This window comes from Tricharina praecox (genome assembly GCF_024521635.1).
Source record: "Tricharina praecox strain CBS 144465 chromosome Unknown BZA05scaffold_7, whole genome shotgun sequence".
Classification (NCBI taxonomy): Eukaryota; Fungi; Ascomycota; class Pezizomycetes; order Pezizales; family Pyronemataceae; genus Tricharina; species Tricharina praecox.
In genome coordinates this window covers 1463207-1519078 of record NW_026250409.1, presented here as the reverse complement: position 1 = coordinate 1519078, position 55872 = coordinate 1463207, and the positions used below count along the sequence as shown (strand labels likewise).

The following is a 55872-nucleotide window of genomic DNA, read 5'->3' as shown; positions in this document are numbered from 1 at the left end:
CCTAACCCTAACCCTAACCCTAACCCTAACCCTAACCCTAACCCTAACCCTAACCCTAACCCTAACCCTAACCCTAACCCTAACCCTAACCCTAACCCTAACCCTAACCCTAACCCTAACCCTAACCCTAACCCACTTCTGTGACTCATACCCTGCGCAGTCGCGCTACCCTGTTCCTGAACACAGCCCCAATTCTCTGCGACTCATTCTTGCACTGCCTCCCAACTCTTCCGATCCTTGCGCCGGCCCTTCCTTCGTCATTCCGTCACTAGCCGTGACAGTGGTAAGCACTTCTTGCCTAGTCAGAACGACTATCCCTGAGACAGCTCACGGCGTCTCTACCGCCTAGATTCAGTGGGTGACCATTCGTAGCGCTTACTCCAGAGCATGACTAAAAAAAGGGCGTTTGCAACGGAGTTCCCCACAACAGAGTTTTCCGATCACGTGCTTAGGTGTACGGGTAGACTATATAGTGACTCAACTATCATCACAGAAATCCCAACACCAGCACAACCAGAATACTGAACACTACCGACGATACCCTTAAGATTATTCTGCGGTGAATTATCCAAATCCCTGACTGTGAGACTGGGACGGGTTGGTGCCGTCGGAGTCTATGGTGATATCGAGGATAGAATAAAAGTCAGGGATTTCGACAATTCACAACGGAATAATCTTAAGGGTGTTTGTTCGATGGTTTGTTCGGTGCGATGATTGTAGTTTGTTCGGTTGCACGCTCGGTTCGACTTATAGTCGTCCCGATCCTCAGCACGTGATTCCTCTAGAGTGCGGCCTAACGTAGCTCCGTTGCTACCTTTGCATCGGAGTTCCGCGGCCTAGCCTTGAGTCGTCGTCAGCTCTCTTCGGATAGTCTTCTCGACTAGGCAGGTGGTAAACACCACGCGCCCAAGATAGATCGGAGTTTCCGAGCAATTATCTCCCTCATGCGCCGGCAGAGTTCTTCGCTCGAAGTTGTCTGCCCCCATCGGTCGATGTTCGATTCTCTCGTCATAACAGTTTTTTCCTGGATCGGAGTTCCTACTGCGGGGCCCTATGATCGGAGATCTCAAAGTCCTCTGGACTGTTATCCCGATCTCCCGCATCTCCGATCACTGTCTAGACTCTGGAATCCGTTTGCTCCCTCCTTCCTATCTTGTCCTTGATCGCTTCTAACTATCCTTTCGGCTCGCAACTCTATTCTAATCACCCGAACTATCTAATCACATCTCTTGCGACCGTCGTGACCTCCAATACCTATCGGGGTGTCACACCATCTCCCCTCCCACGAGGCTTCGGCCCGAAGCACCCAAGTCCTCGCCTTTATCCTAACTTGATAACTGTGGATGAAGTCCTCCATCCCCTTCATCCTACTACCTGCCCGAGTTCGAGAAAACCACATGGGAAAAAACTCTTACTCATCTGTGAGCCGGTAGTCCCTCGGCGCATCGGGATTTTTGCGATGAAACTCGCGTAGCTTTTCCCGACCGCCTACTGAGAAGTTGTCGAATGGCTCGTTCGTCCAGTCCCGTCGTTCGGGGTAGTTGAGCCATTTGACGAGGTAGAGCACTCGTCGACCTTTCTTAGAGCTGCCCATAACCTCATCGACGTCGTATTCTTCGTTGCCTTCCACATCATCGGCCTCTCGTAAGATTTGAGAGGGATCCGGTGGTGCTCGGGTGCCGGCTCGGAACGGTTCAACGAGCGAGACGTGAAAGACATCATGAATCTTCCACTTCCTTGGCAGAGTGAGCTTGACAGCGACCGGCGATACGATCTTCTCGATTGGGAAGGGACCATGGTTCTTGTGGTCCAACTTCCGCGAGGGTCGGCGGGTTTGAATGTTCCGCCCATTGAGCATTACCAAGTCTCCTACTTGATAAGCCGGTGCCTCCTGACGATGTTGATCTGCATACTTGCGCATTCGTTCGCGCGTTCGTTCGAGGGTCTTGATGTTTTCCTCGTGGACTGTATGCATCCAGTGAGCGTAGACCTTGCTGGCGGGGTTGAGAGAATTTGCCGCAGCAGGGTTTGTCGCCGAAGGGTGGTATCTGAAATTCGCATAGAAGGGCGACATTCCGGTTGCCGATGTAACCGAGTTGTTGTAGGCAAACTCAGCCATCGGTAGGAGATTCACCCAATCGTTCTGTTCGTAGTTGACGAAGGAGCGGAGGTATGCTTCGATCGTCTGGTTGAGGCGTTCGGTTTGTCCATCCGTCTGTGGGTGGAACGCTGTTGACATCCGGGGCTTAATGCCTAGCAGCCGGATGAATTCTTTCCATGTACCCGAGGTAAACCGTGAGTCTCGGTCCGACACTATGTCTGCTGGTAATCCGTGAAAGCGCCATATCTCGCGGGCAAAAATCTTCGCGAGATCCTCGGCTATCTTTCCATCCTTAGGTAGGGGGATGAAATGCGCCATCTTGGTGAAGCGGTCGACGACCACCCATAGCTGGTCGCATCCGTTGGATTCCGGTAGGTCGGTAATGAAGTCCATGGCTATTGATTGCCATGGGGTGTATGGTAACTCGAGGGGATTGAGTAGTCCATACGGCTGGTGCCTTGTTGCTTTGTCCTTCTGACACTGCGCGCAACTCCGGACGAAGTCTATAATCTGCTCGTCCATCTTTGGCCACCAGAAATTGCGTCGGATAAGTTCGATAGTCTTGTCCTGGCCCATATGCCCCGCGACTTTCGTATCGTGTTCCGACTCGAGGATGTGTCTGACGAGTTCCTTATCGTCTGGTACCCATAGCCTTTCTTTCCTATACAGGCACCCCTCTTCCATCCTCAAAATTCTGGCCTTTCGGCCCATCCTGCCGGAGTCCCTACTCTCGGCGGCCAGTTCCCAGGCCTTTCGGCCCTCCGACTCAGTGTCCTTCTGAGCCGCGTCCTCGTTCGTGTCCTTGATGCTGCTCAGAGCCTCCTGATACCCAGCATCTTCCTTTCCTGCCTTCCTGACCCAACCCAGAAATTCTTCATTCCACTTTGGCACGGGGATTGAATGTAGCCGAGTTGACGAAACCAGAAACACGGTGCTCTCGCCTCCGGTGCTGATTGATGAAACTCTCGAATCGTCGCCTGCAAAGTGTGATTTATGCAGGATCGTCGTAATCGGCTGATCTTCACCCCCCCCTTTTTCAGGGCGGTACTCCGGGCGCCTGGATAATGCGTCAGGCTTGCCGTTCTGGCTGCCGGGCCGGTAGTAGATTTTGAAGTCTATGCCAGCGAGTTCTTGTGCCCATCTCGCCTGCCGTCGATTGAGTACTTTCGTGGTTGTGAAGTACTCAAGGTTCTGATGGTCGCTGTACACCTGGATCTGGTGTTTTGCTCCCTCGAGGTATTGCCGCCAGCGTTTGAAAGAGTCTACTATCGCGAGTAGTTCCTTATCGTGAATCTCAAAGTTGATTTCGGCTGGGGTAAACTTTCTTGAGTGGAACGCAACTGGGTGTAACTTCCCATCCTCTGTCCTTTGAGACAGGACCGCGCCCAACGCGAAGTCCGAAGCGTCGGATTCCACCACGACAGGTAATTCTGGGTTGAAGTGCCCGAGAATCGGTGCCGTGGTGAACCTAGACTTCAGCTCCTCGAAGGCCAGTTCCATCTCCGCTGTCCATCTCCAATCCTTCCCTTTTTCTTTGGTGCTCTCGGTCAAGGGTCTCGTGATCTTTGAGAAATCCTTGATGAAGCGCCTGTAAAAATTGGCGAACCCAAGAAAGGCTTGTACTTCCTTCAGGGACCGCGGCGCCTCCCACGAGAGCACAGATTCCACCTTGTCCTTAGCCATCTCAATTCCATCTTGGGATATCACGTATCCTAGGAACTCGACTCTCCCTGTCGACCAGACACACTTCTCTGGTGAGATTGCCAACTTATTTTCTTCCAACCTCCTTAGTACCTCGATGACTATCTTGTCATGCTCCTCGTGCGTCTTCGCATAGATGATGAGGTCATCGATGTACGCAACCAGTCCCAGGTCCAACATATCCCGAAATATGTGGTTAATCATGTCCTGAAACGTCGCTGGAGCGTTGGTCAGCCCAAACGGCATGACCAAAAACTCAAACAGTCCGTATCGACAGCGGAAAGCCGTCTTCCACTCGTCACCTTCCTTGATGCGGATAAGGTGATAGCCATTCTTCAGATCAATCTTGGTGAAGACTTTCGCACCCCTGACTCGGTCTTGCAACTCTGCCATGATCGGGAGTGGGTAGCGATTGGCTACGGTAATCTTGTTGATACCGCGATAGTCGACACACAATCGGAGACCCCTGCCGTGCGCCTTTGGTACAAATAATATCGGCGCCCCGGCTGGTGATTTGGATCTTCGAATCTTGCCTGTCTGGAGCATCTCCTTGAGCCACTCTCTGAGGGCTTCAAGTTCTCTCTCTGACAGCGCATAGATAGGACCCCATGGAGGAGTCTCTCCTTCCTTGAGATCGATTGCGTGGTCGTAGGACTTGTGGTCGGGAAGCTTATCAGCTGCTTCCTTGCTCATGATGTTGGCATATCGTCTGAACTTCTCCGGAAGCAGATTTATGGGTGGATCTGATTCCGGGCCAGCTGAGACGTATCCGATAATGCGAGCCTCCGAATTGTGAACGACAGACGTGTCAAGTTCCATCGGAAAGCTGGTTGCTTGTTGTAAGGTGCATTGTTCCTTGCATCGGGTGCTGGTGAAGCGAATTTTCTGTGCTTCATTCTCCCACAACCCTGTCGGTTCATGCTTAGCCATCCACCAATACGGGAGGTAGGCATCGCAGTCGTCCAAGGAAGCCACTTCGAAGGTTTCGTTGGTGTAGTGCCTCCGGTGTTGAAGGAGCATCGGCATTGTATAATATTCCCCGGCTCCTTCCACTATGGTTCCGTGGAAGTCCTTGATTTCCACCGGCTTAGGTCGTTGAATGAGGGGCAACCCAAGTTCTCGTGCAAGGCTTCGTTTGATGATCGGAATGGCACATCCTGTGTCGAGGAGTACTCGGATCCGTCGTCGCTTGTGCTCAGACCAGAGGAGCATCATTTCTATGATTGGTCGTGGTCCGCTGACAGGTTTTGGGGGCTCACACCCTGAGGCGCTCGGCGCGGTTGGACTCGTAGAAATAGGTTGGTCCGTTCGTCTTCGCTTATCTCTGGATTCACTGTCGATATCCTGAGGCCGTGGTATCTTCGTTCCGCAAACATATACACTTGGCCGTCCAGTCTGCGGAGTGCTGGGGCCGCTCAAAAATCCTCCGGCTCACTCTCATTCCCTTCCCAGAATGGAGGCGCCTCCGTCATTGCTTCATCCTCCACCACAACCGCCGCAGCCTTGTGTTGCTTGGACCTCGGTCGAGTGGGTTCGGCATCCTGGGTGTCCCGCTTTCTCTTTGTCACGGATGACACCTTTGGACTTTCGGGGAGTTCGGAACCCGCGACTGTTTTTTCTGGCGTAGCATTGGAAGGTTCGGTGGCCGTCTCGTCCGCAACGCCAACAGTCGCACTTGGATGCTTTGTGGGCATCGATCTCCTTCTGGGGGACCCCTACCAGAGCCTCCTTTGCTCCTGCGTAGATGTCCCCTTCCCTTGTCCTTCCCTTCCTGACTCCTGTTGATTCCTTGGCCTTTCGGCCCTCCGGGGACTCCCCGCTTTCCTTGCGGCCCCCGGGGTCTCTTCCCTTTCCTTGGCCCTGCCGGCCGTTGCCAGGTCCCTTCCGGTTGCCGCTGGAACCCTGGCTACCCGATCCCCCTTTCCTCATTGCCCTTGCCTTTTTCAGCGCGTCCCGTCGTTCCACATGGTTGCCAGCCCTGAGCACCGTTTCCAGGAAGTCTTCATCGTCTTCGTAGGGTTCGGTGTGCTGGTTGAAGCACATATCAACGATGTCGGTAGTCATGGCCTGGTTGACTATGTCTTGTAGCGGTTCGCCGGTGGTGCGAGCGATCATGTTGAGCGATCGGAAGGAGGTCATGTAAGCCTGAATGTCTCCTTTGTATTCGAGGGCCCACATCCTTCTTAATGCGTTCGCTCCTTCCTGCGTGTCGCGGTACGCCTCCTTGAGTGCCTCTTGGTACGCCTGCCAGGTATCTTCCAAGTGTAGCTGCCTCAGGCTTTTTCGACGGGCCTGATGCCATTCTGCCGCTGTCCCTTCCAGTCGGGATCCCACCCACGCTATCTTCTGCTGCTCGTTTGTCTCTGGGTGGAACTCAAGATATTCTTCAACTGAGTCCCACCATGGACGGAAGGCTGTTCTTTGCTTGCCATCGAACGGCTTGGGCTCTTTCATTTTAAGCTTGATGGCCCTCGGGTTCGATGCGGAGACGGCAGCAGCGATGATCCGAGCGAAGCGACTCTCTTCGTCTTCGTCGTCTTCTCTTGGTAGCGGAGCGTGTCGGTGACGGGGCGGCGAACGACGCGGCAAGGGGATGGAACCGTCATCATCCGATGGTTCCTCATCCGAGGGATCACCTCCAAGGTTAGTCACCGGACGTCTTGGGGGTGGAGGAGGAGGGGACATTCCTGCACCTGCCGGAGTTTCCCTTGTTGCTGACCTTTCTGCCCGCGATCCTCCTCTTGGGGTAGTGTTTACCCACTCCGGGGCCTTTTCCTTCGCCTTCCCTGTCCTTACCTCTACAGCCTTCATTTTTTTCTCTGCTCGAGCGATTTTTTCCTTGATTCGCTGTTGCTCCTTGTAGAGGTATTCTGCCTTCTCTTCCTGTTTCCCTGCCCAAATTTCCACGTTGCGGTTGTACACCGCTTGCTCCCTGCGTTGTTCGACTTGCGCCGTTTCGAGGAACACGATGGCGTCTTGTAGCCGAGCGTTTGCGACGCTTTGCAACTCGCGGTTGTCTTCGTCTTTCTGGTTACGTTCTCGAATGACTGCCCATACGTCGCTGCTCAGGGCGTGCGTCGCGTTCGCTACCGTTGACAGCTCGGTTCGAAGCCATTCTGTATTCATTTCGGCATTGTGAGCGTAGAGGTTGTACACATACTTGACCCCATCGCAGAGTTGTTCGTAGTTCCTTCTGATTTCCTGCATTCGGGAGTCCTCTTCGTTGAACTTCTGATCGCATGCTTGGTAAAGCTGGCGCAGGTCTCTTGGTGCCGTTTGGTATTGGTGGTTCATCAGCCTGAGCCAGGCTGCCGGGTTTCGTACTTCGACGGTTTCGGATGCTTGCGGGATGCTAACGAGCGCATTGCTCAGGGTCTGAGGAAGTTCGAGGCGGAGCATGTCGAGGTTTGAGGAGGACATATCGATAGAAATCGGTGACTGTAACCTTAAGATTATAGTGTGAGACTGGGACGGGTTGGTGCCGTCGGAGTCTATGGTGATATCGAGGATAGAATAAAAGTCAGGGATTTCGACAATTCACAACGGAATAATCTTAAGGGTGTTTGTTCGATGGTTTGTTCGGTGCGATGATTGTAGTTTGTTCGGTTGCACGCTCGGTTCGACTTATAGTCGTCCCGATCCTCAGCACGTGATTCCTCTAGAGTGCGGCCTAACGTAGCTCCGTTGCTTCCTTTGCATCGGAGTTCCGCGGCCTAGCCTTGAGTCGTCGTCAGCTCTCTTCGGATAGTCTTCTCGACTAGGCAGGTGGTAAACACCACGCGCCCAAGATAGATCGGAGTTTCCGAGCAATTATCTCCCTCATGCGCCGGCAGAGTTCTTCGCTCGAAGTTGTCTGCCCCCATCGGTCGATGTTCGATTCTCTCGTCATAACAGTTTTTTCCTGGATCGGAGTTCCTACTGCGGGGCCCTATGATCGGAGATCTCAAAGTCCTCTGGACTGTTATCCCGATCTCCCGCATCTCCGATCACTGTCTAGACTCTGGAATCCGTTTGCTCCCTCCTTCCTATCTTGTCCTTGATCGCTTCTAACTATTCTTTCGGCTCGCAACTCTATTCTAATCACCCGAACTATCTAATCACATCTCTTGCTACCCGCCGTGACCTCCGATACCTATCGGGGTGTCACACTGACTTTCTTCTCTACTAGATGTCTAACAAGACTCCAACGTCCCGAAACTGTTCCAGTCTCGCATTTAGGTTGAACCAAAACCTATTTTATTGTGGTGGAGAATTCCTCTACTTTAGTTATAACATATGTTGTGGGGTACATTGAGGACAGAGGGGTACATGGGAAATATTCTGGAGCTGGAGTAGATGGGTGGTAAAAGCTGTCATAAAATATCACTGAATACAATCTACATCACAAAACATCTCTCGTGCACCGCCCATCATGAATTGTGATGCTGATCTTTGGTCACCATGTATCACTCAATCATTTTGAGGTATACACCAATTTTAGCCCCAAGTTTTGAACGGATTGAAACGTGACCACGACGGCATCCACTCCCATGCATATTAGAACTAATTCAGTCATACAAAGTTCTCTGTGGGACCACCATTTAATGGTGCTCTCGGGCTGGGGGTGGCTGAAATCGCTGTTTTGGTGGTACTGGAGAGCGCCGGTCCGCGAATTCTCATGGTATGGCTACAGGATTACAACGCCATCCATCCCCATGCATAGTTGAAGTGTTCTTGTCTGAAAAAGTTCTCTGTGGGACCGCTATTTGAGGGTGCTCTTTGGCTGGGGGATGCCCAAATTGCTGTTTTGGTGGTACTGCAGGGCGCGGCTCCCTGGTTCTCCACCAACTGATCAGTTCGTCTGCGAGCGATAAGACTGAGAAACTGTTGGAGAACGGGTAGTCAAGGGCGAGGTCAAATTGGGGGTAGGGTGCAATGGGCGAGGCCAGCGAAGAGCCCTGGTGAAAAGCCAGCCGCTACGTGCATGACTGTGGTGAGAATATAATCGATAGCTGAGGACAGAAGTGAAGTAGTATCCGGTAGCACGCGTGCCGATACGTACCTTTCAGAGGTGATTGTGTCATCAACAGTAGCAGTTTTTGGTTCTGTAGACGCTGCAACCAGATCGCCCACGCACGACCAGCAAACTGCGTCAGACCCACGGAGCGAGACGGCGAGTGGAAAAATACGCCGAGTGGAATAAGCTCACCTTGCGGATGCCAGCGAGTGTCTGGTTGAGAGAAACAGGCGGATACTGACTGAGATATTTCAGTTTCTGGTCCTGCTGGGCGGTGGAGCAACCAGATCGTCTACGGCCGACCAGTAAACTGCGTCACACCTAGCGAGCGATATGCCAAGTGCAGTATGCATACCGTAGGGGTCCCAACGAGTCTCTGGTCGAGAGAAACAGTCGAATATTGACTGCGATATAGCAGATTTTGGTCCTGCTGGGCTGTAGAGCACCACGGTGGAGCCGCTCAGCCAATTCCCATCGCTTGGCTACCGGATTACGACGCCATCTGTCTTCGTATTCACGGGAATCATTTTTGTCATAACAGTCGTGCGGCCTCGTAGTCCACCCCCAACGTCTCTCTCGCAGTTGGGAGCGACCTGCCACAGTCCTGCGATCTTTTAGTTGACCCCCAACATCTCGCTCGGTGGCGGGATCGCCCTGCCGCAATCCTGTACCCCCTCCCCCCCCCACAGTGCTGCGAACTCGTAGTCCCCTCCCAACGTTTCGCCCGGCGTCGGGAGCGCCCCGACACAGTCGTGCGGTCTCGTCTCGCTTGGTAGTGGGAGTGCTCTGTCACAGTCGTGCGACCTCATTATCCACTCCCAAACTCTCGCTGAGTGGTTGGAGCGCTCTACCACAGTCCTGAGACCTCGTCTCGCGGGGGTGACGGGAGCGCGCTGCCACACTACTCCCCACGTCTCTCCCGGCGGCGGGATCGCCCCGACACACTCGTGCGGTCGCGTCCCGCTCGGTGGTGGCAGTGCCCTGCCACAGTCGTGCTGTCTCGTCTCGCTTGGTGGTGCGAGTGCCCTGCCAGTCCTGTGACCTCATAATCCACCTTCAACCTCTCGCTCGGTGGTGGGAGCGCCCGGGTGCGGGGGGCGTGGGTGCGGGACGAGGGCGGCGCGAGTGGTGGAAGCGGAAGTGGCGAGGGAACGATCGTTGCCACTTCCTGGTTCTGCCTCTGTTTGGTGCGCTCATATACTGTCGGGAAAGGCCAGGGCGGAGGGCAGGGGAACCTACATCGGGCCGCTTGATGGAACTTGGGTTGGAAAGTGGCGTGGAAACGGGGAGGTGCACGGGTAGATGATATTGCCATGATCTAGATAGGTCGCATGCAAGAAATGAATGAACAAAAAACATTTACCCACGGCTTAGCAGACGGTCGTCGACAGTCGTCCAGGGCCGTCCGTCTCGTCCGTCCGCTGAAAAAACCTTGGTGGTCACGTCCTAGGCTCGGACGGACAGGAGGCACGCTGTCTATCCTTGTTTGAGGCTCAGGACGGACGGACCGGACGATGGAGAAAACTGGCGTACCCATCCCCCTACCCCCAACCCAGATTAGCGAAACCTGTGGTCCTTCATACCCCGAGTACTGTTGGTTCTGTCTTGTCTCAAACAGTTTCAATGGTTGACTGGACGCCATATTCCTAAGACTCAGCTGGCTGTCTGACAGAATCAGAGACTCACTGCTTGCAATTGCCTGGGAGGCGACAGTACGATGAACCCGGTGACGCTCTGTAAAATACAAAACCTTGCGGCCGTGGCCGCGACTACGCGGTGTGGCGGAGCGATGGAGGAGCTGTCAGCGAGAGGAGAGAGCGACGGATGAGCTGACGGCACCGGAGAGTTGACGAAACGGGAGAGTTGACGGCGCAGAAGAGTTGACAGCGCGGAAGAGTTGAGGGATCAGGTCGAGGGCGCGGAAGAATCAATGAACGAAAAGGGTCAAGGCGCGGAGGAGTCAAGGGCGCGTAAGAGTTGAGTGAACGGTCGGTTGAGTGAACGGTCAGTCGAGGCCCCGGAAGAGGTGAGGGCGCGGCCGAGTCATGGTCCGGAATAGTTGAGGGAGTGGCCTTTCAGCCGACTACGTGCTTAAGCAAACATGTTTTCCCTGATGCAGGCAATAATTGAACAGCTGTATCGCCCGACCTGATGTACGCCGCATGAGAGTGTAGCGGCAGCGCACTCGGTGGTACGGAAGAATTAGCAGTCCTAGGTATAATGAAAGGCCTATGGAGCTTCATCCGAGATGTCAAACTTTGGTCGCCCGGAGATCTCGGCACGAGTTAAGGGTTGGCGGTGGAAGAGTCTCGATGGCCAGGCGAAGTCTGATGAGCGGACCCGGCGAACTCTGATGAGCGGCCAACCTTAAGTGACCTCTCAGTCATAAATTGAGGTCTTCGCTGTCGACGATAGGTTCTTCTTCTGTATCGAATAGCATATCATCATCTGTCTACCCATATATTTCAACCCGAGAAAAGTAGCCGTCACAGCCAAAGCAACGAACCGGGCGAAACGGCAGGGAACTTGGCAGAGAGCACATCCCCACACATGCGCAGACCGCAATTCAGCGAATGGCTATGATGAGCTTCGCCATAGCTAGATTTACACCTTACAAGCAAGGAGTTTGATCGAGTCTCTACGGAATCAAGAACCAACAATCGATATCGAGATCAATCGGCGCCCTGCACATATGGGCATCCCCGGCGATGAGCTTGCTGACGGCTAGGCCAAAATCGCTACCAACGAACACGACAACCACAGAGTGGAATCGAGTGGCTAGCCCGCGTCAACAAGTAGAGTACATTAAGCACTCAATGCCCGTCCCGGTTTCCCTAACGCACCTCAGTCGATGGGTCTCGGAAAAGAAGCCGTCAGATGCTCAGTTATGGTTTGAACGGTGGTTGCGTTTGCCTACCTGTTCCGGATGAAAACTAAGCCGGACCCAATCCCGGCAAGACAGACAGGTGGACAGCATCTCGGTGCTACCGGTAGTCTGGGATTGCCCATATGGGGAAGCACTTTCACCGATCGAGTGATGATGATGGTGCTTATACCAGTGCATTCAGACCCAAGAATGTCTGTTCAAGCATAACGAGGTGGAGGGCGGAAAAGAAGACGCTCTGAAAAGAAGCGGAGCGGGCCACAGGAGACGACCGCCCACGGCCCCGCCACTGCCGCACTCGCATAGCCACCGACTAGATCGACTTGTGGTGCTGCCCAGAAATCCGAGATTTCTTACAGACCACCGATGTTGGCAAGCTGGTGTCTATGTCGGAGGAGGAGAAGGAGAACGGAGGCATCTAGTGAAGCTTTGGAGCAGGGGGAGGATTTTGCGTGGAAGAAAGAAGAGGTGGGTTTGATTTACTCGGAAGTCCCTAGGTAGCGCGGGTAGGCCCCGTTTGAGTCGATTGGGATGAAAGGCGGGATCGGAGCCCAGAAACATGAAGCGGAGACACAGGGACTAAGCAACGAGTAATTCTTAGGCGGAGCTACTACCCTTCAACAGCGTTTGGCTTATGGAGGTTACGGTTTGAGAAGGGGGGGGGGGAATTTGAGATCATTCAGATGGCCATTGTTTTGGAGCGATTATTTCCTGGTGAGGTTGAACAACAGTTTACCGAACAGCTATACGGCCCCACATCATACATGACCCTATTCTTGACACCCGGCACTTGATCGATCGCTGGCAACTGCTTATGCCTCGCGGCGCAGCCATTCCACCCCTGCAACCGCCCACGAGGTACCGTATGTTTGGCTGTACCTCGTCAATATATCCGGAATATACCGTCGCTTGGCATTCTCGCTTCCCACGCGGACCTATCCCGCCTAACCAAACGGTTAAACGGCTGTTGCGTGAAACGGAGATGTTTCAGATCTGCAGAATCTTCACTCATACAACGTGGGCTTCGAAACACGCGGGATGTTTTTGGCATGCGCTATGCCATCTGCGGATCGAGAAAGATACGTGGAAAGAGTAAGGAATCGACCTTCGTGTGTTGAAATCGACCGGAGAACTCGTTGACATGTCCACCATGCAGATCATGACAGTTTCTACGGTCAGTGAGCAGCCCATGTGAAGAATGTTCAACGTACAATACATGTAACCCCGAGTCCCAACCGTGGCCTGCGGAGATCGATCTGCGATCAGTGATGGTGGCGAGCAACAGACACATGACGTACTAGATCCACGAATCCATCATCTACCCGCATAGTGCTACTATAGAAAAAGGAGACGACGGGATGGTAAGGCCAAAAGCCACCAGCTCCTGAGCAAGGAGTCCCGCACGGGACGCGTCTTCAAGTTCAGCCAATCGACGGGCTGATTAACCATTTGCGAACATATATCTGTGGCCTGATATGGTTCGTGCTCCCACTCACGTGGCGGTCAAGCCTTGCAACCTGTCAATTAACCCGTTCCGACCAACCAGCCCGTCCCAACTTCCAACTTGGCCGCTATTTGAAACGTCTTGGTAGTGTACCATGTCTAACAGGTCCCAAGTGCCCGAGCGCTAATCCCAGCTAATCGCGACGATCCAGGCGGCTTTTAAACGAGCCATGTGCTTTTGCTCGGTGCCAGGCACCACAAATTTTTGCGTCCAGAAGGTTGAAAACCTCGTCCTTCGCTGTTCCCGAAGGGAATTAACTCCATCGATTCCACCTATAACCCTCGCTCTCGCTCTCAAAAACCGTCCGCCGCCGCCTGCCGGCCGTCTGTTCGTCGGAAATAATGCACCCTCCCGCCCCCGGCTCCCCCGGGCCCGATCAGCACTACCAACTTCGCATGGCGACAGTGATATTGACTGGAATCAACATCGCTTCGTCCGTCTCGTTGGGCGCACGAATCTGCTGGGACGCATACAATGCCCGTACAACTTCACGGGACCTAGAGAAGGCTGGGTTGCTCACGGCCCCCGGGTGGTGGGAGTTGCTATCCGGGAAGGAATTGTTTCCATTGATCTTCAGCATTGCGGTATTTGCGCAGGGCGTAATGTTAGCGATTGTGGAGAGTCAGGGCTTGGGAGGGTATAGGATGTGCGAGCAGTGGGCGGTTGTGGCATGGATAGGTGACCTCTTCCTCCTTGCCGGATTTTACCTTGCACTGACGATGTAGCGACGTGGATCCCAAGTTATACCGCTCTCGTCTTTATAGTCGATACGGGCTTGAGAGCTGTTTGTTCTCCCCGGTTCAAACCACGGTCCATAAAGCGTGTATTCCTCATATTCTGCGGGCTTGTCCTGCTGCTTGTCCTTACCATGCTCCCCGTATGGCTCAGAACATGGAAGGATGACCGCCAAGTCTGTTCCGGAGAGCTGATGATGCTCGTAGGCGGGTTCGCAAGCATCGGAGCCGTAGTGCTAGTCGCCGCGCTCCTCGTGACAGCTAGTTTGGCCGCGGTTATCTGTGTAAACTTGTCCAGGCAGACGCGGGTTGACCTCGAAGGTCGAATGTCGGCGAGTCGGGAGCTTTACTTCATCGCTGCCCTGATGTTACAATGGGTGTGTATACTGATCGGCAGGCACCTCACCTCACCTGAAGAGTAAGCTGACCCCGAGACAGATCCTTCTCTTGCCCAACTTCATCGTCGTCTCGCAGGGCACGACGGTCCGAGAGCTCTCTTTCCTGTCGGCGGTGGTTATCAATACTTCGGGTATCATCGCCAGTACCCTGCACCTCTACCTTCGGGCGCGAAATACATTCATATCCGGACCGCCTTGTCTCACTGAACCGCCGGTGGTCATCGACAAAGCTCCCAGTGACTTCTCCTCCGGGGATGACGACAGACCTGCAGGCACATCGCCTCAACCCAGGGTCCGAGATTCCGAAAATGCGTTGCAGCCTCCTAAATTCCCCGATCGAAGCCGATTCTCGGCTAGCACTGTCGGTGCCAATAATCTCCATCGACTAGGAGAGGAGATCACGTCCCTTATGGCCGGCTTGCTCAGCTCACCCGCGCCGTCCAGCTCGCCTCCGCCTCCGAGACACCGGGACACCTTACCAGAGCCGCGTCACTTCCGCGGTGACAGCGATGTTTCTGTGGTCCATGCTTTCGACAGTACAATCACGAGTCCAAAGCATGCCTACTCACGAGTCCCGCGACGTCCCTCTCGGCATGGAGTCCCGATAGTGAATGTTGACCGCGAACAAAACCTGGGAAACAGTGCGAGAAGGGTGGAATTAGTGAAGGAGGTTCATTCGCACACCCGAACCGACTCCGCGAAGAGTTTGTTCGATGCTGTGCAAACACAGAGTCCAAAGCTGGGCGGTGCTATTGGTGGGAGAAGGTGTATCTTCTGAGCTTCGCGCGAAAATCTGTCAAATTTAGTATTCGTCCACGGCCCGCCAATTTGGGCTGTCGAATCTTTTTTCTACGGCTGGCCTGTATTGATTCTGGTATCCTTATCCAGAGCGTCTTTTTCTTTCGCACTGAGCTTTATAATGTATGTTGAAATAATCCTAGAATTAGATTCGTATACGGTGGGTAGGGTCATAGAAGTAATTACACATGTCAAAGTCACTCGACTCTTTACAGTTAAAACCATCTTCCCAGAGATAATTTAGTGCATTCACTAACATTGAGAACACCATCTCAGTCGAGAAATGGCAGAGTCCACAAGGCCATTCGAACAACTCAACGTGTTCTGGCTACCAGTGAAGGGCTTTCCCGGGACAGACCGGGGCAGTCCCGGATGGGGACGGTACCGTTGGCTGCACCGATATGAGCATAACCAGGCCGTCTGGTACCGAACAGTCCCACTCGGTACTGAGTGAAACTAACGACGCGGTTTCCCGGTACCGGATGGGAGATTGTGCCAGTCTGGAGTGCCGGTATTGCTCGCAAGAATAGTAGACCAATAGTCTAGGTCGGTATCCAACGGTTTCTCGCTTTACTGTGATTGACCTCCGCCCCCCGTACTGGCGTCATGGCGACGCAGGCCGGTAACGGGCGTTGAGATGCTGTACCGCCGTATTCAGATGCGCTGTGCTGTGTGTAAGTGTGCCGCCGGATGCAGAGGGTTCAGACACGGGCTTGAAAACACCACCGGTAGGTAAGCTTCGTTATTGCATTTTACCTAAAAGTGTTTTGGCGGCGAAGCGCCCCGGGTAGCTTCGACCCATTTAGGTCGAGAACTGGCACCCGTAGGTATGTACAATGAAGAGACTCCTCACGTCAGGATAGCACCGAGGTTCTGCGGCTGATAATATCTTCCGAGCCGCAGCTCGACTTGTCCACACCGTCTAGCCGTGGACTCGCTGGCCAACTATTCCTTAACCGGGAGAGCTGGTCACCCCACATCCGTTGTTGCTAGGAACTCCAGGATTGCGTCGCTGCAGCGCTTGTCAGGGAAGAGGTGGCGGATTCTGAAGCGATGCTTTCCCCGGGCCGTCTCTTTCCTGGCTCGCTTTCAGAGTATCCGCTGCTGGCTCCTGTGGCGGAATCACATGGCGGAACATTGGGTAGCGGGGGGAGTCGCGAGTGATCATCTGTGCTGTATCTTGCTTCGGCGACCTGGATACCCGAGGGTTAGTAAAACCCTACAATTACCCTTTAACTGTAAAGGTACCAGCTCGGTACGGCTAGGGCGACTGAGCTGCCCGAGCGGAGAAGTTGGTCATTCCACATGGGACCTCCGAGGACACAGCCCGAATATGCGCCCCATGACACCACAAAGATCTCAAACGACCCGGACGGTGAAGCTGGAAACGACTGCGAATGTTTTCGCTCTGTCTTCACCTTGAGATGTCGGGTAGTGGTGGCCGAGATTCATGTGGTCACGTTAGAGAGAAGGGGGAGGTTTGTAGACACGACTAACCATAGAGGGTACTTCTCGGTACATGACTCCTGGTGTGGAAGTTGCAGATCATCGATAATTTGAAGAAGGGTGTTCTGTCCACCTTGGTCCAGTACCAAGGCCACCAGGACAACAAAAGTATCCATCAGTCGGTCGGATTACTGGTCTTGGAACGATGGGGTTCCCAAGCACTTTTGCGAAGCACGCGATAGATGTTGGTCAAGTGCGCACGAGGAGAAGTGGCACCGCGTACTTGAGAGTCGGAACACACACTTCTGTGTGGCAAAGGTCCAGCGGAGGACGAAGTGCGGAAAAGAGCCGAGGTCCAGATGTCTGAGTATCATTGCGGATGAACGGTATGGCCTACCTAGGTGTACTGGACTCTCTCAACACATCGGTGCCGGAGGAAGACGAGGAATAAGAGGAATAAGACGATCGCCGGGTATCGCGCATGGAGACATCAGTGTCGTGCCAGTTTCTTTGACATTATGTCAGCACCTTTTGGGCGGAAATTCGCAATGAGGCGGAGAAGCCAAGTTGGACTTGGAGGAGATGGTACTGGGCGTAGACTACAATAGCTGCCAGCACGGGAAACGGTCGAACATACGTGGAATGATTCACTTATTATTATTATTATTATTATTATTATTATTATTATTATTTATTTTTCTATTTTTTTAAAAAGCAACCCCACGGGACTCGAATATCCATAAACATTTAGATAAGCAAAAAACTACAATGCAACGTGCTGGCGAGTGTTTAATAAACGCCGGCCGCGCCCACGATACGAGCGGCGCGGCCGATAGCTCGAGCACTCCGCCAGATCGAATATAATTCCTCATCACTCGCGGCTAGATATAGCTCTGCCTGGTTGAGGGAGAGTACTCTAGGTATTATAGGGTCAAATTGAAATCTGACGGGACGATGTCTCCCTGCCTAGATCACGATGATGCTCGACATCATGTTGCGGACCGCGGACTTTGCCGCCCGCCGCTGACCTGTTTTTCGCTTGTCTGCTGGTGTGGCTGGGATCGATCATGCTTCGGCACGCTGTTTTCCGGTGGCCCAATGGTCGGTCTCGTGTGAGTAGCCCGCTGAAGTTCGCTCGTATCCCTGCCCATCAACACGGGGGGAGGGGGGACTCGGCATTGTGGCCAAAACCGGAAGCGGCTCGCGGGGGGGTGGATGTCGCGTGGGGACGACCTGCATTACTTATCACCCGAGTTTCTTTTTCGCTGTGGGACATGGATTTTTTTTCGTCACAGCCTGGGGTTCGCCCAGACAAATTTGTAAAACCGGTAAGATCCGCGATCTCAAACCCCGGGTTGAGAAATCTAATCGAGTGTTCGGTTTCAGCGCTATGAGTGAGGGGCTATGAAGAACCTTCTTAGGTCATTGTAATAGTTGCGAGTATTATTGTTCCACGCAGCCACCATCACAATTGGCACGGCCCGAGGGAGTAAAAAAAAAGAAGCTTAAAATTCGTGACGGACTGGGGATGGTGTGTACTGGGGGTGATTCCGAGAACATAACTCGCCCCCACTGTGATGCACGCGCTCAAGTTCTGTTCTCCGCGGCGGGCTTACCACCACCTACCACCTACCATGCTTTCTCCTTCGAAAATCCTTTTCGGCGTCTATGTCCAGGCAATTACATGACATACGTATGTGGGGGCATTGTGCTCTGATTCACCAAGTTTGAAAGAAAGAAAGCAAGATCCAGGCAATGGGTCGACCGTCGACGAGTGCATCTGAAGTCGCCCGCGCGAGCGAGCGAGCGAGCGAAGCCGTGAGGGAAAATCAGCCGACCAGGCTCAGGAAAGGTCGTCAGGTGGGCAATTCGTGTTTTTTTTCCTTTTCTTTCGCGTGATCCGACTCGATTCATCTTTTGTCCTGTCCGGTGAGCGAGAGGGCCCACGAACGATCTACCGGCTTCTGCTTGCTTGTCGTTCACCTTTGTCACTCGTTCACTCTTTCCCCCCTGCGCTGGCTTTAAAACGCTGGGCTGGACTGGGTATCGCAGGGAGAACCAAGCAGTAGTAGGTAGTTAGCCTGCACACCCCACAGGCACACACGCACACACACTTTCCGGAAGCACAGATAACGAGCGCAGTTGTTTGCCGTATGTAAGGCCGGTCGGCACACCCGCCCCGCCGCCTGCCTGTAGGTAGGTACTCCGCTGTCAAGCGGAAATGCGGGGGGGTGCACCACCCAGAAGCTTTAGACGCTTCAGGTTTGCTTTTTCTCAAGCCACAAAAGTCACTGGAGATACCCAACATGGTAGATAGATATGCGGTGAGCACGCGTCAAGAAAGAAACTGAGCGATAAAGATAAGAAAAATGCCGTCCTCAGCGGTGAGTAAACAAGGCAATTTGAGATGCGGGAACTTAGATGGTGACTGCGAACATGCAGTTGTTTGTGGGAATTAGGTGCCACTGCTGCTGATGCTGCTGCCGCTGCAGTGCAAAGTTAACGGCTGGAGTAGTTAGTAGAGAGTCATGATCCCGGAAGTCGTCTCTCGGTCTGCAAATGATATGTTCACAGTATGAAGGCCCAGCCCAGCACGGGATACTCTTTCGGACTGCTTCTCACCTTGGACCTCGGGGATTGACGTGGTCGTTCGCAATACCGTGATAGACCCGCATCGTGCCAAGTTGCAAAGACATCCCTCATGCTTCGCCTCGGCGGAGTCGCTCCTTCGATCGTGATCTCTACCGTTTTCGTTTGATCGACGACGTCCAATGAGTCACAAGGTGAGTATAGTAGGTAGGGATCCCTCATCATCTGGGAGCGAAATATCAATTGGCTCGATTTTCCAGACAAGCGTCCAGCCGGGGCAGCGACGGCGGTAAGCGCTGCCAGTCATCGCACGCCGCTTATCCAACCACTTGGCAACGCCGGCGTATTCGGGACGCCGGGGGCCCGGGGGGGGCCTTCGAGACTCGAGAGCACTCTGCATAATCGAGAATGGAGTATCTATGGAGTATGGAGGCAATACCAAACCCGGTGGGTTTTCCAACATGTGGTGCTCTGGCCCCACTGCACCGGCGACCTCTCTAGCAATGCCAACCTGTTTTCCGTCCGGCAAATTCTGCGTGCGTCATCACCGAGACAGTGAGAATCATTCTCCGTTGGAGAGTGGACGAGCTTCCATCCAATACTTGGTCCAGCATGGACCATGAGGTACGTACATACGGCACTTGGTTTCCCTCTCTCCGCGGCCTGCCTGCCCCAAACGCTCTAGACGCAGGCTAGACCGCAGTCCTAACCGAACAACACATATTTTTTCCCACCACAGCTTTTGCCAGCCAAAAATTGATGACGGACGGCTGGCTGGCCACCGTTAGTCTAGGTATAACATGTATGTGGTGGCCATCGACCAGCGATCTTGCTCTCCCGCCGTAGCTACCAGGGTGCGATGATATTAATCCCGGGCCACCATGTATGTATGTAGAGTACATAGAAGTCGCTGCCTTCCGCGACGGCGAGTGGTGTGGGGCTGCTGGCAATGATAGGTTCCCAGGAAAAGCAGCAGACTACGGAAGCGGCAACTAGGACTGGCGAACTACACGCATTCTTGAGTTCATATTGACTCGATATAGATCATCTATAGCTATATAGTATTTTTTCTGCAGATGCTCTAGAGTATTCCATATCTACTCATCTCGCCGTGGAAAGGTGATACCCAACCGCATGCTTTGCTGGAAGCTGTCGATACCTCATCCTTCCCCTCACCAAGAAGTGAGACCAACGACAAGCAGGAGTCGACACACGAGGACATATTCCAATCCGGCCATCGTTGCGGGGGTAGCAGTCGCAAGGCGGATGGATGCGTGGATGGAAGGATCGGGTTGTAGTCCAGTCGGGTATTGTCTGCACACAACCACCATCACCACCGTCACCACCAACACTACCAACACCACCATCACCACCGTCACCACCAACACTACCAACACCACCACCATGATCTCATCTCTTCCGTGAGTTTCTTTACGCACGTAGGTAGGTATGCTGAGGTGTTCCACTATCACACCACACATTGATCTCTCGCTGGATGCCCGACTTGGTCCTGCCGGTGATGATGACATTTGCTGCACCTGATCCATCCCGCGGCAATCGAAATCTACTACTAACTACCACGATTGTCCCGGTGCCGGTGCGCCAAGTGCGGGCGCTATATACCTACCGGTATTCCACTGCATCCGTACTCTACCCATGGAGGCGAGGCGCCAACGCGCGCGCCCGCGCGGAAAGAATTAGTAACCCCCACCCCCCTCACCCTTTTGCAGCGATGGATGGAGGGGAAGGGAGAGGTATACCCGCAAGGAGGTACATGCCGGCACGAAATAATACGTGTTGGTATGCTACCCATACAGAATGCATTACATGGGGTGCGCACGAATCCCACCGACCGTTGCTCCGTGATCCTCTGGTCCTTCCTTGTGTTTGCCATGCATGTATATGTGCATACATACATACCTAATGATCATAATCCTCATACGCACTCGGTTGTGTCTCTGTTCATATACACAAGTATCTATAGGCAAGTACTTCATATGCCGGTGCACCGCGGCACCTGGTATCCCCGTGCGGAAAACACACGCAGCCATTCAACCATTCAACTACCGGTGCGGTGCAGAGCTGACTGCGTCGTTGATCGGCTACCGGTTAAAGCTAACGGGCTGGAGATAGGTCCAACGAAGGTATGTATTACTATATAGCTATCGATTGAGTTGTTACAGTAAGAGTCCATTCGACTCCGGCGTAAAAAAGCTGGTGAGTCGGTAGATGTAGTCCTCTCGTCGGCACCCCATCCCCTACGACCACATGTCATCCAAGCCATGGATATACATGCGCATCACCTCATCCCGGTCCCTCCGGCAATGCCTCGTCTCTCCACCAATCCCGTATGAGATCCCACCTCCACCTCTTTTTTCCTATGATTAAAACACGAGCAAAGAGGAGGTTAAAAAGAAAACCGAAAGAAAAAAAAACAAATTTCCCCCATCCAACCACTTTTTGACTCCGTAAAGTTATCGTACTGTACAGGAATTAGTGCATTAGCACCGCCCGACGGTGGTTGTCCCAGAGTCAAAGCATGCATCTCCAAAAGAAAAAAACCCTAATAGGAAACCAGACCCAGATGAAACCAATTTAAACCCCCTAATCCAAACAAAGAAAAGAAAAAGATGGAACGGAAAAGAAAAAAGTAAATCGAAGGTTGAGGATTGAAGCTTATTCGGAATCGGACGCTTCGGCCTCGAGCTGCATCTTCTTCAGACGTTCCTTCTCGTCGGCAGTCATGTCGCTTTTGGCTCTGTCCAACCGGACGAATGCGAGCATGATCAGAAGGGCAACCCCAGCGAGTCCAACTTCGAACCAGAAGACGTATCGGTAGCTCTGCTGGAGGCCGTGATGTCTGGTTTCGTGGGCCAAGATTTCGCCGAGACCAAGGAAAAAGGCGATGCTGAGATGCATGTTGGAGTTGATTCTGAGTGGGGGAGATGACGTTAGCTACCGCAATAAGACGCAATATTAGATCCGGGATATAACTCACATTGCACCGGCAAGACCCTGCTGCCGCTTCGGAAGGCAGGTGGTGATGAAGATGTTGGTGATGTTGAAGCTAATATCGATTCCGATCGTTGCTGTAACCATTGCCGGGAAAACGAAGGCCCAATAGGAGGCATTTGATGGCATAATGGCGAATAGCAACGGCGCGATGACCCAGGAGACTCCCGCAATGAGCATCAAAATGGTTCCGGAGAGTAAGTGAAGCACGAATCCGCCAGCTGCCGCGATGATGATGCCCCCAATGCACATGGGAGAGACCCAGGCCACGATCTGTAGCGGGCTTCCTCCAATAATCGCATCCATGCTGCGGGCGGCGTCAGTGAAGCTCTTTTTTTCGGGACAAGAGGGTTTTCGTACTAGTAAGTGGTATAGAGCAAAAAGATGCCCAGACCACCATATTGCATGAACATGGCACCGACGACCGCGGGGAATGTATCGACCTTGAAGATTTCGACGGGCAACAATGGTTGTTCGGCCATCCAGCCCTCCCACCACGTGGCAACCGCCAAGATCACAACTCCCGCGCAAAAAGTGACAGGGATGTACGGCGTCCTCCAGCCCTGCGGAGCACTTGGCGATGCGGTGAAGGAAAACACTATTAGAACAAGTCCCGATACAATCAAAACCGTACCCGGCCAGTCCATCTTGATACCCAGTGCCGCGCGTTCATCGGTGTCCGACGGCATGGACGCATATGCGAGGAAGAATGAGATTGCGCTCAGGATTGCACCGATGAAGAAGTACCAGCGCCAGCTCATCAGTTGCGCTGCAAGTCCCGCAAAAAAGATTCCCACGAAGAAACCCAGAGGAGCACAGGCACCGTAAACCGAAAACACCTGAAAAGCGAGCGTTCAAGTCAGCTGCCAAGATCCTCTAGCCGGCGAACAGACTCCCGGTCCCCCCCTCCTCCCCGATTAGGGGATGGAGCGGTGTGTGGGGGGGGGGGGGGAGGTTTTGACTAACCAAGTTTTTCCGAGGCCCAGGACGGTAAACGCTTCCAAGGAGCATGACACTGCTCGGGAGAAAAGCAGCGGGCCCGAGACCTTGCAATGCTCGCGCGAGATCTAACATCAGTTCCGTCTGGGCCACTCCCGCCACTATACTGCAGATAACGAGCCATCCCACGCCGATGACAAACAACCGCTTGCCACCGTACATGTCGGAAAGCCTGCCCATCGGCAGCAAGAAGCAGGATATGACGAGAGAGAAAGCTGATGCCGGCCAAGTTGCCGATGCTGGTGGAATATCAAGAGCTTCGACAACCGTCGGTACCAGCACATTGAATCCAGAAACGAAGTACTCCTGTAAGGGGAAGAGTGAGCGAATGTTCCAAAAATGAGTGGGGAGCAGTTTCTTCGAGTACGAACCACCAAGATCTGAGACATGCATATCGACAGTATGAAGGCAATCTCTGACCACTGGGTCTTGAAGCATTCTGGTCGAGCTCTTCCCAGGCGTTCGATCTCCTTCTGATCCAGTCCGTCGAAGAGGGAGGCTCCGGGGGATGTTGGCGTCTCCGGAACATTGTTTTTATCGTTATCCGGCGGAGGAACAGTCGTCGCCGTACTCGGCGGTGGCGAATCTTGCACTTTCTCCATTGTTGTAAAGTTCGATGGGCGATTTGACGACGGTGACAGCTGAGTTAACGGCTGAGATGATACGAAGATAATCGACCTTGAAGGGTAGAATCGGAAGGGAACGATGGGTCTATTTATTCAATAGACAGACGGGATACCGTGTTGGGGGTGGGGGGGGGTGGTGTTGATAGACATATGACGAATCATTGAAGGCCATGGGCTGAGCAGTGAGCAGATCTCCGAAGAAAGCGCTTGAATTGGCCAATTGTGACGCACTGGGGTGGAGGTCAAGCCCTAGGCGGGACCGAATAGACGGGCCATGTGAGCACTACATACAAGAAGCAAAAGCAGCTCAGAAGGAGACGCAAAAAAAATAAAAAAATATCAAGTAAATTAGGAAGGGGGGGATACCGGAGCAGACTGGTACAAGAACCGGGATCAGTGTACCTGGGTAATCGGGAGGATGAAGCGAATGGTGCTGGGAGAGTGGAAGTGGTGGTGGGAGGGAAGAGGTGCAGTAGCGCAGCCTGCATGCAGGAGGTTCGCCTGTACGTACGGTAAGGATGTGGTGGTGGTGGTGGTATTGAACTTATGTAGGAGGAGGATGAGGAGTTGGAGGCGGAGGAGGCGGAGGACGAGAAGGAGGAGGAGGTGGTAGTGGTGGTGGTGATGGTGGTGGTGGTGATGGTGGTAGTGGTGATGGTGGTGATGGTTGTGGTGGTGATGGTGGTGGGACATACTATGGCAGGCGGCGGCGTGCAACATACATTATCCAGCCCGTATACTTGGAGTAGGTACGCGATATAGGATCCTGTTAGAACGGGAGCAAGGCTCGGCGCATGCCTTCGAACGGAGCCTGCCCGCGGATGCTACATATCAAAGTTTGGACGCCCGGGGACGTCGGCACGACTAAGGTTTCGCGTTGGACGGTAGAGACCGAGTATCGACGAGCATATGGTTACGCGGCGAACTTTAGGCGGCACCTCAGCCTTGTATATAAAGAGAGGCCTCACTGCTGGCGATAGGGTTTTTGCTGTATCGAATCAATCATCTCGGTCGTTCTATCCGTATATTTCAACACTACACGTCCAGCCTTGGAGATTCCTTGCGGCTGTAGACGTGTAGAGTACTATTCTAGACCACACTCAGCAGAGAGAGACAACATGGAATGCCCATTAAGATGCTCACGATATTGCTGCACCCCGTCCCAAGATCTACCACCGCTGCTGAAAGCTGCAAGATGTAGAGTAGAGCATGTAGGTAGGTACATAGGTACATAGGTACATACTCCAGTACCAATACATACCTAAGGCTGATGTTGTTGCTATTGTGATGCAGCGCCACAAGCACCGCATGCCCGACTGGAGATATGTAGCCCTGTCATGTTGGTGGCGTTGCGATAAACAGCCGTTTCCTGGTGTGGGTGTGGGCTTGGACGGCATGGGAGTTGGTGATCCCTTCCCCCACCCCCCTTCCCCAGACGAGACGACGATGAGCGATGGCTATTTTTCTTTCTGGCATGGGGGCGAACTGCTGCCGGCGAATGGTTGCCTCTGGAGGACGCTGGGCTTAAGCAGAAAGTGGCAGCCATACCCGCCACGACGTCAATCCAGCCAATCACGGACCGGAGCCCGCCAGACGACTGTTTTTTTGGTTTTTAGTTTTTTTTCTCGTGAAGCGATCGCATCGGCTGCAAGTCATACTCTATATCTGAAGAACCGGGACGGCCTCTGGTGGGGCCTGCCTGCCTGCTGGGGGCGACAGTAGAGCAGAGTACGGTAGAGTAGGATGTATGTACCAAGTACCGTAGAGCAGAGCAGAGCAGAGCAGAGTAGAGCGGCGCAGAGCAGTCGGCCCCGTGGTATGGATGCACATGGGTAGTCGTCAGGGTTGAGACACATTCTCCGGATTGCATCGTCCACCCACCCCATTTTTTATTTTTTTGGCATTTTCTTTTATTCCCTTTTATGTTCTCCTATTTTCTTTTATTTATTTTCTTCGCTGATGCACTTGCCCAGCCGCCCTATGCTGTTACGGGACTTCCGAGTTGGATGGCGAATGGCGTGGAGCAGACTCCAGAGGGCAAGTTGCGACCCGGACCTTGAGGCTTGGGCCACTACCCAAGTAGGTAACTTGCGTATATACCCAGTGGGCATGTATGTAGAATGGGTAGAGTACGCACATACATACAGGATCAATTACTTGCTTTCTACAGAGTAATACACCCTGCAGTCTGCGGTACTCTACTCTACTCTACTGTATCTACTCTACTGTATCTACTCTACTCTGCCGTACTCTACTCGACTCTGTACCAGCACGCGGCCCAAACCATGTGTTACTGATAAGTGGAAGTGGGCTGCTAAGGCAGAACTCTGCTGCGTGGCGGCCGATTGCGCAAACCACCTACCCTCTACGGAGTACCAGGTAGGTAGGCAGGTTACCCAGGTGAGACCCCCGGAGAAGCCTCGAGGGGGGGAGGGGGGGAGAATTTTCCTAGGAATTTAGGAGAGATATCTACACCGGCCCGAGGCTGATACCGTACACACAGGGCACCCTATGTATGTATGTAAGTACATAGACTACATATGTACATGGCTCGCACGCAACAGCCGTGGAATATAACTTGCCAGCCGCTGTAAGCGTCGTGAGAATGGACCGTGGGACTGAGAGAGAGAGATAGAAAGGGGGAATTTATTTTAATTTATTTTTTGGGAACCGCAGCGGACGCCGGCGGCCGGCTAGCAAGGCACGCAACGCAAAGCAAAGCAAGGCAAGACACACGGCCACCACGGTCCGGCCCAGTTGTTGCATTCACCGCGCCGCGCCGCACGCACAACAACAATAACAACAATAACAATATCTACCGCGGACAGAATCGAGTAAACCAAGTACTCTACCAAGTATAGAGGCACATAACATACCAGCCCATTCAATACAAATCCACCCCCACTCTCTCCCGTGACTGCGCCGACGATACTCACTGACCGTGACTCGCAACAACCCTCGACGCACTCGGCACTCTAAACTCAGTGCGTCTGCTAGACTCCGGAAGGGGAAGATATTGTGCCTATACGAAGCCCCCCTTCTCGCGATAGGCGATAGAGGGCAGCCAGTGCCTGTGGGGACGTATCTCCCCATCAACGATCGATTGACGTGGGTGGCATTATCGGTGGTGGTGGTATGGAACGCTTGGCGTCCGGTGAGGGTGTGTATCCCATCCCATCGGCCTGGCCTGGCGGGTGTGTGCATAGTGATTAAATGCGAGTGGTTGCCGTACAATTGTATGTATATGTGTATGGTACATAAGTACCTCCTCACTTGGTTATAACCAAAGTTCTTACTTTTACTTGTGTACTCTACATATCGACATAAGTCAGTACCAGTGCATAGTTTCCTGCGAGCACAGAGCGTCAGCCTAGTTATGATAGTTGGTTCTCTCTTTCGGCACACACGAAGTATCCGGCGTATGCAACTGCAATGCCAGCCGTCAAAAAGGGGTCCAAGCTACGAAGAAATGTATGCATGTAGTGTGCATCGTTCCGGCCAGTCGGACGAATGGTTGGCAGCACTTTGAGCGGCCCATCGAACACACACGAACACATCGGAGAATGCCGGTGAATTGATATGGGTCGGCTTACATTTTCGCTAAGGTGCTAACATGCTAAAGTGCTCTAAAGGTGCTAACTAAAGTGCTATGTGAGGTGCTAAGCTGCTAGATAGATACTAGAGGCTAAGATGACAAGATGACAAGATGCTAAGATGCTAAGATAGATGCTAAGATAGGGGCCAAGACGACAAGATGCTAAGATGCTACTGCTACTCCAAGCTGCGTTTTCTATGCATAGGCATGTAGATGCACCGAGATGGGTAGCTCCCGCATCATACATGCGCATCGAGAAGTCCCGAGGAATCATCTCACATTTTGCCATTTTCCCCTCCCACACGCATGTATGTATATATGTATGTATGAATAGTCTCCTCCAGTACGGATCTACCGAAACCCGATGTTGTGGCCATCGAGAGGAGCTGTTTCGATTTTGCATACCGAGGCGTAGAGTACCTATGTGGGATTCCCTCGTCGGGCACGCGCGTATCCTGGTTGGATACACCTTTATCGCCCATTTGATTACGCCTCTATTCACTCGGCATGTATTGTACAAACATAGAGTGCTCACACGTAGGTATCCGCACGCTTTCCGAAAGGTAGTTATGAGTTAACTATGGGGAGATACCGGGCGTCGGGTTAGGGTTGAACGCATAGGTAGATGGCAGATAGAGTAGTTACTCCAGACGTCGTCGCCGAGAGTTCGGCGAATTGTTGAGTAGTAGCGTCCGGTCCATCGACACGACCACCGGCAGCACCAGCACCACCATGAAACCACACCCTATCAACATCGTCGACGACCAGAGTAGCCAGCGCAGCCGCCCTCCGTTTTTTCCACACTTCCGACCGTAGGTACTGTACGTACCACTCGGAAGCGTACTCACTAGTAACGCCCTCGGCATATCCGTCAGCCCGCGCCGAGGAATCCCAGCGGAATCGAAAGACCAAATTGCCGCAGTAGTCAGAGGACTCGTGTCACCCACTTCAGTCCTGTTTGGAATGATGCCGGTACTGGTCCTCGAGACTCCGACGAGACTCCGGCGGGGGGCAGAGTCGTCGGATGCACCTTGAGTTTCCGCGGGGGCGTGAAAGGAGTTTTCCGATTGGGAACGGAGCGTACTCTAGAGAGCTGCGTGGTCGGGTTTTCCGTTCCTTCCTTCCATTCCTTCTTCTTCTTCCTGCTTTTTTTTCCCAGTCGGTATCTGACACTTTCCATGCTTGCTTCCTGTCCTGTCCCACCTGTCCTGTTTTGTCCGGTCCTATAATCTCAGCAGATACGGACAGGCTATAATCACCGTGGGAAGCACACCTAAGTATGTATGCACGGCCATGCGACGAGTGTGTCTTAGGTACATAAAGGCAGCATTTAGTGCGATGCGGTACGGTGCGATTCGCGCTTCCGACGGGACCTGGGAACTTGATCCTGCCAGGCGGGCGCACGCTCGTGGCGCACTCTCATTTGTACTCTTGAACGGAGTGCTGCTCCCCACACTAGGTATCGCGATCGATTGATGGATGGATGGGTAGATGCATTAATAAATTGATATGGGGGGACACACGAACAGTTACCTGAAAAGAATGCATCTCAAATTGGGATGGGGGGAGGATCCGCTGCCAGTATCGGGCGCCACGATGAGCATCAAACTGAGAACCCCACAAAAATTTATCCGCTGTCAAGCTTTTTATTTTTATTTTCCTTGCCACTCCCACCCTAGAGTATTTCCGCCGCGCACCACGCCGGGTCGAGCAATGTCAATTGCTGATAAGCATGGAGTACCATACTCTAGAGATCAAGTACTTCTTAGGTACTTGTTACTTACTTGGGTACGTGTATGTACTTCCGACTTCGACGCTCGCCGAGAAGCCCGCGGCGCGGCGGCTGCATGGCCGCGTGGAGGCGGCTGGTCCCGGCGACTTCGCAACATCCGTGGCCGCAGCTGTACCTAAGTATGTACTGCACATGTGGGCCGTGATGGGTGCACGACAAGAGGACGGTGCTGGCACAAATCGCCGGCGGTCTCTCGCTCGCCCATGCCACCGACGACCGCTTCCCCTCCTCCCCCGTGTCGTGGTCGCTACCGTACGGTACGGTGGCATGGTGTGGAAGTATGTATGTATGGACGCATATGTACCTACTTGGCTACCTATGTAGGTAAGTATTGTACGCACATGAATTCCCGAGAAACTAGCAGGACAGGATACCGGAGGCGGTTCCAGCTCCTCGGTATCCCATCCGCGATCTCCTATCTCGGATGGTCAGCCTAGCCCGAACATCTCCAACCGGGCTGTTTGACAGCAAATGGTGCATGGCACGAGTGCTCTACCCAGTGGGTTGCTCCAGAGTGGACGGGGGCACTACTCTACCTAAGGAAGTACATAGTTAGTGCACTTACTTGAGTTGCATACTCTACCTACCGTGATCCCAGATTGGATAATACCCGACACCATCGGGGGGAAGGGGGTGAAGATTCCGGAGAAGAGCCGAAAGAAATCCGATGCATAAGGTCCTAGGTAACTATTCTGAGGGGGGAGCCAAGAAGAAGAATCGTTCTAGCGACAAATCTGGAGGTCCGAGGAAGTCGCCCCCGTCCACCGACGATGCACGATATGACGTGGAGGTGGTTGCTTCAGCCTCATCGAGGCGGTGGTCGCTGTGGCTTGAAAAGAAACCCCAGAAAAGGAAAACAATAAATAAATAAAAACGCCACCCTCATCAACACACCACCGATGATCGGCGCGATATCCCAACGGGTGCGGGGGGGCGAGGGTAAAAGACCATGCGGAAAAACAAAGCATACCTTCAATCGACGCTTCCTGCTCGCAAGTCCTCACATTAACATCCCCACGGACGACAGGCGGGCGCATACTGACCAGACAACACAAGCCCTCCCCCCCATCCTCCCGCGGTGACCAGGAACATCAGCCCACGCAGTTTCATTCTTCAAGTGCGCGGGCGATAGTGTGGGGTAGCGGTGATTTTCTGCCTACACACTTCCCACACACACACACACAAACCTCGCAGAGTCACGTACCTTCTTATTTACCTACCCCCCCCCCCCCCCGTTATCTGTGCCCCCCCTCCCCCTCGATTCCGCATCAAATGTCAGATTCGAGCTTTGCTTTGCTTTCTCCGTCCGTCGCCCCGTCGCCATCTCAGGTTCGCTCGTTCGTGGATTGGGAAAAAAAAATAAGCACAGCATAGCACAGCATAGCACAGCATAGCACAGCATAGCACAGCACAGCACAGCACAGCACAGCACAGCACAGCACAGCACAGCACAGCACAGCACAGCACCGCACACGCGGCGTCGGTGAAAACCACTCAACGTTTTGCGGAATTCCCAGATAGGCCTTCCTTTCCTCGCAGGCGCGCTCGTTGGCGATACGGAAGGATCACGCTGCTGCTGGTCCGGATCGTACGGTAGAGTGCTACTAGGGAAGATGACTGAAACCGCCGCCGCAGCGTATCTCGCGCAACCAACCATCCAACAAACAAACCGATGCTGCTGCTTATGCGGGAAACATAGGTGAGTACGGTCGGTAGGTTAGTAGGTATTCCCCCAGAGCTCAATGTCGTTGCGACTTTTGCTGTCTCGACGGCACATCACCCAATAGCCAATGCCCAACGACCAATAACCAATGTCCTACCGCGTACGGCCTTTTGTCCATAGCTAACCGGTCCAATCACTGCAGCCAAACATGCGGTACTAAACTTACCAGTCCAGCCGTGCTGCCAAACAAAAACCTCGATGCCAATTGCAAGATCTAAAGTCGGATCGTGAGTCCCCAGGCGGAACTATCGCTAACCCAGCCAGCCAACCGTCCCACCCTCCTGAGTCCTCCCCCCTGCACATGACTTACTAAGTTGAACGCAATCGGTGTTCCCCTGCGTTTGCACACTGGTTGCGCATGCAGTTCTTAATCCGCTTTCATCCCGCGCTATTTTTTTCCCACGCACACGCACACACGCGGACCCACACCTGGTATGATATGTAAGTGTGAAGATTTCAGTAGTAGAGCCTTCAGCTGGCGCGTTTCATTGGCCTTTCCATGGTCTTTTTCTTTTCTTTTCCGGATCAGAAAGAGCCCACACCGATCGGGTGATATGCAGCAGATTATGGGGGGAAACTGCTGGGTGATTTGACAGGAAACTCCCAAGTTTGGGTTTGGGTTTGGGTTTGGGTTTCGTGCTGCTTCGATATCTGATTGGAGATAAACCTTCCTTTCCTTTTCCTTTTCACGACGGCGCAGTGGCTGCGAAGTTTTGCTACTATAGGTAGGTATTTAGGTACATAGGGGCTCCGTATGGAAATGGAAATTTTAGGAGGAGGAAGTGAAGTGCAGGCGCTTGATCGAAGTCGGAGAAGAAGAAGAAGGAGAAGAAGAAGATGGCGATGAACAAGAAGGGAGCATGCATGCATATCTACCTGGTACGTACCTAGAGCAAGACCTACAGCGAGCAGCCACTTGTACACACAGCGACCGCACAGCACATACACCAACCACACATAGGTATGTAGACACCGGTATGTACTAGTAGACTGCGGCAACCACACACACACACATACACACATACACATATACATACACATCCATACATACATACACAATCACCATACATACATACAGTAACCACATTAACACAGCAATCCCTTTGTTTCCTCTCACTGCATGGGATTCTTTTCACGTGTTGGTTGCTGCTCTGGTATGCACCGGACATGGGCTGTTATTTTCTTCTTTCCTTCTTTCTTCCTCTTCCCATCCCATTCGTCGGCGAACAGGGAGCAGCAGAGGTTTAGGGTACGGCTGGCACAGGGCAGCCACTTACTACTCCTGCTACTAATTTCCACTACTGCTACTCCTACTACTACTATATCCTACTACTACTACCACTACTACTACTGCCGGCCTACTTATTATTCCGTGGAACCGCGATACGCGAACATATTAAAAACCCAGCCAAGCCCATGCTAACTCTAGTCCGGGGAGCCAAAGATTAACAAAAATAAAAAATAAACGGGCGGCCCACCACCACCACCAGCACCCTGTTGCCGGCTTCAACATGACATGGGGGGTGGGTTGGGCAGCTGGGGCACAGGGCAGGGGGAGCTGTGCGTGCGAAAGCCTGAATTGGGGGTTTTTATTTCCCCATGTGGCGTTGGGGCTAGGCTGAACAGAACAGAACTGAACTAGGTAGGCATAAACTAGGCATGCAGACGCACATCGTCCTTCAATCAAGTGATTTTTCCAACCTTTTCTTTTCTTTGCGACTGTGGTGGGCCTCGGGGAGTGTGTAGAGTGTGTATGTAGTACGCTGAATATGTAGAGGGTGTAGAGGGTGTAGAATATGCAGATTATGTATGGGCCTGCAGCCGCATCGAGTGGTTAAAACTTGTGGGAATGCCGGCCGATTAGATCGCGATTCTTGCGCAAATCTGATGATGCCCAATTCGCTCGTTTGGCGGGGACCCACCCGAGGGGTCTGAATGGAGGAGGAAGAGCCTAGGAGGAGGAGGAGGTTGACTCAATGTTTGGGGCCAAGGCGCATTCCGATTCGCTGATGGCCTGGTTGCTGCTTAAAGATGGCATCAACCAGTCGGATGACTGGCATGGACATCATGCGAGCGGCGGATGCGGACGGGCGGCGCTGGTGCGGTAACACGGTTTGGCTGCGGCCACTCACCGAGGTCAGGCAGCATGCCCAGCCAAGCCAGTCAGCCAATGCCCTACCTGATATGACCGTTTGCCGCGAAGAGCCTACCAACCTAAGCACCTTGGTGGCGCATCCCAAAGCACATCAGGACAGCACGAGTGATGGGCTATGCACGACTGTTTCGAATAAGCCCCCGCTAGAGTACTCTACTCTGGAGTAGTCGAATCCAAACAGTCATTCCTCATTGATCGGTGGGTCAGATTGAGCGAATTTCTGGAGTAAGTACATACATAGCGGTCGGCAGATGATGCAAAATTGCTCATCGATATCGCGGAGGGTTTTGTGGGTGGGGCAGAGGAAGGTGATCGATTCGGTGGGAAAGCCGATGCCGACCAACTACGAACTAGCCGTGGACAGTGGACTGCCGTACCTATCCTATGTACTCTACCTAGAGTACGGTAGGTAAGTATCTTCATCCATAGGAAATGTGTCCTCAGCTACATGTGCAGTGTGTGTGTGCGCAAGTCCGCCCTGCTCTACTTTACGATAATCTACGATAATCTACGATACGATACGCTACTGTAGAGCCCCCCCTCCCCCAGATCTACTCTACGATAGGTACGGAGGCGAGTATATACCCCAGGGATCCGGATAAGCACAATAATCCGGCCTGCGCGGGAACAATTTTCCGGAATGTGGGGAGAGAGCGGCATCGTGGGGAGGGTTAGGGGGAGGTCGAAGCTCGACATACATACATATCAACTTCCTGCCGCCCCGGTACATACCCAAGTAAGTAATTACTGAGCTCCAACCAACCCAGCCGGGCCCAACCTATTTTTTTTTGGCGCTCGGTATAGACAGATATACCCAGCGTAGAGTAGCCGCTTGCAGGCCGGTTGATGTGGAAGTACTGGTACTCTAGGTATCTCACTGACCAGAGTGCATTGGAATCCTTACCGTATACGTATGCCATATGTACATAACACATAACAACCCCCCCCCCCTCCCTCCCGACTGCCCCAGCCCAGTCGTCATCCGCCTGCATCGATACCAATCCCACCTTACCCACTCACGCACCTACCTAGGTACCCTAGACGTCTCAAGCCCGGTTCCCAATCCGTAGATCAGATCAGATCAGTATCTGTGGACCATCGAAGGTCGAAGCGGCGGGCGGGCTCGGCCCGGCCTTCCGAGCGAGCGTTCCACCAGCCGCAGTCCAGCCCAGCCAGCTTAGCCAGCTTAGCCAGCTTAGCCAGCTTAGCCAGCCCAGCCCATCGTTTGATCGTCCGGCTGGCCGGACGGGCGGACAGGCATCGGGTACATACCTACATAGGATCTCCAAGGCATGCATGCATCTCACTCTCAAGGAGGCTCTTCTCCGCGCTCGCCTTGCGCCGGTGAAGGGTATAGTATGTATGGTACTCTTATTGAGACGGCTGCAGCAGCATCTAGCCCTCCTAATCACGATAAGCCAGGTAGCTATGGCCCATTGACCGGTGGTGGTGGTGGGGAAGCGGGGTCGGATAGTGGCGGGAGATGTCTAAGGAAGAAAACAAGCAGGCGAGTAAGCAAGGAAACACATTGATTGATAATTCACACAGAATGGAACACCAAGGTTGGTTCTGGCCAGTCAAGCAAAGACATTTGCAAACGCTCGAGGCCGTAGCAGTCGGTGAATCCAGCATATGTAGTTAGGGCCTTGGTGCCTAAACAACAGATAACATGAAGCACTTCACGGTGTGAATCAACCCGAGCTCACCGGTTTGTTTTCGCTGGGCGCTTGAATTTGTGCTTTGGGAGTGAAGTACATATCTTGCAAAGACTCCAAGTTCCGAGTCTTATAATGCGCACTTCATCGTCCAACGGTCCCAGAGAATCACAGAATCACAGCGTCACAACTTGTTATCACACACGATCCACAACCTATTTTCAAAAAAACAAGATGATTCACAACTTCTTATCGTTTACGATCCACCGAGAGCTGACGTGTTCCGATGATCCAGTTCCAGTCGTCCTGCAAACTCCTCAATAAACCGGCAATAAAAATAATATCCACAAAAGATTTCTGATTCAGCCGGGATTTGAACCCGGGTCGGGCGCAGAATGCTGGATGGCAAGCGCCCATGATACCCCTACACTACTGAATCGATGAAGGCTCACACGATTTATATATATTGACACGCAACTTTCTATCTATGGTCTAGTGTAGTGTAGGTATGCAGGCTCAAACCTCAGCCGGCTTTGGCTGCTCACGGAGAAACTTGAAGAATCTCTGTCCGTCGCTGAGAATCTGTCCCGCCATGGCCATGTTCTGCATCCACCTCGGAATGTTTCCGCCCGCATTACTCTAGGCAGCATTAGTACTCGCACATGCAGAGGGGAGGATATAGCAGACGCGTGAACCGGAGAAGGGAGAACATACAGTGAGGGACATGATTACTTCCACCTTCCCATCTCCAACCTCGCGGAGGGTTTCGACAGACGTATATACGCCGTGGGCGTGTGCGGGGTCTTTGATCTCGCCCGCTGTAGGCATCGAGATGATGATGCAGCACTTGGGTCCGTCCTTCGGAGAAAGGTCTTTGTAAACGATGGTCTCGAGAAACTCGCGAGCCGAGAACGCTTGGACGTGGAGGAGCTTGTGGACATCTGCATCGGTTAAATTTCCATGATGCTTGTAGGCAGGGGGGAGAGGAGGAGGAGGGGGTATGCATACCGATCACTTTGATATCGCCAAACACACGTTCCTCGCCGACATTCTCAATCTCGTCGTGAGGTTGCATCAGCACCGTCTTTTCGGTGAGACTCTTCTCCTCCACCACTCGGCGCCAGAGCTCGGCGTATCCGATGCCGTCCAGATCCGTGACACGTGCGATCCATGGCTCGTTGTTGTGCGTGGCTTTCCAGAGCTTCGTCTCGGCGTCGCCTTTGCCGGCCGACCACGAGATCTTGGTTTCGCCGGTCGATGCGCTGGGTGGAGCCGTGCGCGACGGAAGCGTGTTGATCAGCGCGATGCCGTGCGTGATGAGCTCCTCGAGGGACGATTCGGTGATCGCGGCGGTGGGGACGGGCGCGAGCGAGAGGTCGAGAGACATGCTGGAGTTTGTGGCGGTGGTGACGGGAGATGGTGGAGAGGATGGGAATGAAGGGAGACGTGGTATGTAAAAAGCAATGCTACTGAACTTCTGAGGTGGCTTGTAGAGTTGATACCTAGATCGGTGCCTGCAGGGACGCCGATCGTGTTGTTGGCGGTTTTCTTGGCTGCAGGGATACCCCAGATCGGCCGCACGAATCAGCACTCGATTCGCTGGCTACCATCCAGACTTGTAGGCGTGTCGTTTCTGCAATCACGACGGCGGAACATAGACCTCCGACTAGCACGGGCAACTGGAGAGACTGACTGAACGCAAGCAACAAGAAAAGAAAGCAGCCTGTGTTCTTCACGCCGAACAACCTCAAAGTATCTCCGCGATGTTGGACTAATACTGCCTGCGTGATGATAACATCTGATGTCTCGTGTCTTGAGACCGGCCGACCAGACGAACATAAAAGTAGCAACAGAGGACATTTCAACGTTGAGGCGACCGGTACAGTAGCCTATCTATAGACTATAGCCGCGCCGACAGGAATGATATTGATAGTTGCTTCGCCGGCTTCGCGTATATCTCTAAAGTATGTACCTAGATGATACCCGACATCTGTCTATCCGGCATTCTCACCTGACCACCCGTTACTATCACCTGAGCCCCCTCGCTGCTGCTGGGGATCCGTATCTCCAACTGAGGGCTGTCGCCGCTCAGGCCTCAAAGCCAGTGGTATCTACATACCTACCTACTTACATATCCAAAATAGCAACCCAACCGAACTTACCTTTTCCTTTCCCAGCCACTACAATATATTCTAAATCCACAGGCAGCCGGTGTGATGGACTGCTGCAAATCCCCCGGTATTGGCCTCCAAGAATAGAGACCAATACAACTGTCTCATCTCCTTGCTCGAGCTGTTTCCACTACCTAGATAGTGGAAGCCATTGAGAGGCATGAATACCAGCAGAAAATTAGGTGAATCAAGGTCATATTTTATTGCATACAGTCAGGAAATATAAACGGATGAGGTATGATTGAGACTGAAGGGAACCACCGAAAGAAAGAAGTATCATACATAGCGAAGATAAGTCCCAGCTGCTGGTGCGGCCTGGCGGGACGAACCTACACCATCACTGCTCCAGTGAGAGAAATGGGGAGCAGACTGCAGAATCTTAGGATGGCCGCTCTCCGAGATTTTGTCGTCTCGATTGGGAAAACGATAGGGTTTTCTTTCTGTTTATCATAGTGTGTTAGATCTATCTAGATCATGCTACAATTGCGGAAACGAGAGAGAGAGAGAGAGAGAGAGATCTTCAGTTTATTTCGCATGCAGCCTATCTTTACTATGGCGAACCGTGGTAATCCTTTCTTCTGTTTGTCTTCTTCCCAACCTTCGCCCACATGGCGTTCTGCTGGCTTCTCTACCGTGGGCAGTGCTTGAACAAGTGCTCTCGTGATTTTTTAATTGGTTTGTTGCACCAGCAGCAGTGATCTTGATCTCACTTCTTGATCAATTTCAGGTACGTAGCCGTGAGGGCGTACCCCGTCGTCAGTTAATAAAATCGGGCAGCGAGCCTCTTTGGCGCTTTGGCTGGGAGCAGATCTAGGGTCTTCTTTCTAGGCCGCTTAGTGGTGTACCGGCGGTTCTTGATCCGTGGTGGGCCTCTCTCAATTTCTCGTCGCTGATTCGCCTCTTGACGTGCGCCAGTGAGGCGGGAAGGGGCCTCACCACCTACCTGGTATGCCGCTTCATAAAGGCTACCTACGAAATCACGCGCAGTGAGCTGGGTACCTAGGTACATACCTACGGGGGTTTCGCAGTAGAGATGAAGAGGAAAAGCTGATGGAAGAGGAGCTACATACATCCGGTACAAGACCGCGAGCCCAGCCGGATGCAGGTAAGTATGTAAGCAGGTAAGCAGGTAGGTAATAGTACGCCGGAAGGGCCTCTCGAATGGCTTTTCTGAGTAGGTATAATTCTGTGCTAGTTGTCTGGTGGTAGGGTAAATTTTACAAGCCGGATTAGGTTGGGTGGACGAGTTCGCACCGCGGAGAGCCATTGAAGTGTGAACGGTATGTAGGATTTGTAGACAGGTAACTATCTCGGCGGACGAGCTTGACGATTACTTTCGGAAGGCTCTAGCAGAGTGGTGAAGTTGTGGTGTGTGTGAGAGCGGAGTGACAAAGTAATATTACTACCGGTATGTCTATTGTGCTCGTGCGGAGGAAGCTTTATGGAACCTGAGGACATAACCTATGGATCCCGAGGTCTACTACCTATAACGTGCAACTACAATCCTCAAATTCTACCAGACAAAACACCGAGCGGTGGTCTCATTGTTAAAAGGACTCCTGGAAACGATTCACTGAAACGACGGAGTTGGCGAGAAGTGAAGTGGCATGTATATTCGGGGTCTGGAGCTACAGGTACAAGAAAGAGAGAGAGGGAAATAGAGAGAGAGAGAAAGAAAACCAAACGTGGGCCCGCTACCGCACCGAATGTTCCAAGCACCCACCACCGGTCCTCCGAGCGTCTGGCTACCTGCCTAAGTAGCCATTCGCGTGCCCAAAGACATCCATAGTCCCATCTGACACCCCAAGGCAGCCATAGTCCCATCGTTGCATCCCACCACCAAAGAAAACGCTGAGAGGCGGTCTCATGGGCCTCAAGACCGAATGGCAAATGTACGGTGTCAATCTTTGTTTTCACTGGGGGGTTGCTACTTGTTTGTCGTCTGAAACGACCGAATGGACGCTCGAAGAGAATGATACCAAACGGGTGATATGGTATGATTCATCCATGATTCTTCCCAGGACAGCCATAGTCCATCACTGCATCCCCCACTGTACCACCAGCTAAAAACTCCTCTTTGTCATTAATTCCAGCCTGGCAGTACCTACTACCTACCTACTTGCGTAGCCATTCGCGTGCCCGAGGACATCGCCAGTCCCATCGCCGCATCCCCCCACCCCCATAGCACCACGACCTTTACCACCAGCCGAAACCCCCCGCATTACCAAAAACATCAACCTCAACCTCAACATCAGTACATAATAACATAATAAAACTAAAAGTATACAGTCCAGTCCAAAACCGTCCAAAAACCCAAGCCGCAACCAAAGACGTGAAACCAGTGACGCCTCCTCTTTGAAGTTTGCGCCGCCTCGACACTCACTCACAAGAAAGAAACAATTCCGTCACATACATATATACATTGCACCCCCCTTCCCCCCCTCCCCCTACGCACCTTTCTACGCTCTCGCTCCGGCGGCCCTCCCCCACGCCCCCCACCTCCACCCCCTCACCCTCCAAAAATACACCGGCACACCAGCCGCCACGAACGCACACACCACGAGGGTCTGCAGGGGGGAACTAAACACGCTCCTCGAAATCAAAAACAAACTAACGCAGCAAAAAATAAGCGGCGTCGAGATCCACGTTCTATAGGGGCGCTCCAGCTTCGGCTCGCGGTAGCGCAGCACGATGAGGCCCAGCACCGTCAGGAAGTAGAACGTGTACCCTGCGACACCGTAGAACGTCAGCAGCGTGCCGAACTCGCCGACGAGGATGTAGCATGTCGTGAATGCGGCGTTCAGGAGCATGGCGTAGACGGGCGTGCGCGACCAGGGGGCGGGGCGGTCTTCTGAGGGGGTGAGACGGAGGAAGGTGAGGATGCGCGTAGTGAGGGTGGAAGGGGTGGAGCGTATGGGGCGCGGCGCGGAGGGGGGGCCGAAGCCGAGCGTGCCGAAGATCGAGGGGAGGTAGCCTTCTTTTCCGGCGACGTAGACGAGGCGGCCGGAGGTGAAGGTGGTGGCGTTGAGTGCGCCGAAACAGGAGAGCGAGACGACGATGGCGAGGATCACGCCGCCGATCGGGCCAAAGACTTTGGTGCCGAAGGCGACGGCGACGGTGTTGCTGCTGCCGATCACGCTGCCGGAGAGGACGAAGTAGTAGGCGACGTTGGCGAGGAGGTAAGACACAATCACGATGGGCATGCCGGTGTGGATTACGCGCGGGAGGTCGCGTGTTGGGTTGCGCATCTCACCGGTGACATAGTTGACCTGGTGATGTTAGCTGTGGCTCGTATAGTGTGCCTTGGAGGGTGTGGTACATTGTCCCATCCGTCGAACGCCCACAATCCCGCGTACAGTGCGATCGCGTACTCCCCCAATCCGCCGACCATATCATCCTGTCGCTCACCGACACCTCCCGGCCTCGACTCGAACCACCCGTGATCCTTCCACTCGGTATTCGCGCCCTTACCGTCACCATTGATCCCCGTGGCAGCAACGACAATGCCAATAACCGTGATCGCCAGCAGCGTCCCAACCTTCAAAAACATCATCCCATCGCTCAACCTCGTGGTGAGTCTCGTCGATATAATATTCAGCGCCGTGACCAGTAGAAAACACAACACGGCGGTGAGTTTATTAGCCCACATACTCGGCAGCTCGGCGTTGCTATCCGCACTGAAGCTCCCCAGCAGCACGCGGTTGATATACTCCCCCGAGATGATAGCAATGATCGCTGCGCTGCCAGGCTTCAGCACGATGACCGCGGTCCACGAGAACAAAAACCCCGTCATCTCGCCAAAACAGTGTCTTAGGTACACTCCACTGCCGCCGTTCAACGGGATCGCGCCTCCGAGCTCGGCGTACGACGCTGCGCCGGTCCACGCGAGCACCCCCGCAACAGCCCACACGATCAACGACACCCCCGGCGACGGCACATGGTTGTTGACCTGGCTCGGACTCGAGAAGATGCCCGAGCCGATCTGGAGCCCGATCAGCAGCGACAGCCCGTTCAGGAACGACAGCGTCTTTTGTTTTTCGAGGCCGCCTACGGCGCCGTTGCCGCCTGCGCCGCCGGAGCCCGAGGGCGCGCCGAGCGGCTGGTAGCGTGCTCCGTCGGCGGAGGAGGTGAGCGGCACTAGGTGCGTGTTGAAGTCGAAGGCGGAGGAGACGGAGTAGGTGCGGTTGCGGAAGGGGGAGGCGGATTCGGGGTCGCCGTCGGAGGCGAGGGAGAGCCGGCGCGAGGACGAGATGCCGGCGGACGAGGAGAGCGACGAGCGGTGGCTGTGCGTGTGCTCCGAGTCGGAGTCGGCGAGCGAGGCGAGCTCGAGCGAGTCCCGGACTACCGGTTCGTAGGCTGTGGGCGCCATCGAGTGGGAGGCTTCTGCTGCACGTAGCTACTGGTGTGTTTCGTGAAGCGCAATGGGGCAAGAGAAGGGGGTTCGTATGGCGGAAGTCTATTCAGGTGGAGAGGGTCATTATCGTTTCGAGGTCGTTATTCGGGAATGTCGTGGACGTGAAAAGTGTGAGAGGGGAGCGATAGATTGATCTCCGTCCGTGGACCTCGTGGGTGCGCGAAGAGGCTCCACCCCTTGCAGATAGGGGCGGCACGTGATGCAGATCTCATGGGCGGTGCCCCGGTGGGGGGCGGGGAGAATCACGATGCCGGTCAAGGGGGTGTATGATTGGCGGAGACGGTTGCTCAGGCATTGAATGAAATGGCATTGCCAAATATCACTGGATTGTTAGAGAAGCCATTCAAATCAACGGGTGCTCCAAAGCCAACGTTCCTCCAGCAAGTGGGAGGCTCCATTCAGCCAGGATTAGAGAGATCATCTGGAGTGTGTGCTCGTGGCAAGCGCCCATGATACTCTAATTACCCCATACACTGCTGAATCGAGTGATCCGTGTGATTCATTCCCAGCCATTACACACTCTACCGAACGCAAGCCGAACAGAGACTGCGAAGGCCGTGGAAGCCTGAGTTGCATCTGCGGTCGTCGGCTCCACCGTGAAGGAACAGGAGTGTATGGGTTCTCCGGGCTTAGTCAGCGCGAACCGGACAAAGAACGTTCCATGCGGGCGAGGGGAAGATGGAGCGAAGACTGGCTCCAGCGATGCGCTGTCCCTCGCATGCTACTAAACAACGACATCGCGATGACACCGATATGTTTGATTCGCTGTCCGCACCACCAGTTTTTCTCGATGAGTTTTCAGCGGCGCGGCTCTGCTGCATTCCCTGCACAGTCCGCATCTGCCCCTGTCCGACTCTCGATCCGATCCGTGCAGCCGGACGGAGATCGAATAAGAAAAGCGTGTCGACTGCGGGAGGCGGATGAACTGGATAAAGAGAGCTGTGACGACTGGTGGAAGAGGTACGAGACAGCTGGAGATGTCTCCACGTCTCGAGATGTCTTCACGCCTCGAGAGGATTCTCTGCCGATATCGATAGGAAGCCGGAGATGAAAAGGTCTCAAGCTCTCGCTTCCCTTCGCCCCCCCGCGCCTTAGTTGAGACCGCAATCGGCTCATGTTCACCATGGGGCTCGAGCGTGTCCTGTTTGTCCCGTGATCGATGGGCCGTTCTTACCGTATTTCGCAGGCAACACGGGAGAACGAAAGGAGAGAGATCCGGGGGTAAAAGAAGTGGAATGGCTGGCTTCGCCGATAGATACAACTCGAGCCATGTTTCTCTCGGCTTCCCTGCAGCCAGCTCCAGCTTTCCCATCTCTTCCTTCCTCCAGCATGGTACCGGTATCCTCATCCTCCACGTGAAAGTGGCGACGCACCACCATCACCATCACCAGCGCCAATAGCATCGCCGCGTCCGCGCGCACTCTCATTGCCGTCTTTTCTTGTTGTCTGCCGATCCCGCGTCCATCTCCGTCTCGGCCTCTGTCTCCGTCTCGGTCTCTGTCTCCGCATTCGTCTCCGTCTCGGTCTCTGTCTCCGCATTCGTCTCCGTCTCGGTCTCTGTCCCCGCATTCGTCTCCGTCTCGGTCATTGTCTCCGTCCTCGTCTCCATTACCGCCACCAGCTAACATCGAGAAACGAAGCAGCCAATCACCACTCGCCGCGCAACCTCGCAACTTCGTCCCAGCACCCACTCCCCCGCGATCAACATCCAATCGACTCAGGGCCAATGTCCTCCTCCCGACTCTCTGCCCTCATCCTCTGCGACACCCCATCTTCTGCAGCGTTGCGTTGACTCCTCGTCCCTCATACCACCTCTCCACGCCGACTTCGACATCGATCCGTCACGGTGACACGGCAGCCAATCAACCGTCGTGACCCCCGGCACTGCGATTAACCTATCGCGTCAAAAACGACAGCAGCAGCAGCTACTTCCCGCTAGCACCGCCGCGCTGCAGGTCTGTACCAACTGGCTGGTCTTTGATACTTCTCGTTCTTTCCGCAGACAGCGACTCTTTTCTCCCCTCAACGAAGCACAGCACAGACCGACAGCCCTATCGACCAACCACCCGCCCGCCCCGACGCCCGACCCTCCAGCCACCTTTGAAAGGACCACAATCCAAAGCACACCTTGGTAGCCGCCTCTGCTTCTGAGAAATCGTGTCGTGCTCGAATTTCCTTCGTCACCACCACCATCAGTGCCTCCTGTCCACCCCCGTTCCTCCCGACTGACCACTCACAGCCGTACAGCATCACGAGCAGCAGCAGCAGCAGAATCTCATCGCAAACAACAGTCCGTCGTTGCAAATGTCTGCCCTTCCACCCGGCTGGACCCCCGACCGTCCCTCACCCCTACCGGTGACCCCAAGCTCTGCCCGGTTCCGCCGTCCCGAGCCCCCATCAGCCCACAGTCTCCACAGCCACGCACCGGTGACGCCCTCGCCGCTGTCCCCCTTCTCGACCACGCCCCCACAGGCCGTCACCTCGTTCTTCAATGCGGCTCCGCCAAAGACCCCCCGGCAGCCGTCGGCATTCCCGGGGAGCCACTACTACCGTGCCCCACGGAGCGCCATGACCTCGCCCTGTCGCTCAAACTACTCCTCGCCGTCGGTATCCCCCACGCGGTCGGGGCGTCGCTCGCGGATCCAGGCCCTGCTGGCTACCGACCCGTTGTTGTCGCGGCTGACCCCCACTGCCCTGCGGGAGATGGCCAACGACCCCGAGCTGGGCTTCACAGCCGAAGAGAGGGCGTGGAGCATGCGTGCTGCCGAGGGCATCACCAGGGTTGGCGAGTGGCTGCGGGAGGTCGAGGGGTGGAATATCGCCTGGGGTAGGGGAAGCAAGAACGGCGATGGCTACTTGCCGCCGGAGCCTGGCATGCGGAGGAAGCGCCGCAAGATGAGTCTGCGCAAGGACTCGGTCGAGGAGATGCGGACTATTTCTGAGGAGGAGGGCGAGAGCCCCGTCGGTAATTTGGGAGCGTACTCCAGCGTGAACGAGCCCGACAGTCCTACTCCTGGCAGTGCTGCGGATCGGATGGGCGATCTGAGGGTCAACCGCGGAGGGAAGCCGTTGACTCCGATGCAGCTTAAGATGCAGAAGAGAGCGGCGGTGGCCATCGCGGGTAAATCGAACTCCCCGCCATTACCGTCTACGCCTCAGAAACACGCCGCTCCGAGGTCTTTTCCGGAAGCGTTGGCGGCCAGCACTAATGGCTCGCGAGCTCCATCGACACCGGTCCACAGCCAGCACCTCGCCGTGAGGGAAGAGTCTGACGAGGAGGAGGATGAGATCGACCCGGATGACTACTACGGCTCGCTCGCCAAGGTGACCGTGAGGTACTACGAACAGCGCATCGAAGCCATCACCGAAGCAGTCGAAGAACTGGACGTCGAAGGACTGAAAGGAAAGGTTCTCTGTAAGCAGCAGCACTCTCCTGGCGATGTTCATGTCGATGCAACTAGCTAATACAGCGCAGCCTACCGCACCGGTATCGAAAACCCGCTCACCTCGTCGTCGGCCGTCATCGCCGCCACCACCCTGCAGCTCCTGCCGCCACTGCACCGGCTCATGAAGCTCCTCTCGATCTGGGCGATCCGCCTCGCCGTCCTCAAGATCGTCCCCGTATTCCTTCGCTGGCTCGGCAATGCCCAGGACGCCCTGGACGCCGGCTACGAAGCTATCCGCATCCCCGCCATCGCCGATGGGTCGCAGAAGCTCGACGAGGAGATCTTTGCCGTGATGGCTGAGAACATTCAGCAGCGCGTCACGGCGGCCGGGAGGATTATGGATTCTATGCTTGACGCGCTGGAGGGGCGCGAGGACGTGCTGCCCGATAAGTGGATCGGCGAGCTAGAAGATATTGAGGAGGGCGTCAGTAGCTGGGAGATGGATGCCGAACGCGTCGTGTTGGAGGGGCGGCTGCGAGAAGTCAGCAAGGCTGAAGAGTTCCGGAATGAGAGGGAGAAGATGCAGCTCGTCATGGAGGGCGAGAGGGTGGCGGAGAAGGCGCGCGAGGATGAAGACGCCGTCGAGGATGTTCTCGAGAAGGTGGGCGAGCTCGAGCGCGGCCTCATGGAAGCCCTCGAAACCCAGGAGGATGTTACCCAAGGAATCGAGATCGAGGGCCAGACTTCGGATTCCGAGCCGGAGGAGGAGTCCATCGGGTTGGGCCTCGACAAGAGCTTACTCATGCGCCTACGCGGAGTACAATCCTCGGAGATCGAAGCGGACCGCGGGAGAAGATGGAGGCGTACCAGCAGTGTCGGAAGCCTGGCTGAAGTGGCAAGCAGCCCGATCAAGAGTCCGGACATGGATACGGGACGGCTCCGCAGCGAGGCCGAAAACAGGGAGGGGACTGAGCGGAGAAGCTTCTTTGATAGCGCTTTTGGCGAGCGGCTCAAGGACTGGTCAATGGATGATGCCGTATCGCCGTCGTCGCCGACGATCGTCATTACTGGGTTCGATGTGCCGAAGTCGCCTAAGGGCTCTGCGCCGAAGGAGGTCAGCTCGCCCGAGAGGGACCCGCTCACTATGAGGGAGGAACCCGCGGAGAAGGAAATCGGACCGGCGGCGGCAGCTCTCGTTTTGCACACTTCCGGATCAGGTCCACTGCCTGCTGCACCCCAGCCCGAAATGTCAGCGGATGCTAGCTTTCCCTGTGCCCCGATGGAGGATAAGGCTCTCTTGTCTGCGCCCACGTATCCAGACGCCGAAGAGTCGGAGCAGTTCATGACACCCCCGTTGGGTTTCGGAGAGCTGGCGGCTCACACCCCCACTTCTGTCGTGAAACTCCCCGGAACGCCGGAGAGCGTTGATCAGGAGGTGGTGGTGGTTCCGGCTTTAACGACTCGCGCGGATGCGATTGGTGATGATAAGGCTTTGGCAGCTGTCGTGGAGGAGGCATCGGCTGAAACACGAGCGAAAGTGGAGGAAGTGGAGGAAGATGGGCTGGAGATAGGAACCCCCGAAACTTGGACGGAAGATGTTGTGCCGGAAAAGGAACCTGTTCAGCTTGTTCAGCCCGCGCAAGCTACTGCCCACGAGCAATCTGCGGAGGAGGATATTCCCGCGAAGTCGATTCCGACAGCCGAGGAGTCCGAGGAGTTCGAGGAGGCCGATGTCTTTAGCACTCCCGCCGAGGAAAAGGCGGTGGAACTTACTCTCCTCGACCGGAAAGAACAGAAAGAAAATGTCGCCCCAGTCGCGGTCGCGGTCGCAGCGGCGGTAGAGCCGGCGGTCTTGATCATTGCGGAAACGCCCGCTGAGGCGGAGGCGAAGGCGATCGCTGTCGTGGAAGAACCTGCGGCGGAGGAACGGGAGGTCGCTGCTCCCGAGCCGGAAGTAAATGTCGCCCCCGAGGAGACGCCGGAGGAGCAGCAGGAGACGGAAGAGGGCTTGCAGAGGGGGGTCTCGCCGATGGCAGGAGTTACGGACTCGGTGATCGCTGCGGCCGAAGAAGATGCGGAAACGTCGTCCGATGTGGATCTAGTCGAGGAACGGGAGGTCACTCGCGTCGAAGAGCTGGATGCCGTTTCGGGCGGGGATATCGCTTTCTCGCGGTCCGAAGAGGAGACAGAAGAGCATCGGGATTCCGTTCCTGTGGAGGCAGTCACGACGGTCGAGGAAATTACGGAAAAGCAACCCACCGTGGCCCTCGTCGAAGAACAGGATATCACTCGGGTCGAAGAGCAGGATGCTATTTCACCTAGGGATATCGCCTCCTCGCGGTCCGAAGAGGAGACGGCAGAACATCGGGATTCCGTTTCGGTGGAGGCGATCACGCCGGTCGAGGAAGTCATCGAGGAAGTCACAGAAAAGCAACCTACCGTAGCCGCCGTCGAAGAGCAGGAGATGGATCAACCCAAAGAGAGGCTTGAACAGCAGGATGAGGAAACCATAGAAACCACGGAACCGCAACCCGGAGCTATTCCGGTCGAGAAGCTACAGCTTGTTGAGCCATTGGCGCATGTTGCTTTGGTCCGGGAAGTCGCTTCTGTCAACGAACCTGTGGAAATGCAGTCTGAGGCTGGGAGGATAGAGGAGGAGGCGGAGGAGGTGGAGGGGCAAAGGGATATCGAGCCAGTGGTAGCAATGGCCGCGCTTCAGGTATCCGCGCCAGCCGAGGAAGCCACGGAAATGTACCGTCAGATGGCTTCCGTCGATTCCGTCGAGAAAGAGGATATTATCAAGGCTGAGGATAAGGAGAAGGTGCCAGTGGTCACTACTACTAAAGATGGGCTCGAGGAACCGTCGGTTGTCGCTGCCGCTGAGGAGAGGCCCGCCAGACTACAAATCGCGCCGGTGGAGGAAGTCGCGCCAGTGGAGGAAGTCGCGCCAGTGGAGGAAGTTACGCCAGTGGAGGAAGTTGCGCCAGTCGAGGAAGCCGTGCCAGTGGAGGAAGTCGCGCCAGTGGAGGAAGTTCTGCCAGTGGAGGAAGCCGTACCAATGGAGGAAGTGGCGCAGGCCCAGGAAGTCTCCAAGGCCGAAGAAATCACCGAAACGCGACCCGAGGCGGAAACTGACGCGGAATGCGAGGTCGCCCAGGCTAAGGATATGCTGGAGGAGCAACAAGCTGTCGCGCCCGTTGATTTCAGTGAGTCTGAGCTAGCCTCGATTGAAGAGGGCGATGAGGATGCAGAGGATGGGGATGAGGAAGAGGAGGAGAAAAAGATTATCGCACCGGTGGAGGATATGGTTTCTGTCGAAGAGGTGGTCCCGACACTCCCGGCTAAGGAACAAGACATCGTACCGGCCGAGGAGGAGTTGGACGGGCAACAGGTGGTTGAAGCAGTCGATCCCGTGGTTTCCGTCGGCGGTGGTGACATTGTTGCAGAAGCACCGGCGGCTGTAGCAGTGTCGGTATCTTCTCTGGTGGCCGCTGCGGGGCTCGGGCAGATTATCGTCGCGGAAGAGAATGCTGGTAAGACCGAAGCCCTTCCCATGGCTCCTGAATCCGCCACCGAGAAGACGCCTGTGCTACCCGAGCCTATTCACGCCGTTTCCGAGATTGCCGACGTTGAGACGGTCGAAGATGAGACGGCCGAGGCTGAGACAGCCGAGGAAGTTGTCATTGATACTCCTCTTGTCGCCTCTGTCGCAAGCGCCCGTATCGGCCCGGTTATCGCGGGTAATCTTCAAGAGGACACCCGTATGGAGAAGGTAGAAGTTGTACAGAAAGTCGAGGAGCAGAAGGAGGCGGTGACGGAAGAGAAGGGAACCACTGCGGAGTCAGTGCAGCTGGAACGGATCACTCCTGCTACAACCATCGCGGCTGAACTGGAAGAGGCTCCCAAAGAGGAGAAGTCCACAGTCAAGCCGCAAGAGGTCTCGCCTGCTGTCTCGTCGGCGGACGAGGTCACGGAGCCAGCTGCTGCTCAGACCCCGGCTGCAGCCGCTGGTGTTGATAAGAGCGCTGAGGAAGAGACCACGGATACGGCTGTTTCGGCTGAACTAGTTGTCAAGGACGCTCCTGTGGTTGAAGCGCCCGCCGCTGCCGATGAGGAAGACACAATCAAGCCAGCCCTGGTCCTTAAGCCTGTGGAACCTAAGGAGAAAGATTTGGTCCTACTTCCACTCCAGGATGAGGTGAGCGTTTCGACACCGGCGGAAGCTGTAGAATCAGTCGTGGAGACCGTGCCTGCGGTTGAGAACAAGCTGGGAATTCTGAATGGCTCCACAACCGAGGCACCGCGTATGGTCGTCGCCGAGAATGAGACCACATCGAATGAGAGCGAGAAACCTATCTTCGACCTCTCGCCCGGAAAGCTCTCTCACATTCAATCCGTAAGGCTCATGTTTGAAGGGATGGCAAGTCGGCCGCAGCCTGCCGAACCCGTTACCCCGTCTCGTGGAAAGTCTATTGGAACGCGAAAACGGACTTCCGAGGACTCGGATCGAGACGAACGGGCTATTGAGATCTCAAGAACTACTTCTAGACAGGCGACACCAGTCGTTGATGAGGATGAACGATATGAATCATCGCCTGAAAGGTTGCACGCTTCTCTTCTACCCTCGGTCTTCGACAGAGCCCCGGATTTCGGAGACGTCGGACGTAACGTCAACCCGGGACACGGGTTTGGCGAAGCTTTTGCTGATATCGACGATGAGACCCTTTCCGATTTCGATCGTGTGGTGGAAGAAGACGAGGACGATATGGACTACGATGCTAGCATGTCGGACATCGGCCAGTTCCACATAGGCTCGTCACCACCAAAGTTTGAGCTCAGCAGCCCAATGCTGCCGTCTCCTCGTTCGGTTGATGGAGATGATAGTCCATTCACTCCCTACCGCGGTCAAGGTTTCCTCAATGCATCTACTCCCGGCGACGACTCATTTACCGGATTTGACGACTTTGAGGCGCCACCCGCTCCCACCTCTGCCCCTCCTCCTCCCGCTCCCCTTGGTCGCCGTAACAAAGCGCATGACCTTCCAAGCATCATGGAGTCTCAAACTCCTCGCTCAATGCAGGAGGAATGGGGAAGCCATGCGAAAAAGTTTCTTGGGGGACATCCTATGCAACCCAGTCGGTCGAAATCGCCGAGCGATGGAAGGGATGATGGCTCTGTGAAATTCAAAGCGAAGGGAAAGCCTGCGAGGAAGCAGGTTCAGTCGCTCTTTTCCACCTCACCGCCAGCTTCAGAGGTACGTGGTTCTTGGGTAGTCGTGTGGTGATACTAACAGCTCATGCAGGTTAACGACGACTCAACCACCACCCTGCCCGAGATCGATGGTGCACACGTACTGTTGCCAACTCCCGTAAAACGAGGAATGTGGGCCCAGGCATCCCTCAGCCATCCGTTCGGCTTGGATAGCAGCCCAGCCGGTGCCAGCGATATCTCTGGAAATGAGCCAAGTTTCGCTCGGGGCAACAGTCCAGACTACGATATCCCGGCCGGGCCTGCCATCAGGCTGCCCAAACGTGGCGGTGCACGGCCGCAGCAATCCTACATCAGCACTGTCACGCCCGAAAAGCGCCAACAGCGTGACCGTCCATGGCTCGAGAATTCCACCGCCAACATGCAAGATGTGCCTAAGGGACCTTCCACTCCTCCGCCTAGAGACCCGGAAGTCGAAATGGATGAGAGGATCAACGAACTACTTATGAGCCTCCCTAGAAAGGTTAAGCTCACTGCTTCGAACCTCCAGAAACTCAACGACATGGTCAAGAAGCCGCCCGCACGCCCATGGCAATCTAGCATCCCTGCGCCAAAGTCCGTTGTCACGTCCGCGAGCTCGGGCAGTCAACCGGGACATGCCAGGACCAATTCTCGCCGTCACAACGCCAGCGTGCAAGGGGACATCAAGTGCTATCACCTTCACCGCAACGATGATCAGCCGCCAATGAAGCTCTATGTCCGCCTTGTCGGCAACGCAAGACTGGTCTGCCGTGTAGGAGGAGGCTGGAGCGATCTCGAGGAGTATCTCAAGGAATGGGCTCTCCACCATGGAAGTAAGATGAGGGCTGTTAGTGAAAGCGTTCTTCAAATCGAGGAGATCCCATCCCACAAGGCCCCTTCAGGTCAGCCGAGTCAGCGTAACCTCCGCCATAGCGCCAGCAACTCTAGTGTGGGCCAGCATCAGAGAAGCCCAACACCAAATGGGTACCTGCGGAGTCCAACCCCGACATACGGCAGTCGGCCGGGCAGCTCGAGTGGCGAGCGAGGCAAGAGGAACGCCTCGCCGATGTTCTCGATCACTGCAGCACCGAGACGTTCTATCTCGCCCCATGTAACACCTATGTTACTCCCCGGCCAGCCGGAGTCTCCGTCCCATGCATCCAGGGTGGGAGGGTCACTTGGCCCATCGCCAATGCTCAGAGGTCCAAAGACACCAACTAGCGACGGGTTTTCCGGACTTGGGCTGACACCTTCTCCCCCGTCCGGACCCTCTCGCCCCGCATCACGTGGCCCTCCATCGGGATCGCGCCCAGGTTCTAGTGGATCATCATTCGCCGGCCTACGACGACAAACCAGCCGACTCTCCTTCTCCGAAAGTGCCACCGACGATCGGCCACCGCTCGGGCTCGCTGGACCCCGAGGTGGTGGAAAGAATGTTACTCCCGAGCACCAAGCCTGGGTTGAGGGAATGCTCGGTCAGGTACGCAGAGTTAGTGGCTCCCGCGCAATCTACAGCTCTGCCAGCGAGGTCGGCGGCAGCGTCGGCGGCAGTGCCTACGGAGGCAGCGTATTCGGCGACGAAGAACCGCAGCCCGAGCTCCGGCCGCAGCAGACGAGACCACACACCTCCATGGGACGACCACAGACGTCTCTCGGCCGGCCGCAGACCGCAGCCGCAGCCGCAGCAGGAAGAAGGCGCAGCGGATCGGCGAGCATCGTCGCGCCCGGCAGACGCAGGAGTGGCAGCGCAAGCCTTGTGCAGGCGCAGCGAGAGCGCGAGTTGATGCCGCGCGAGCAGAGCGTGAAGGATAGGGATAGGGATATTGCGGTGTCGCCGGAGGAGCCGGCGCGGGCTGTGGGACAGATTCAGGTGCCCAGGACAAGGTCGAGCGTGGCTGGATCAGCTATCGGTACGGCGGGTACGGCCGAGACAAGGAGGGTCTTTCTCAAACGCGGTGATGGAGGCGCGATTAGGGGCGGTGGTGCGAGGAGGGCGAGCAGAGGGAGCAGTGCTCTGCCAAGGCCGAGTTCGAGGCTCGAGTGAGTGGGAAGGAAGGGGGGATTGGATTGGATTGTATTAGTATTTGATGATTATTGTTTATTACCCAGGAAACTCTGTTTAGCGATGCGTTGCATGGGAGGGCGTTTTTATACACATAGCTGGTATATCCTGTTTCGTTTATTCTGGTTCGTTTATTCTGGTTCGTTTATTCTGTCGGAACTGGGAAGGAATGGAGGGATATGGATATGGATGAGTTTTTTTATCTATTCTACAAGTAGTGAGGAAGTGAGGAAGTGAGGAAGGGATATGATATGATGCTGCATAAGGAAGGGGGAAGTGAGTGAAGTGAGTGAAGAAGTTATATATGACCAAATTATCGAGGTTCTACAGTGAGCTACCCATACACACATACTCGGTTCTTGAGACTTGAGCAAAACATACCGGGTGGAAACGAATATGTAGTGTAGTAATATCTGGAGTATCGAGGTAACCAGGTATATACCTACATTGTAGGGAGGTTCTGTAGAACTCTAGGCTCGTCAACGTGAATGCTATACCGTATCTACTCGTTCATAAGACACAACCGCTCAACATTCTGAATGAGCTTGCCGAGTGGAAACGGGTGGCACGAGCGCGGCGACCGAGGGCTGTATGGTGCTTTGTACAAGAGATCGTGCTCAAATGGCGACGAAAGTGGTGAATGGACTTCGATTGCCACTCGGCAAGCTCATTCAGAATGTTGAGCGGTTGTATCTTATGAACGAGTAGATGCAGGTATACTCGCTCATCCAACATGATGTGCCGAGCAGTCGCCGGTCGGACCTCGTGTGGCTGGTGCAGCTGTGTTTGCACTAGACATGCTGTGTCCACAAGCTCCGACCGCTCGCCACATCATTGTTGGATTATCTAAGCGAGTTGCGTTCACGTTGACAAGCACAGCAAAACGGGAGGTTCTGTAAATGTCCGTGCTCATGAACGGAACAAACTTCAGCGGTCGGCCAAATTCTCTAACGGAGAAAAATTTCTCGGCCACAGCCCACAACTTCCACTATAGACATGAACTCGAGTTTTTTCAATCGACTCTCTTCCTCTTTTTCCGCCCTGCCATCCACCCCACCCTCCTATGTACCAGCTTCTTCATCTCACAACCTGGTAGCGATAGAGATACTCTACCGGTATGTACAGCAGCCCGCCCTGACAGCCTACCTACCTTGCTTTATACATAACAGTTCGCGATCCCGTTTCCCCCGGTCTCGAACAGCGTCCCCACGCCGAGTCTACCGATGCCGAAGTCATAGAAATCCCAGCGACAGAGATTTCGGAAACAAAGACCAGAACTGCGTTGCGCGACGAGGATACTAAGGCACAATTGGCCAAACTGTGCGTTAACAACTTCGAGGACTACCTGCAAACCAAGCGGAAGGACGACTTCATGGACTGGATGCAGGTAACATTCGCTGCGCAGACTGGATTGGATGTGTCTGTGAAAGGGCTCATTCACCGTTGGACAAGGCAAAGGCGACAATGGTGTTTTTTCACAGACACATCCAACCCAGGCTGCGCCGCAAATGTCGCTTGCGTCCGGTCCATGAAGTCGTCGTTCCGCTTGGTTTGCAGGTAGTCCTCGAAGTTGTTGACGCACAGCTTGATTGTTTGGCCAATCGTGCCTTAGTATCCTCGTCGCGCAACGCAGTTCTGGTCTTTATTTCCGAAATCTCTGGCGCTGGGATTTCTATGGCATCGGCATCGGTGGACTGGGCGCGAGGACGCTGTTCGGGCTCGGGCGAAACGGTATCGGTGCACTCGGCGTGAGGGCGCTGCGAGATTGCAAGGTGAGGAAGTTGGTAAGAGGGTGGGGTGGATGGCGGCCCGGAAAGAAGAGGGTCGATTGAAAAACTGGAGTTCATGGTGGCCGAACCGAAATGCGGGAATGAAAGGGCGTGATCTCTGTTCGAGCTTTGGGGAAATAGTATCGGTGGACTCGGCGTGAGGACGCTGTTCGAGCTCGGGGGAAACGGTATCGCGAACCGTTACATGTATAAAGCTTATCTTTGACATGATCTGTCCACCAACGCCGAATGCAGTGATGATTGAAAAAAAATTTGTAAGCAAACAATAATTATGATTCAGCCGGGATTTGAACCCGGGTCGGGCGCAGAATGCTGGCTGGCAAGCGCCCATGATACCCCTACACTACTGAGTCGTGTTGTATGTTTACTCACGTAAAGCAGAGTAGTGAGGAGAGTATAGTATAGAACTTTCCGTCAATATAGCTCCTTCGGTTCCGGCCAGCTGAACTCGCATGTCGTTCCGGCGGGAGAGGTATGCCGAGATAATCTCTCTCCACCTCCATCTCCTTCGTTTTAGTGATCTTAACCTCATCACCAGCTAGGTATGAGGTTGCCGAGAACCCTATCAACTGTTATTCGTTGAGAGGCAATTGCTTTGTCGCCTTCGACTGCCAGAGGGATGCCGGAACGGCGGTCCTTAGTTGCTACCAGTGATGGTACCGAGGGTGAACCTGAGTCTGATGCCAACTGAAGATTTCACGTCTGTGTCTGCTGGAGTAGGATAGGATCGATAGGATCTGATGCGATGTCCGGCGCAGTTAGAGATAGCTCCTCGATGAGCGGGCTGTTGTTGCGGGCAAGTACCTGAACTACTGGTTAGCATTACCCTGACCTGTCCACCTGTCACTAGCCCTGGAGAATAAGGAGTCCTTACTTCGAATCCTTGAAACGACATTTCTTGTGAATGGTTGCGGTGGGTGCAGGATAGTAGGATGACGGTGGTGGCAAGAGCTTGCCGCTTCCGAAGCTTTCTTGTTTCGCGACATTCGCAGCGGAGTTTCCGGCGGGCAGGGCGTTCCCGGTTTCTTCGCCGGTAACAATCTTTAGTGCGAGCATTGCTGAGAGGATTGCGGATATGCGGGGCTTCCAAGTACCGGTATCGTAATTGGTCGAAGAAAGTTTGTCGATGGATCCGTACTTGGAATTGTACATCTCAGGGTTGGACATGGTTGGTAATGCGGGGAGCGATGGGTGATTGTATGGGAAGATACTGTTTTGATAGCGCTGGACAGGGCCCATAGAAAGTATGAATGAATAGATATTGAAAAAGTCTGAAGGCCTCGAGCGACAGGACATACAAGAAGGCTGATGGGTGGCTAGTGCCCCCGCCATCGCCATGACTGAATAACCACCTACGCAATAACAACGGAAAGAATGAGTCCAAATTACATCGAGCTTGACACTGCGCAACACGAGTGCGAATATGTGAATACCTGACGACTGTCCTATTATCGCTTGGCATCACGGCGCCGCACTGTACACACCTATCGTTACGATCAAACATATAAACAGTGTATGGTACTTCCTCGATGTATCCCGAAGTAATTGCATTAAAGAAATAAGTTTTTTTCTTCTTTCACCCGATGCCTCGGTATCTCCAATGCCTGCCTTCTTCTTACAGATATCAACCGAGCTCGTGATACCCTGGGGAACATGTCCACATGGTTGATGGGTAACATAGAGATAATATACTGACATATAACGCGCAGTCGACCGGCCTTCCTTCGAGGTCGTCATCGCCAACACCAAAGACTGGTTGCCTGGGTAGTTTGGCAATTCGACAGTTTGCTTGGCCGTTTGGCCGTTTGCCTGTAACTATCAGAGTAGGGGACTCGGGAGAAGATATCTTCACAATTTACCGGCCGCCAAGGCCAAGCCTACCTATGCTAGGTACCGTTTTGGGGGCCATGGAGTGCGGTAGATTGTGAAGTCATCCAGTAAAGTGTCGGGATCACCGAGCTTACATACAGCCCGAAGTCGAGAGTTTCATTTGGAAGATTTGGCACTCTGGAGTCTGTTACCTATTTTGTTTAGGCACTGCAGTGCGGTTGGTTTTGCGGGGAAGGAAGAGGGGAGTTCGGCGGTCGGGGGCTTGGTTGACCGTTGTTTAGC

The 55872-nt window shown here is 54.3% G+C and overlaps 6 protein-coding genes and 2 non-coding genes across 8 annotated transcripts; 2 read left to right on the top strand and 6 right to left on the bottom strand.

Moving 5' to 3' along the window:
- The first annotated feature begins 13128 nt into the window (after window positions 1-13128).
- BZA05DRAFT_255318 (uncharacterized protein) lies at window positions 13129-15132 on the top strand. The gene is made up of 5 exons (XM_051480082.1): window positions 13129-13160; window positions 13229-13270; window positions 13338-13864; window positions 13912-14297; window positions 14359-15132. The coding sequence occupies exons 3-5, from the start codon at window positions 13528-13530 to the stop codon at window positions 15094-15096; spliced, it is 1461 nt and encodes a 486-aa protein (XP_051341439.1). The 5' UTR covers window positions 13129-13160; window positions 13229-13270; window positions 13338-13527; the 3' UTR covers window positions 15097-15132.
- A 6438-nt stretch (window positions 15133-21570) lies between these two features.
- BZA05DRAFT_255285 (major facilitator superfamily domain-containing protein) lies at window positions 21571-23914 on the bottom strand. Its single transcript, XM_051480081.1, has 5 exons — window positions 23534-23914; window positions 23130-23468; window positions 22524-23002; window positions 22150-22470; window positions 21571-22083 (listed from the first exon to the last, which is right to left on the bottom strand). Exons 1-5 carry the CDS (start codon window positions 23762-23764, stop codon window positions 21828-21830), a joined length of 1626 nt encoding a protein of 541 aa, XP_051341438.1. The 5' UTR covers window positions 23765-23914; the 3' UTR covers window positions 21571-21827.
- Window positions 23915-35066: 11152 nt separating this feature from the next.
- Window positions 35067-35147, bottom strand: BZA05DRAFT_t116. The gene has a single exon. It is a non-coding gene; the product is annotated as a tRNA-Gly (tRNA).
- Window positions 35148-35224: 77 nt separating this feature from the next.
- BZA05DRAFT_334645 (uncharacterized protein) lies at window positions 35225-35650 on the bottom strand (the record flags this gene model as incomplete). Its single annotated transcript, XM_051480737.1, has 2 exons — window positions 35225-35347; window positions 35423-35650. Coding segments are annotated over 2 exons (351 nt in total), but the record flags the coding sequence as incomplete, so codon positions are not given.
- A 3688-nt stretch (window positions 35651-39338) lies between these two features.
- Window positions 39339-41642, bottom strand: BZA05DRAFT_371230 (amino acid permease-domain-containing protein; the record flags this gene model as incomplete). Its single annotated transcript, XM_051481669.1, has 2 exons — window positions 40199-41642; window positions 39339-40148 (listed from the first exon to the last, which is right to left on the bottom strand). Exons 1-2 carry the CDS (start codon window positions 41246-41248, stop codon window positions 39339-39341), a joined length of 1860 nt encoding a protein of 619 aa, XP_051341436.1. The 5' UTR covers window positions 41249-41642.
- Window positions 41643-43119: 1477 nt separating this feature from the next.
- On the top strand, window positions 43120-52063 carry BZA05DRAFT_255177 (uncharacterized protein). The gene is made up of 3 exons (XM_051480079.1): window positions 43120-44708; window positions 44769-49933; window positions 49982-52063. The coding sequence occupies exons 1-3, from the start codon at window positions 43598-43600 to the stop codon at window positions 51950-51952; spliced, it is 8247 nt and encodes a 2748-aa protein (XP_051341435.1). The 5' UTR covers window positions 43120-43597; the 3' UTR covers window positions 51953-52063.
- Window positions 52064-54032: 1969 nt separating this feature from the next.
- Window positions 54033-54113, bottom strand: BZA05DRAFT_t115. The gene has a single exon. It is a non-coding gene; the product is annotated as a tRNA-Gly (tRNA).
- Window positions 54114-54456: 343 nt separating this feature from the next.
- On the bottom strand, window positions 54457-54927 carry BZA05DRAFT_417459 (uncharacterized protein; the record flags this gene model as incomplete). Its single annotated transcript, XM_051485463.1, has 2 exons — window positions 54457-54544; window positions 54635-54927. 2 exons carry the CDS (start codon window positions 54925-54927, stop codon window positions 54457-54459), a joined length of 381 nt encoding a protein of 126 aa, XP_051341434.1.
- Window positions 54928-55872: the final 945 nt, after the last annotated feature.

Coding starts and splice junctions, on each gene's coding strand:
- BZA05DRAFT_255318 (XM_051480082.1), top strand. CDS start 13,528: ATGCACCCTCCCGCCCCCGGCTCCCCCGGGCCCGATCAGCACTACCAA. Junction 13,865..13,911: donor GGCGGTTGTGGCATGGATAG/GTGACCTCTTCC, acceptor CTGACGATGTAG/CGACGTGGATCCCAAGTTAT. Junction 14,298..14,358: donor CTGCCCTGATGTTACAATGG/GTGTGTATACTG, acceptor ACCCCGAGACAG/ATCCTTCTCTTGCCCAACTT.
- BZA05DRAFT_255285 (XM_051480081.1), bottom strand. CDS start 23,764: ATGGAGAAAGTGCAAGATTCGCCACCGCCGAGTACGGCGACGACTGTT. Junction 23,469..23,533: donor GCATGTCTCAGATCTTGGTG/GTTCGTACTCGA, acceptor TTCCCCTTACAG/GAGTACTTCGTTTCTGGATT. Junction 23,003..23,129: donor CTGGGCCTCGGAAAAACTTG/GTTAGTCAAAAC, acceptor CTCGCTTTTCAG/GTGTTTTCGGTTTACGGTGC.
- BZA05DRAFT_255177 (XM_051480079.1), top strand. CDS start 43,598: ATGTCTGCCCTTCCACCCGGCTGGACCCCCGACCGTCCCTCACCCCTA. Junction 44,709..44,768: donor ACTGAAAGGAAAGGTTCTCT/GTAAGCAGCAGC, acceptor AATACAGCGCAG/CCTACCGCACCGGTATCGAA. Junction 49,934..49,981: donor CCTCACCGCCAGCTTCAGAG/GTACGTGGTTCT, acceptor CAGCTCATGCAG/GTTAACGACGACTCAACCAC.